At 38.3% G+C, this 63,564-nt stretch overlaps 6 protein-coding genes and 1 pseudogene across 9 annotated transcripts; 5 read left to right on the top strand and 2 right to left on the bottom strand.

The window, feature by feature from the left end:
- The first annotated feature begins 4,010 nt into the window (after positions 1–4,010).
- On the top strand, positions 4,011–17,096 carry LOC121294546 (annotated as a pseudogene).
- Positions 17,097–17,544: 448 nt separating this feature from the next.
- LOC121294314 (maspardin) lies at positions 17,545–24,497 on the bottom strand. Its single transcript, XM_041217909.1, has 9 exons — positions 24,394–24,497; positions 22,845–22,934; positions 21,754–21,915; positions 21,357–21,437; positions 20,685–20,830; positions 20,287–20,395; positions 19,330–19,437; positions 18,973–19,113; positions 17,545–18,411 (listed from the first exon to the last, which is right to left on the bottom strand). Exons 2-9 carry the CDS (start codon positions 22,905–22,907, stop codon positions 18,286–18,288), a joined length of 936 nt encoding a protein of 311 aa, XP_041073843.1. The 5' UTR covers positions 22,908–22,934; positions 24,394–24,497; the 3' UTR covers positions 17,545–18,285.
- A 578-nt stretch (positions 24,498–25,075) lies between these two features.
- LOC121294744 (ATP-dependent Clp protease ATP-binding subunit clpX-like, mitochondrial) lies at positions 25,076–35,964 on the top strand. 2 transcript variants are annotated; one of them, XM_041218800.1, is made up of 14 exons: positions 25,076–25,677; positions 26,719–26,879; positions 27,388–27,502; positions 28,233–28,387; positions 28,940–29,099; positions 30,345–30,386; positions 31,312–31,488; positions 31,623–31,787; positions 32,243–32,331; positions 32,677–32,841; positions 33,199–33,498; positions 33,895–33,987; positions 34,188–34,294; positions 34,473–35,964. In XM_041218800.1, the coding sequence occupies exons 1-14, from the start codon at positions 25,623–25,625 to the stop codon at positions 34,561–34,563; spliced, it is 1,875 nt and encodes a 624-aa protein (XP_041074734.1). In that variant the 5' UTR covers positions 25,076–25,622; the 3' UTR covers positions 34,564–35,964. The 2 variants fall into 2 exon arrangements, with proteins under 2 accessions (XP_041074734.1, XP_041074735.1); XM_041218801.1 differs by lacking the exon at positions 30,345–30,386.
- A 954-nt stretch (positions 35,965–36,918) lies between these two features.
- Positions 36,919–40,798, top strand: LOC121294853 (programmed cell death protein 7-like). 2 transcript variants are annotated; one of them, XM_041218993.1, is made up of 5 exons: positions 36,919–38,386; positions 39,026–39,164; positions 39,827–40,063; positions 40,259–40,346; positions 40,574–40,798. In XM_041218993.1, exons 1-5 carry the CDS (start codon positions 37,058–37,060, stop codon positions 40,698–40,700), a joined length of 1,920 nt encoding a protein of 639 aa, XP_041074927.1. In that variant the 5' UTR covers positions 36,919–37,057; the 3' UTR covers positions 40,701–40,798. The 2 variants fall into 2 exon arrangements, with proteins under 2 accessions (XP_041074927.1, XP_041074928.1); XM_041218994.1 differs by lacking the exons at positions 40,259–40,346; positions 40,574–40,798 and having other exon boundaries at positions 39,026–39,178; positions 39,827–39,906.
- Positions 40,799–41,394: 596 nt separating this feature from the next.
- On the top strand, positions 41,395–51,448 carry LOC121294854 (ubiquitin-associated protein 1-like). 2 transcript variants are annotated; one of them, XM_041218996.1, is made up of 6 exons: positions 41,395–41,526; positions 42,883–43,016; positions 46,437–47,126; positions 48,557–48,766; positions 49,621–49,722; positions 50,648–51,448. In XM_041218996.1, exons 1-6 carry the CDS (start codon positions 41,499–41,501, stop codon positions 50,780–50,782), a joined length of 1,299 nt encoding a protein of 432 aa, XP_041074930.1. In that variant the 5' UTR covers positions 41,395–41,498; the 3' UTR covers positions 50,783–51,448. The 2 variants fall into 2 exon arrangements, with proteins under 2 accessions (XP_041074930.1, XP_041074931.1); XM_041218997.1 differs by lacking the exons at positions 41,395–41,526; positions 42,883–43,016 and adding an exon at positions 46,157–46,272 and having other exon boundaries at positions 50,648–51,443.
- A 1,581-nt stretch (positions 51,449–53,029) lies between these two features.
- On the bottom strand, positions 53,030–55,202 carry LOC121294472 (kelch repeat and BTB domain-containing protein 13-like). Its single transcript, XM_041218192.1, has one exon. It carries the CDS (start codon positions 55,008–55,010, stop codon positions 53,619–53,621), a length of 1,392 nt encoding a protein of 463 aa, XP_041074126.1. The 5' UTR covers positions 55,011–55,202; the 3' UTR covers positions 53,030–53,618.
- Positions 55,203–56,565: 1,363 nt separating this feature from the next.
- LOC121294423 (ras-like protein family member 12) lies at positions 56,566–62,636 on the top strand. Its single transcript, XM_041218097.1, has 6 exons — positions 56,566–57,150; positions 57,464–57,591; positions 58,966–59,022; positions 61,089–61,162; positions 61,556–61,746; positions 62,312–62,636. The coding sequence occupies exons 1-6, from the start codon at positions 57,131–57,133 to the stop codon at positions 62,634–62,636; spliced, it is 795 nt and encodes a 264-aa protein (XP_041074031.1). The 5' UTR covers positions 56,566–57,130.
- The last annotated feature ends 928 nt before the right edge of the window (positions 62,637–63,564 follow it).

Here is a 63,564-nt window from a genome sequence, read left to right as displayed (position 1 = left end):
GAGCAGACTGGTTACTATGTGAGGCTGTGGCTGACCTCAGTGCTGTAGGCTGTTAACAGCAGTAAGCTGCTTACCAGAAAAGACAGCTGGCTAGTTTTTAGATAGGGTTATTTACTCCCATGTAAGGCTAACCAAACAACGGGGCTGAAAACAGTTGAGTTGAGCTAGTCTGTTATGCAGCTGGATTTGGACACTCATTAAATCCTAGCAGGCAGAGGTTAGACTGTTTTGCTGTATTACAAACAGCTAAGCCCAACACAGCCTGTAGTTAGCTGATTCAGGGTGAAGGCCACAGGAATCTTATCAGCTTCAACCACCCTTTCCTCCCCCCTCCTCCCTCCCCTTCACTGAACAGCAATGTACACAGACGCAGCAGGGGCTGGACAGTCTAAATTACACAGATGGCCTTCCAAAATCAACAAAGATATCAAGACAGAAAAATAAATCTGCCATTCAAGACATTTGTGACAGTAAACAGTGCTCTGTGTGTGCTCAGAATTAAGAGCAGCTGTTCACTCACAAGGGTGTTTCTGAAAGAGTTTTATGATGATATTTGTTAACTAATGTGTGCCCTGGTGTAGTTCATCTCTAGAAGCATAGCTGTCTTTTTTAAAAATGCATGCTTATTTTATATAGGTTTATTAACCAGGCTCAAGAGATGGCTAATATTTCCAGTTCTCATCTTGCCTTTACGTATTATCTAGATTGTTCTGCAGTTGAAGCAGTTATGAATACATGACGAAACGGCATTGTTAATGGTGCAGTTTTGCAGAGGAAAGGATGCAGCTGATTCTCTCAGCTTGTCACATTCAGGCTCTTGTGCTTGCAGCAATAGAAGGGAGATATGAATAGACGGTAACATCTGACTGTTGCTTCCTGTGTGATTGTGGGTGGAAACGCCCAAGACCATTACATTAATACTTGCAATGCCTTCTTACCAGCAAGAGAGTCACAGTCTACAACCAACACCGAGAAAGGCTTTTCCTGTTCATTCACTTTATATTTTAGGAAGGACTTGCAGCAGTCAATTATCAGGTGCTGGTTTATTGCCAGTTCTGAAGTCCTTTCTCCTTTGATTGATTGTCATGAAGACAGTATGGGATCACTATCTACCCTTAGGCTACATACTGGAGAGCTAGGTAGCGTATAGCAATCTGCATGTACTGAAGGCAGGCAGTACTGTATGTTAAAACCCATACAACATGGCACTGTATATACACTGCAAGCACACTGCCTCTTTTAACAACACTGCACTATTCACAATGCAAAGCCCAATGGTTTAATCTATTAAAACTGTGTCGCTGTGTGTTCATTTACCAGTTACTTTCTGCTGCTATTTTTTTCAAGTATACCTGCATTACAGGATGTGTTCCCATTGCTTTGACACATATTAGCCTTTCTTGCAGCTCCCGTCTAAAATGAAAAGGGTGGCGTATTGGTCTTTGTAACACAAGCATGCTTGCATTATGGTTAACATTATGGCAAGCAAATTAGGTTAGCAACACATTTGTTTGATTGACAAATATAAAGAATAGAAATAGATAAGTCTAAGGTACATTTCTTTATATACACCACTTTCCACATAGTGATTTCCAGGTTCAGCATACAATGCTCATAATTCTGGAGCGCTCTGCAAAACATGTATCAGTGTTTTTTTTGCTATACTTTGCAAAGGTTTCACCGCAGGTTTAGAAATAATAATGATAAGCAGTCTTTCTGCAATACACCCTACACTTTCAGCACAACATTTCCAGCGACACTGATAGCTGCAGAGGTCATATTAAGCACAACACTTCACTCTCCGACCCCTAGACTCTGCCCACACTTAATGGCTGTCAAGTCTTATTTCAATCATATCAGCGCAAATGGGCTAACTCGTGTTAATGTTTTTAAATCAAACAGCTACGACACTGGAGGTAGATTGAGCCAGTAAAACCAAGGTGCCAGGGGGTGTGACTGACAGGTTCTGAATCTTACTGTACTTCCCCTATTGCTGGCAGAACAAATTTCCTTTTACAAGCCTAGTTTATGCCCAAGCTTAGTAAGGGGGCTGTCTCCTCTAACCAATGACTGCATTGTTTCCCAATTGAAAGTCTGTGTACTGTGCTAGGCCTGCTTGGTTGGATCTTAACGTCTGGCATCCAGTCAAACGCTAACATGTCACTTAAGCAGTTCCTTTCATAGACTCAGAAAACTCAGCTCCCAGCGTTGGAATATCCTAAAGCTGCTGTAAATATTTCAGAGATTAAATACAAGTGATAGCATTGTACCACCTTGTAACAGCATAAAACTAGTAACACACCTTACAGTCTGCTGTAATTGAATTTTTGGCGCAGTGAGAGGCACTTTATGAGGCTCCAGGGGTATGTGTTTTCCAAGAATGTTGGTTGGCTTAATTTCATCTACGGGTGGCCACAGCGAAACAGTCTGTCACTCTGATGCTGTTTACCTGCTATTTCTGTAATGAATTCAATCTTTCATTTGGTTTTGAAATGTGCAGTTATGCGTGCACACAAACTGTAATTATAGGTAGACCCACTAGGGCAGCAGGTGTCCCCTAAATGCATGTTTATGGACAGTAAACACACAGTGGTATCCCCTGAGTAAATATTCTAGAATTCCATTGACTTTTGGCATAAGACCTGCTTAAAAGACCTTTAAATCATAGATTAAGATACTATCTATAAATATGTAGAGTGTTTAAAAAATGAAATACATGTGTTTAGCTTTGCTGACAGTGTTTTGATTATTTTACCTTCAGTTTGTCTGCCGTCCAGTCTTAGTTAAAGAGCTGAGCCTGTTGGGTTACTTGATAAAAATATCATTGACTCAGAAAAGGAATTCAAAATCTGTGCTTTGAAAATCCTGAATAATATTCAAACATGCATTCTGAGGTAAAAACCAGTGACAGTCTAAACAGTTCTGAAGGATATAATCCTCATAGACGTTTACAACATGGTATAAGCACAGAGAAGTGGATTGAAAGCATGGCAAAGCACAGCTAAGCACAAAAAAACCCCAAAGAGATGAGGTAACCATGGCAAACCACTGAGGCTACAAGCATTGGGAAAGCATGGGAAGGTTGCTAAATTATCTTGCAAATATAGCTTAGTATACTTTTCTCCACAGTCAAAGAACCCCAAGAGCTTCAATGGACTGGTTGGTTTCATTACTGCCAAAGAACAGGCCCAAAAGTTTTTCTTCTTGAGTCATTTATGACTTCATTCAAGTGTTCCTATTTGGCTCACAGGGTAATACACAGGCAATTAGCTTTCAAAGGGGGAGGAATAATAATATAGACTGGATTGTTGACCGAGGTCTATTTTCTGATTAAGTACAGTGCATAGAATGCTTAACTATGGCCGCATGTAGTAAACAGACACCAAGGGATTTTTTATTAGTGCAAAACTGAACATGATTTTGACAAACTGAAGCTTATAACAGAGGTCATAAAAAAAACCCTCCTGACAGCAGATTCCGAGCATTTCATCACGCTTGTTGTAAATATTTATAAACTATGAAATACAGCAATGGATGCAGTTTATTAGAACAACAATCTCTCTGCCACACTCCTACAGCACAAGGACCATTACATCCATAATTCATTCCTTTCCTGGATTCCCCTGGCGCCGTTTTGTGAGAGGAGTCCTTCAGCTCCTTTAATCTGTCCTGTGCCGCTGCATTTCAGTATGCACACACTTTCTCGAAAAGGAGAAATGTTAAATAATCATGAGTATTGCTGAAACCAAGCAAGTGAAAATGGGCCAGTGTGCAAAAAGGAAAACTGACCTTCATCATGGTTAAGTCACCCAAGCTTTTGCTAAGCTTCATACTGGGTTACAATAAAGCTTGTGCTATAAATATATATCCAGACAACAAAAAACAATCATTCAGCTTCATTCACGCAGTTACTGCAAACATAAAATAATTAAAATAGTAACAAGTGATGAGTAATCAAGTCATGCATCTGTCACTATTAAGACAAAGTTACATCTTACAGCTGCCATCTAATGGCGACTGACATGAATAGGATGCCCAAGATGGTAATTGCCTTGTCTGATAAAACATTTATTATAGATGCAATGCTTTGGTATGATGTGGCAGTCCCAGAACCAGGGTGCCGCATGTCTATCTCCCTCTGTGTGAAGGACCAGCGTGGGTCTGGAGGTGCAATGCTTCATCTGAGCGCCAGCAGTAGTTGTCTGCCCTGCTATAAATCTGACATGGGGAAATAGTTCCCTCTTGTGGAATAAAGCTTGCTGCAGTAAGCATTTGACTTTCTCTCACATTAGGAAATGAACACACCGGATATCTATTGTTTGCAAAAGCATATTCCTACACTAACGAGCCATTGTTAACCTCTCATGCTTTAAGATGGAATTACCTAAACTATAGCAATTTGAATCACATTCGATAATAATAATAATAATAATAATAATAATAATAATAATAATAATAATAATAATCTTTGGTGCAAGGAGCACTTCAAATACTGTTTCTTGCTGGTGAGCTTTGTCTTGCTTATTTAATAACACAGTTGTTTTTTTAATGGACAGTGGTACTGGCCTCAATCACTCCAAGCTCAGCAACGCACCTCAGTCCAGACCAGAACGCCGCCTTCACATTCAGCCCTGCTCCTCTCTCAAGCAGAGTGATATGCTGTTGAATTCTATGGTACTCTGGTGTTAAAAAATGAAAACTCATGTTTTGTTTCTTTCAAAAATGTACATGAAAGCCCAACAGTGATGGCGGGTGGATGTGGAGAGCAGCTAAGGGTTAGGGTTAGGGTTAGGGTTAGGGTTAGCGTTAACCCTAACAGTGATGGCGGGTGGATGTGGAGAGCAGCTAAGGGTTCTGGGTTTGTTTTAACCGCAAGCGCTTTAAAGGGAGAGGCACCTGGGTGCCTTGTGGGATTGTTTTTTCATACACAATCATTTCACTTCTTCTTAAAAAGTCATATGAGCAATTGTATTGTACTGTTCAGAGTTATTGCTTTTGATAAAGAACCACACTGCCAACAAATGGAAATACAGTATATACTTCTCAAGTCTACCACACCAATTCTGTCAGGATAAAACCTACTTATGTTCACTATATTCGTGGTATATCTCATATACCAGGGATGAAATGAAACGTTTCCCCCAAGGCCAACAGCAATACATCCCAGCAGTGAGCTCTATTGTAAACACTTTATAGACTCATTGGTTTCGTTTACTTTAGGTCAACATGTACTTAAAATAATAATAATAATAATAATAATAATAATAATAATAATAATAATAATAATAATAATAATAATAATAATAATATGATGATGATGATGATGATGATGTTAACCTGTATTTAAGTATTGCCGATCCAAAACTATAGGGGCCAGGCGGGCACTCCATCACAGTCGGGTACATGCCAGTGCAGTAATCCAGTATGGTATTAGGAAAGTCACAGCACAGCACAGCACACGATAGAGCAATGCATGGTAATCTGCAAATTTAAGCGGTAAATTCACAGTGGTAAGGTTTTGTTGAAATGGCAGCTACAAACTGCGTCTTTAACTGACCAGTGAATTAATGTTTCAGCAACACACTCTAAAACAAAACTGTTAGAATTACAAATGGAAAGAACCTGTTTGTCCTCCCTTGCTTGCAGCAAAATACACATGCGCGTTTACACAAAAAGCTACAAAATCTATTGCAATAAAACATGCATTATTTATTGCATATATAATGCATATACCTTGTCATCTGACACAGCGAGTAACAAGCAGTGCCGAACCGCAGAAACAGCACAGTGGGCAGGACTGCCCAAGACCCGGATGTAGGGTATAGTCCCATTAGGAGTGCCTCTATTCAGCATCAGCAAACTGAACGGTATTCTGCTGGCACGAGAAGGAACAATGCCACAGACGTGATTTTCAAATATTACAATTTGCTGCAAGCTTGGAGGATGGTTAGCATCAGAAGATGACATTTGTAAGTAATGTCGTTTTTTTTTTTTTTTTATATATCTTAAAAAACTGACTTTTGTTATACTTTATGTTATGGTGGCTTTGGAGTGGGGTGTGCTACGGTATTTTCAAACCGTATTGATTCACTCCTTACCTTGGATATAATGGACCACGGAAATGTGGGCTGTGGCTTTATTTCCATTCATGGTGGTCATGCTTATTTAAAGTATGCAAGAATCTAATATTAGAGATGCATTTTTATGCAATAACATTTGACATAATAAACGCATATATAAATCTGCTTTACAAAGAAATTACTGCATGTGCACCCCAGTTACCAAACGACAAATGCGTGTAATCAGTAATGTGTGTGTTGTCCGAATACTCAGTTCTTATCATAAAACAGCATCGATGCTCAGGACTGGAGTGCGTTAAGACTGCTATGTTATATATATATACACACGGTACGTCGCTTTGCTTACACACTGTCTCTGTTGACAGTGACGTACCTCCACTGTGTTTTAACTGAACCATGCAATACACAGATTGTATTGAATTGCACGAACATGTAAGCAGATTTGAGGTAGCGATTTCTGCCCGTTATCTTTCGTGTGTGCCAGAGATACATTTGATACACAGTAAAGTACTGTGCCTGTATATGAACTCGGAGTAACTTCATATATTGATTTTTACCTGGTAGTATTTAAAAACAAACAAACAAACAAAAAAAAAAACAGTCCTGATAAATAGGCTTCATAATTATGTGTGGAAATGTGAGCGTTACCTGCATTTGAATGTGCAATTCCAAAGTTTATCCTTTTGAGAAAAAAATTAATGTTGAACTGGTTATGCAATACGGAGAATAATCAATATACTGAGGTGGCAATATAAAAAAGTTATCAGTGATTTTCCTTATTTAAAAGTGAATATATTTATATAATGATGTAGTTATTATTTGGCAATGTACTGTAGTGCACTGTTTTTAAGACTAACCTAGTGGATACGGTATTGTATTTTTAATGTTCTTTGAAATTGCATTTATAATTGTTAGTGATTTGTTATTCTTGAAGGCAGAATTTTTTTACACAAAAAGGCAGTGGGGCAATTGTCCCTCTAAGTTAAAAAGAATAATATAGTGCAGGCTTAAGTAGTTATTGTGTTCTTTTATGTTTTGTGCAAAAGCCATTTCAAATTGGAATCTTTGTCTTTATTCAAGTGCTTCGCTCAGAAAAGGACTTCCACGATGCAGCTAGAAGGAATGACACTGAGAGGATGCTTGAGCTGATGAGGAGAGGGGTGGACATCAAGGCCAAAAACAATGTCAGTGCTTCAGCAGGATCCCTCGCACAGCACAGCAAATCTATTCTTATTATTTCGCCATACGTAAAATTGCAAGGAATAGTTTTTGTAGATTCGGGAAAGTCACATGTGTATTGAAGCAGGCATTAAAATGCAAAGAATCAGGACAGAGCCTGTCTTTAAATGAAATAAATATCATGATAGCAATAATGCATATTGTATTTACTGAAATTGGAAAGAACAAAACAAGATGCCGAAATGGTGTATAATCTGACTGCAATTTAATCATCGAAATATGTCCGGTCTTGACAAAAGTGCCCTGTTGCTTTAATACTAGCATCCGTCGTTTCTGTGAAGTATGCAGACTTATTGTTTCAGCAAAAGGATGTGACCTTACAGAGAGGAACCTAGAGGAAATGTTTGCTTGCATGAATCGCGTCATGTTCTGTACCGCAGATTCCCAGTGTTTTCATTCCTGTCAGCTCGGCTTGTGTTTGTGCAGTTTGTGTTTGTCTTTGCTGCCGAAGCCAGCGGGATAAGAAACGAGCTGAAGGATTGAAAGACAGACTCTTTGCAGGTGCATCCTTGGTCAGATGCAGGACTCTGTTTGCTTTCTTTATTAAAATGTGATGATGTACCGGAAAGGCAGAGGATAGGAGGAAAGTGCAGACTCCATATGGATTTAGAAGGCAGTTCTGTAAATGTTTGTTTTAATAAATTTTACAGTAGACGGAACTGGGAAATAGTTAGGAGCAGTGTTTTCTTACTGCTGCCTGAAGCAGAGGATGTGAGTTAAATTAACAGTGTCTGTGCGAACTGTTACTATTGTTAAAATAATACTTTTCTACTAATGCTATGCTTTTCCATTTTAACGCTTTTCAGCGTGTCCTTTTCTTGTACTAGGCACGGTGCTTTAATTAGGTTCACTATGATCAATGCTTGGACCTTCCTTCCCTTACCAGGGCATGCAGTACACAGCACACAGCCTTCTTTTGCAAGTAGTTATATTGTGTTCTCATGTTATGTGAGCCATACCCCCAGTTATGACTGGGTTTGGTTCCTACACGATGTTCCCCAGCAGTTAATCTGTATATATAAATATCATTTAATAATTTAAATTCATAGTTTGAATCCTGTAAACATGCAGTGCAGTTGGTGCTTGTTCAAGGGCCATGCATTCTCTCCACTAGTGTCGCTCATTCTCCAGAGAGACAGAACGGCCCTGCACTGGGCGGCAGGAGCGGGTCACGAGCAGGCCCTGCGGATGCTGCTGGAGCATGACGCTGGGGTGGACGATGAAGACGGCGTAGGTATCTATTCCACAGTGCCGTCACTCTCAGCACAGGAGTGTGTACTGATCACACAAGAGTCAGCCATCTCAGATGTGGGGCTCTGTCATAGACAATAGACTTCTCTTGGCATTTGGAAGCTTATTTTTAACCCCCCAAATACTTTCTAGTAGCGGTTGATGGCGGTTTTCCTAACTTTGGACAACCGACTGTATATTTCTTAAGTATCAATATGCTGTATTGTATTTCTTTGTTTTTAAATTAAAATGCACCCATTGGTGTAGAGCAAATAGATACGCAGGAGGTAAAATATAGATGCACTGTGTGAAGCTGCCCTCCACCAATCATACAACCACAATACAGACCTAGTTCTTGTTGGGGAGCAGTGTGTATCTTTGTGTTCTTACATATGCAGTACACGTGGCTGTTTTCATATCATTGGAAGTCAAGAGACTTGGCTGCAAAAAAACCCCACAGCTGTTAAAGTTAATGAGAAACGATCACATCCTAAATGTTGCCTCTCTACCAGGGAGTAGAGAAGAAAATTGGCCAATATAATATTCAGCACTGGCATTAAGTTGCTTGGTGTATCTACCAGCCCAGTGTATTTGCACATTAATCCCATACCCTTGTCTTTGTTAGTTTGTGTAAGGTGGAAGATGTTTGCTTGGCACACATTATTGCTCCTTTGATGACAGTGGTGGTTGCACTCTGCGAGTAGTTAAATGATGCTGTGCTATTCTGTTTAGTTAAGGAGATCAGTAATGCAAAGTTCTGTCTGATTATTGCACTCTGGAAGTCTTTGACTTCTGTATACACTACCAGCAGTCATGTGATAGATTGATTATAACCTCCAGGTGCTGAAAGGATTAGCACTAAATAGCCTGTCTGGTTTACCCTTAGTGATGCTTTGGCAAGCAGGTTCAAATGGAAGAGGAGGATAAGATACATTTGGTATTCAAACAAGAAACAAACACAATTTACAAAATGGGACTTCTGGTTCAAACAGCAAAGTGGAATTAGCAGCACACTGCTACGTTGATAAAATGCTGTAGGTTCCAGTACACTGATGCAGTCACAGAACACAGCACTCCTCACTGAAACACTGCTGTGTTGTAGCTGAGGCATACTAACCAGGATGTTTATTCATGCTTCCCCACAGTTTGGTATGAATGCCCTTCTCCTGGCTTCCTGGTTTGGTCATTGCAAGATCCTTCAAATCCTCGTGAACGCTGGAGCAAAGATCAACTGTGAAAACAAAGTGAGATGGTTATCATTAGAAACGGAAACAAAGTAGTTGTATTTCTGTCCTAAAATGAATAACGCAAGAGCATTCTGACGGTTGTATGCAAGCGTGGTGTGACAAATTGCTGGTGACAATTTCATTAATTCTACCTGCCTTAACTTGTTTTTCTATTTCCTCTAGAATGGGTTGAATTTACTGCACTGTGCAGCCCAGAGAGGTCACACAAAGGTCATGGAGTTCATTGTGGAGGACTTGAAGCATGTGCGTCTCGATAAAGTTGACAAGGTGAAAACTTTTTATGCAACCCACATTATATACATACCGTTTAACCAAGTATGTTGTGTACATTGAAGTTGTGTGCTGGGTTACATAGTTGTTGAGTGTTGATGTAGGGAAAGGAGCAGGGGGCTAGAGTCAGGGACAAGGCTACTCTATCTGCTGTAAATAGGGCAATAAAAATACAGATCCCATTCTGAGGGGTTGTTTTCAAAAGAGGCTTACCTGCTCTTCGTTGTACTAGCACAAAAGGGTACTTTACCAAAAAAAGTACAGCAGTCTGCTTAGCTGGTTTCCTAAATCCTTGACCCACATCCTAAAAGTAACAAGGGTGAATTGCAAGACAAATAAATACTGCAAGGATGTACCATTTTAAAAGAAATAGATATGGTTTTAGGAGCAGGGGGAAATAGATATTTTGTTGGGAGCAGGGGGGGATCAATGCTAGATTGAGGTAACCCCACCACACCCCACCCCTTCTACCTGACTGTTTGTAGTTGTGAAGGTGGTATTGCACACTGAAATACTCACTACTATTATTGATGTTGAGTGACAGAGAAGCAGGGATTAATTGGGGCAAATGGCTTTTATTTTTTAAATGATTATATTTGTATTGGCATCATTGCCAGCACTGACAGCACCTATGAATACAGTGTGTTTCAATCAGATATGATGAGACTGGGGGAGCAGCGGCAGAGCATTTTCTCATGTCCTCTTCAATAACCCCATTCGGTCTGAAAGCTGTGAACAAGGGTCGTGGGTTACAGCTGTCAGCATGCCTTTCATCACTTGTCTTTATAGGCAGGCACATGAATAACACAGATGGATAGGAATGTTTAATTGGTGGTTTATCCACAGAAAAAAATAAAGAAAGTGTTTTCCCAGAATATGATGCCCAGCAGTAATTTGAACATGTAAGCCGAACAAACAGCCTTTAATACAAGCCAATACAGGTTAAAATGGTATGCAATTAGACCACTCTGTTGGGTAACTTAAGGTTTTAATTGCTTAGCGAAGGAAAGTGTTTTCTAGTTGCTGTGGATTTCTGTTAGTTGTTGTATGTAATTAGGGGCTTCATATAGTTTTTCATGCTGTTGTTCATAGTCATGCCATTTAGCTGTTGAGACTCTGAATTCCGTTGTCATGTGGGTTTGTTCACAGGTGGGCAGAACCGCGTTCCACCTGGCTGCAGAGCACAGTCAGCTGGAAGTGGTGGAGTTTCTCATTGGCTCTGGCTGCACACATGGGCTGAAAGACAAGGTAAAAACACTAAGGGGTCCAGAACTTACTATTGCAACATGATGCTCTCAAATTAGAGGAGATTCCAATCCAAACATGCAAAGCCCACACTGTTTCCTGTGCTAATTTTAATACACAAATAAAGGCAAAGTGCCAGCCTTCTTTACTCAGTTTAAGTTGTACCTCAATGTCAGTGCACTGCCCACCCAAGGGATATTGTGGTATGAGGTGGTGTACTGTATACAGGTATATACACAATGTGATAAAATGTTACCACAACAGTTTGCCATTTTGGCTGATGCCTTGTTCAGAGCTTGTTTGGATGTTTAAATGTCTACTGGCCAGGGTCTGTGAAACTAGGAATATACACAGCAAATATATATCCTTTCTAAAACAAATGCAAGCCTTGCATGAACTGGTTAGTGCACATTCTTACTGATCAGTGGACTTTCAGTGCAACTGTTGGGGATTCTTCCTTAAAACAATAGATTATTTATCTGCACCAGTTCCTGTGCGTTCTGAGAATTACAGGAATACCAGCTTATTCTGTAACACTGATCTGCACAGCATTCCCCTGTTGGCTCGTCTATTATAAGATGTAAACCCTATACTTTAGTTACAGTTTCTCCGCAGGCAGCTCCAGTGGGCAACACTGTCTTGTGCATTGTTGTAACTGCTGGCAGTTAGTGAATAAAAGAGGTCCTGTGAATAAGTTTTCTTTTCATCTGTGTAATGTGTTTTCAGTCTATAGAACTGAACTAAATGTAAGAAGATGCCTGCCTTTTTGACAAGCCGTATGAAAGCACAGTATGATATTGCATTGTCAGCAATGCTGCTCACAGTGCGTCATTGTCATGAGTGGAATAGTATTTCATATTTCTGTTGAACAGCCCTGGATTTGCACACCTAGCATGGTGTTACCTGGTAAGGTGTATCAGTCTGAAAAGATGACCACTCACACAGGCTAACACCTCTTAAAAGAAGGCAGCACCAACGTCTTCACAAGGCTATTTGCTGTAACTTGTTGAAAGAGGATTCAAACCTGTTCTGTGTTGGTTCTGTGCAGGACCAGAACACAGCCCTGCACTTAGCAGCAAAGAACGGACATGCTGAGGTGCTGCAGAGAATTGTGGAAACTGGAGTGGATATCGATGAAAAGAACACTGTAAGTTCCTAACAGCTCCGTATAGGCCTGCAGTGAATCACTGTAGAGTGACTTGTCAGTGTTTCATACTTCCTGCGACTATGAATGAAGCTGCTTTTAAGAATGCCATACAATACTTCCATAGATGAAGAATGGCAGTGCGGTCCTTTCAAGTGCACCCAGACAATAGCCTTCTTGTGTTCCACTTTTCCTGGATTGTAGCACTAATTAGAACTCTGTTGTGGTTTAATGCTTTCTTTTCTGTTTCTCCAGGAAGGGTTGACAGCTCTGCACTTGGCCGCTGACGGAGGCCACTATGAGTGTGTTAAACTGCTGCTAGATTCGTGCTGCGACATTAATGTTCAAACAGATGTAAGCTACGTTATTTTCTAAGGTGCTTAGTAACTTGTATGACTTGTAATTCCAGCTGGTGACCTTGTACAGGGGTCTATTTTTAATGCTCTGTAGCCCAGTCACAAGCAGCATGCCTGCTCATCATGACCAGTAACTGCTTGACTTGACTGTCTGTATATTCCCAAATTAATCTGCATATGTCCTTTTAATTTCTAGAGAAATATGACTGCCCTACATTATGCTGCATTTCATGGTTTTGAGAAAGTCATAAGACTGCTCACTGAAGGAGGGATCAGCACAGATGCTGTTAACTGTGCAAGTGTTGTGTTTTGGGCCAAGTCATAAAGCCAGATCATTTGCAGAAGAAAGAGACATAGTTTAAAATGACAAAATCCAGGTTTTATTATCGTCATGCACAAATAAATAATGACATCTCTAACACAGTTTAACTGTGCTGATACATATCAGATCTGAAAAGGGGGGTCAAAATCACTTCTATTTGTCCATACAACCTACTGAAACCACCCTACTGAGACCAACCTACTGTAAACAAACCTACTGAAACAAACAGTTCCTTAACTTGATAACTAAAACGTCGGTGGAGAGAAACTCAGGGATGGATGAATGAACGAAATCTTACTTGCTCTTTCACAAATATAGTATTTTTCATTCCATTTCAAGAAACCTGAGTCTCTGGGAAATGAAAGATTTCTCAGGTGGTAATAGCTCATCCCCCCCCCCCCCCCCCCCCCATATAACTGCCATAATAACTTATTGTAAAATCTGTTTGTGCAGCAACATGCCACTGCTGTTCACATCGCTGTGCTCAACAACTTCCCAGCGGCACTGAAAATCCTCATTGATGCCGAATGTGACCTTGATATTGCTGACAATGTAAGCGTGCTGCTGCTTCTTTATTGTACAGTATAAATATTGCATGTATATGCTACACTCAAGACTTTTTACATACAGCTCTGAAGAGAAAACAGCTGTAAGCTTTTTATCAATTATGATTCATTTGTTTGAATGTTACAGTTAATTCATTAATGCCATAGAAGCCACTATGTTACAATATATCAGTAACGCTTGGTTAGGAAATCCAGTTAAGAAGCATTAAAGCATTGAGTCACAGTGATTTCTCTTTTCCCAAGTTCTGAGCATGAGGATCACAGTTCATCTGTTAGTTTTCTGCCGTGTTCCCTGGAGTATGATCGTGTTTGCTCCTGTTGTACACAGAGGCAGCAGACAGCCCTTCACATAGCAGCAGAGCATGGCAGACAAGACATCGCTGAATTGATTCTTATAGCTGGTGTCAATTTAAAACTGCTTGACAAGGTAATGCAATGTAAACAGTACCATGCTGAGGGATCGGCTGCCCTGTTAATCAGAATGTGGAGTTAATAGCTACTCGGGTCCAATTCAAGTGTCATCATTTTTATTTAATCCAGACCTTTGTCAATGATTTGTAAATTGAATACAAACAGTATTTCTACACCTTTTCTCTATTATTACTTTATTATTTTGTTTATAAACGGTTTCTAATCAGTCTAAAAGGGTAGGGGTTGTTACTATAAATGGGAAGAAACAGAAGGAGTGTACTGTTTAGGAAAAGTCAGGCAAACCAGCTCTATTTTTCAGTCTCTTATCGCCACCTAGTGGCCGTTATTAGAACAACATGCTGTACTGTATTTAAATTCTTACCAGTTCTGGAATGATAAAACATGGCCAGCTGTTTGTTTGCAGTACAGCACTTAAAGAATTACAGGGTTTTTTTTTCTAACATTTTAGCAGGGAAAGACCTCCCTGGATGTTGCTGCAAGAGTGAACCTTGTGGATATGATTATCAAAGCAGACAGGTTTTATAAATAGGAAAAGGTATCAATAGATATAGTATGTTAAAAAAAAAAGTTTACATGCAAGTAAACTTTTACAACATATTTGTACAGTAGTTTATATTACCACTGTTTGTATTGTAAAAACACTTACACAAACAGTATAGATAATGACTTTAGAGGTTGAAATACTGAACTGTTTAAATGTATTCATAAGAGAGTGTCTTCATTTGAATACTGAGAATACAGAATATAAGTGCTGTAAGCTTGTGTATAGTTCATTTTCCTAATAAGACAATAGCGTGAAACCTTTGTGACACTCTGTTGATGTGTTTAGAATTGGTAATAGTTTAATCAAACACTGCTTACTGTTAACTACATATAAAAACTACTGGTATTGCTTATGTATGTATTATAGTATATGTAGTCCATAGAAAGAACACATGTATTTAAAAAATATAGTAAGTGAATGTATTTGATTTGCAGGACAATCTTAATAGCGACTCCTGGGTGGGAAAACATTTGACCTTCAAACAGGACCACAGGCTGGAGACGCAACACATCCACTCTGCAACATGGAGACTAGCAACGAAATACCTCAAACCTAATGAGTGGAAGAAATTGGCACATTACTGGAAATTCACTGAGGCCCACATCAGGGCAATGGAGCAGCAATGGAGCAGCAATGGACTGGTAAGAGATTCATACGAGCACAAGTCTCAGGGTCATTCAAACCGTAGGAGGTCCAGCAGATAATGGCATATTACTGTATACCAGAGTGATGTGCTGGACATAATTCACATTTAACTGTTTACGCTCGGCGAGCTACTCTGTTAAAGGAATGCATTACAAAATACCACAAAGGGTTAAAACAGGCCATTGATGAAACAGGAAACAGCCAATCTGCACTGAGGAATCAGTCTACACCCTTCTGCTGGAATGGAAATTAGACTGCTGTTGCATAGCAGTTTTATCCATTCCAGGTTTTACTACAAGCTTGATTAGCCACAGTGTATAGGTTACAAACACAAGTGAGTCTTATTAAACTTATAGTAAAACCAGGAATACAGCCAAGTGCTATGCAATGGGAGTCTTATTCTCATCTCTGCTTCTGTTTGTATTAGGAATAACATTTGGGGCTTTTATTTATTAAAAAAAGAATTGAGGAGAAAGGTGATGTAGATGTATGCTAAAATAAAAAAAGCTTTTACTTGTCAATCAGGCCTTTCATCCATTAGTGTCAAAGTGTTTTTTTATTACTTGGCTTGCAGCCACTTGTTTGATACCAACTCAGACATTTTTAAAAAATAAATATTCATCACGATGGCCAGAATTCAAAGTACGATTCATATGTTTTTTTTGTTTAAAGGCACAAAGAGCCATAAGGAGCACGGCCACAGAATGCTGCTCGTTTGGCTGCATGGCGTGACCATAGCAGGAGAAAATCCAATCAAAGGGCTGTATGAGGGCCTTGTTGGAATCAGCAGGAGAGACTTGGCAGGTAAGCAGGGAGGGGGGGGGGGGAGGGGGTTGTAGTATGCCCTGTGGAAATGCCACCCCATTCCATAAACTCTGAAGTGTAGTGTCCTGTCTTTTAATGAAAATGCCTTTTTGTAATTAACCTCACCTAGAAACTTTGAGTACCTCCTTGTTTCTGTTTCAACAGAAAGCATCAAAAGGAATGCAAATGCTGATTTGTATCTGCAGTGCTGATTTGTATCTGTAGACCTGTATCTGCAGTGAAAAGGGAACACACTGGTGCTTCCTTAGAACGAACACCTTGCATCACCACCACAGACCAACTGAAAATAGGAACAGTGTACAGCATAGGAAACCATTGCCATTTTCTGCAATGTATTTCAAGCTAGTAAGGGCTACTACCTGTCACTTAAACTGGCGCTTTGATCATTCCCTCTAAAGGCCAAAAGCACCTTTTAAAAGCCTTTGTCCGTATAATTTATATTTGTAATTTGCCTTCGGTTGTGATGCATTTCTTAATTGCAAACAGTGCAACCTGGTGGCTAAATTACGTAACTGGAACAATAATCTTAAAGGGGAAGGTCAGTTCTGCACACACAGTAAGTTTAGGACAAAGACCTCGTTCACTGTACCATTGTTTTCTCTGGACACAGACAGAAGCACAGTACTTTTTAAAATGCACAGGTTTAAAAATGTTAGGCATTTTTTTGTATTGTCTATATGCAACAGTAAGCTTCCGTGTGATTTTTGTATCAGTCTGACACACTGTATTGTACTGTATTTGTGGTATTTTATATTGCACCTCCAATTCCTTTTACAAGGTATTCTAATATGTCATTCACTGTTTCAGCAGATGTCTTGTTAATTATATTTTATGCAAACCTGGCCACTCATTTTTTTTTTTTTGTAATTCTGAAAAGGGTTTATGATGCGTTATAGTTTAGTGCCATTATCCTTAAAAACTGACAAAACCAAACCCTTACCACAGACTAGTGAATCCTGTTTTCTATTAAATAAAACATTTTGTACATAAAACTGACCGTGGTTTTTATTTTGTGATGAGTTCTGTTTCATAAAACGCTGACCAAAAACATGTCTGATGTGAACCATGAAGCTAGGATCACACCAGTTAGTTTTAGGCTTGACTTGAAACAAAGTTACTCAGGTCAGAGAGGGGATGGGAAGCTACATACCTATTTTGTTTCAAACAATTTTAATATTTCTAAGTGCACAAAAAAGACAGGATATGTGATTTGTTTATTTATCATAGTGTTTGTTTTCTTAAATAAACTTTACTAAACACAGAACCTTTTTAATATGTGTGTGAGATCAAACCTTTCATAAAGAACAAAAGTCTCCACAGTGTGCACAGATTCAGATGCTCTTTTACACAGCAAGTGTGGGGGAGTTTGCCATTGAAAAGTAAGCACAATTTGCCAGGCTAATTTTCCAGTGTCTTTATTTTTTAAGACATGCGATTTGGTTTATGGCACAGAAAGGACAGCACGGAAAGAACACCAAAGTAATAAAAAAAAAAAAAAAAACGGAGACAAAGAATCTTGTCATTTTTTTTAATGAAACAATTACTGAAATAACCATTTTCAACTGAAAAAAACTGCATCAAAACAGTTTTTCTTTACTAAAGTTCCTTGTCTTAACCATAGGTAAGAATTGAGCTAAATCGGTCAGTGCATTGACAAATCAGATTTTTTTTTTTTTAAACAACGATTATGGCAAAGGCTGGCAATCTTAAAAAACATAAAATAATTAAAACAAAACAAAGCAAAAAAAAAAAAAAAAAAAAACAGCGCCAAACGTGAACAAGTACAGAGTACCAAAGCAAGTTAGAAGGAAATGCAAACAGTATTGAAGGCAAGAAAATATACAAAAATGGCATTATATAATTGTCAAGTTAAATGTATTTACAGTAGCAATGTTTTTTAATTTCTAAAAAAAATTTTTTTTCTGCAAAGTAAAAATATGGTCCATTATTAGATACTGTTGTTTTTATGACTGTATTCATCTTCTTAAAAAAACAGATAGAACACTAGTCTAGAAAACGGAATACCTTTCCTGAAAAGAATATTGATTGGTAGACGTCTTGATAAAGCCCAGTGGATATCAGTGCTCTACCAGCCTTGTCTCTCCCAGACAGACTGGCACTTCCAGGATACTTCTACTTGCTATTTCTCTTCGTCGCTGTCCCTGGCACCGTTCAGACTGATTTTCTGAACCTCCAGCTCTTCTGCACTGACCATAGCTGGATCGATGGCTGCATATCTTGTACCATGAAACTGGCGCAAGTGAATCTGGGGATTAAAACATGACGGGAACTAGTATCAGTCACGAAACTATTCATAGCATTCATTTTACATAAATAAATACTACCAAAAAAGGGAAGGAAAAGGTTCTCTCTTACGCACTTGCTGTATCAAGATATAGCCATCTGTTCAGGTTCCCTTTAAAAGTTTCTAATGCAGTTATTTTTAATATTTTCATTTCTAAATGGGAACCACAACAAAGGAAACACACCCTCTCTCTCTCTTGCTTAGCTGGTTTAGGACTTTCCTTTGTTAACCACTAGCAAAAAATGTGGGCATGCCTGACATGAAAAGAACTGGTCCTCTATTGATACAAAGGGACCAATAGAATTCACTTTCTAGCTGGGGTATTAAAATACAAAGTGTCCCATATATTATGCTAATTAGGGTGTTATCTTTTAAATCAGAATGCCACATTGCTAAACGTACTGAATTAACTGACACTTTCCCCCTCCCCACACTTCAAGTTACCATACTCATGATTCACATATGCACAGCTTGCCAGTTCATCACATAAAACAAAGACTGAAGCCAGTACTGAACACTCACTTGTATGTAAATGTTAACTTCCGCACTCCTGCAAAGGTATGGGAAGTTTCCACCTGTTTTAAGGTGCGCTCGTCTGGCATTTGGATACAGCTTATACATTTCCTCTTTAGCTTCGTGTGAAAGTGCACTCTGGTCAAACACCTAAAAGTGGGATGTAAAACATTTTTCAAAAACAGCAGTACCTAAAATTAAGCAGCTGCCAAATGCATCACAATTTGACTCATACAATTCAATAAGAGTTAATGACTAATGGAACCAATCTGAAAATAAAAGCAGCTACACATTGTAATTTGCTAGCTTTTCCAGTTGCGTTACTTAATATCAACTTTGGAGAAGCAGTGGGTAAGCGAGGCTTACATCCATAACTGTCACAGCAACATCCTTTATCTTGTGGGGCTCCACATAAGAGTTCTGGCAGTTCAGAGTCAGACGAGAGGCCAGTTCACTCTGACCCAAACTCTCCAGCTGTTCCGAATGAAAAGAAACAGAAGACATTCTTAATGCAATGAGACTGCACTCTACATTTCTGTGTGAGGCATTCCAACAGACTGTTACTGTGGGTTAGACCCAATTTCTCAAAGATGCCATGACAGCTTTTCCGAAGTGAATCATTTGTATATAACTCCAGGGCTTGTGTAAATTTAGTTGTGCCTGCAGGTGCTGGGATGTCATTGAGGATTCAAGCTTGCTTGATGTGCACTGTACAGTAGGATAGTGTTCTTAAAAAACAATCCTTGACATCCAATTCAATATTTTTGACAAATAACTTATTATTAAATACAGCTATGGCCAAATGTTTTGCATCAGTCTATAGAATTAACAAATTTTCCTTCATAAAGTCAAACAAAACCTGCTGAATAATATTATGTAACATATTGAATTACATACTGCTTTGTAGCTTTCCATATACTTAGGGCATAAATTTGTGACATTTCAAAATCTAACATGAAATACTGTACTACTATTATGGATTCCAGTAGACTTTTGCAATATCATTTAGGAGTTTCATTGGTTACATGTTAAATAAAATATTAAGTTCATATATATATATATACAGATCTATACACACACACAAAATTATTATTATTTTTAAATTAACGTTTCAATCCTAACATTCTAGATGATGCAAAACTTCTGGCCATAGCTGTAATACAGATCTCATATCTATAAAGAAAACAATGTAATGCACTTTACCCGTTAGCACTATACTACTCTATTTGTTTCCTAATGCAGTTTAAACACAGAATATTTGCTAGTTTGGCTGCACATTTACTGGCTACCATGTCCATTATCAGTTGATAACAAAGGCCTTACCCTATCAACCATAAAATCAATAGCATCTGCCATTTTCCCATCCACTGGTCCTCTTGCAAAATTCCCAAGAACAATCTTCTTGAGCATAAATGCAGGCATTAACCAAAAACTGCAGGGAAAAAAAGAAATGAATGCCGATGCATAATGCTATAAAAACACACGTTTTATTGTTTTAATCTACTACTACTGTCTGTTCATAGGTATATACTAACAGCATACTACCATAAATGGGTAATCCAAATACTATTCTGTTTACAAAGTAGAACCAGCAGACCTATGTTCTAGAATGTTATACTTAACACTTAATCTTTGAAACCCTTTATATGCAGTGAAGCAGCTTCGTTTTTACTGAGAGAAACGGAATGTCTTATATTTGTGAATGAACAATTCCTGTATACCTGTTGGCTGTCCAGCTCTGGTTAAAGATGGAAGTGTCGCTGAAGGAATTGCACAGAATAAGAGAATGCACTCTGGGTGATTTGTGTGTGTATTCTGCAAATTTCTGCGCCAGAAAGCCCCCTAAAGAAGCTCCAAATAAGTGCACCTAAAAAAATATATATATATATTTAACACTAAATCACAAGAAGATATTCAGTCTAACTTTAAACATTTAAAAATAAGACAAACACCAAAATACCTTTTCTTGTTAATTCCTCAAGTTTGTTTTCACGGAATAATGCCACTTATGATAACCAGAAAGTATTACAATCATTATTTATCTGATTCATTTTTATTTCATCACTAGGATAGATACTCAAAATAAACCACCTCATTTGTGATTCAGAGAGTTAAAAACATTTACAAATAGCACTCATCCAATCTGATTTCAAAACAAGCCAATACACAGACTCTCTTGGCTGGTTTCACAGACCCTGATTAGCACACATCTTGGACTACCTAATGTTACACTGAGTAAGGTAGTCTATGATTAAGACTAATTAAGGACTGTGAAACTAGACCTCTATCTATTTTCTACACTAAAACATGGGTATTTTCCATGCTAACAAAATCAAAGTGAAACAGTAAGAAAGGCTAAAATAAGGAATTACCCTACAATGATAAACACCAACCTTATCCAGCTGTAAGTGGTCCAGTAGCTTCCTAAATCCATCACAGAACTCCAGGAGATCCCAGTATACTGGATACTGGAGCTTGAATATGACAGAAAGGAATAAAGTAAGGCAATAAGTTACAATATCTCATCCAAAAAGTCACACACTGTGTAGCAGTGTTAGAACATTAAACCCTGCATTTGGCAGTCATTACTAGCTTTCTACATGTATTTGCTATTTTATAGTAAAAGCCAATGAAACCAATGCAAGGGATCCTTACAGGTGACAGTGCTCATCCACCAGGCTTTACATTACAATGTTTAAAGATATTTACTGGAAAATAAATCTCATATAACTAGACTTCATATTTTTTGGGATGACATTTAATGAATTTCATTTGAAATGCTGATCTTACAGATATGACTCGGTAACCCCATCCGGTAAGCGCAAGAATCTGCTGGAAAAACACATCAGAAGTGCCACTGACAGGCGGCAGAAAAATGATCGGACATCTTACGATTCTGGGTCCTGCGTCGTACAGAGACCAGACTTTACTGTCATCATCGTCTACTATAATCTGTAAAGAGAAAAATAAGACCAAGACTTCTATAAGTATTCCTTTGATTGCAGCGGTGCCGTGCGTTATAGTTTATAATCTCATGGGTGCTGCTTGTAGTTCCTTTAATCCACTCCAGTCCAGCAGCTGGTTCCAACTGGTTATTTCATTTTTTGATTGAACCTTGAGGTTTAACTAAGTAATAAAGAACTTGCTTAGAACAAGGTCCTGTTAAAATAGGACTTAAAAAGTGTTTGCCTCTTGTTGCTTGTTAATCAGATAGGAAATGTTTTCCAAAGTACTAGTAGTCATTTTGAAGTATACTGCAGCAGCTTTTATTTCAATCAAAGTCTGGGAAAAAGTTCAACCCACAAAACGACATGCTTAGAAAAAAAAAAAAAATTGGCTGGACTGGTATCAATATTTTCCTTTCGACGCTTAGTCATGCTTCTTAATCATATGAAAATCACATGATGATAAAAAAAAAAATTTCCAAAGAGCTAACTAATCTGGGATCAATATGTCTAACACACCTCTCGTTAAAAACACAAACCCAACATGCTAAAATTGCTGCAGGCTAATTTTGTATTAAATACAGCATTAAAAACAAGGTTGAGTTAATCAATAAATAGTATTGGGCTACTGCATCAAAACTACAGTGTCTGCTTGGCATGCCCACAGCACCACATATGGACTCTATCTGTAATGATGAATTGCAGTGTCCCTCCTATTAGCACCCATAAAAATCAATATGCAAACGATACCCACACCAACGAGTTAACTGTTCTGCTGTACTGAACTTTTTATATTTTTAAACAGTTTATATTACCAACATTTTTACAGTACTTGTGACCTTCGGGTTATTATTTCCTCTGCATGCAAACATACATAACTAAGTAATTGGTTAAGTTGTCTCCATGGAAACCGACAATAAAACTAAGAACACATACCCTTTTAAGCGAAACTGTGCTTCTGAACCAGTTGTAATCAGGAGATGCTCTGATCTCTTCCATGACTGGAAGAACACGAAGTGGCCCAACCTGTATTTAAATGAACAGTTTGAATGCATTGTTACACGCTGCATTAAGCAACTCCACAATTTAACGAAAATAATGGCATAGGAAAAGAGAGAAAAAAAACACTGTAAATCATAGTAAGCCTGAGTACAGAACTATTACAAATCACAATATCTGAAATGCCGTTTTCTAATATACAATGCAATGTGAATTAAGATATTTAGGTATGTAAAATCATTGTAGCCTTTCTGCCACTGTTTGCTACATTGTTCTGTAAACCAGCAAAGACAACCTCAAAATACTACTGAGCTTGATTACACAATACAGTACAGTTAGAAAGCATAGAGTTCTCCGGAATGCTGAGCATGAAGCATGCTTTAGGTGTATTTGTTTTACTGTATTGTATTCTCAGAGCACGGTGTGACTGTTTGAAATGTGACCTCTAGGTTGCACCCCTTTCTGACTGCGGGCACTAGCAAAGAGATCACATGAGTACAACCTGAAACAGGAGCCTTGTTTTCTTCTGTGTCTAATCTGCTTTACATAATTAGAACTAATTCCAACTGGTACGGAGCTATGTACGGGCTCAAAATGCGCAACACCTCTTGCAATTCTAGGCGTAAAGGGATACGAACTTCCTCCTGATAATCCTGGAATGCGCCTTTTCCACTCTCTGTGTCTTGCGTAAAACACAAAAGTGTGACACTGAGAATATCATAATCGGATCATTCCCAACTGAAATATGGATTTAAACTAGACTATCTCTGCTATAGCATCGTGCAAATCCGTGTGTTTTCATACGGACGTGAGAATGCCGCACAGTTTCCGCGTCCTTATTATAAAGGCTTAATTCGAAGTTTGTGTTTCACTTCTTAGCCCATTTTTACACGCTATTGGCAATAAACCTAGCATCAAAAATATGCAGTGATCACGAATCAGCCTAGTTATTTCCTCAAACTGTACACAATCTGATGGAAGCGGAAAACCAAGAGAATGATTTCAGACAAACAAATTCGGAACTCACAAAACGACTTTACCCTTCTGGAGAAACACAGCCTAAAAGACACCGGTCTGCTGTCGCTCTGTGTTCGTATTTTTTCACAATCATGCTACATAAAAACATGCATAATGAGATGTTTAAACTATTTTGCACAAAGTTTACAAAATACCACGACTAGATACGTAATATCGGCTAAGTAAAATGTCGTATGTAGAATTACAGAACGAACACTTATTTTCTGTATCAACGTATATTCTCAATACACATGAAGTACCACTAATAATCCCCTCACATTACTGATATGACACTAATATGCCAGTAGTACATTGAAGTGCAACCCCACATGTTGCAACTGGAAGTCTGTGCTCACTTTGTGTTTCAAGCCTGCTCATTTTTAGCTACCTATAATATTGTGTTCATATCTCTTCTAACGTGTTTAAATATCCTGGCAGCCACTGCATTTGCGAAGCAATAACACGTTACCTCAGTTGTTTACCATCCAGCCGTCTTAATAAGAGCCCACCGCCGACCCTTCACTTGCTGGTGCATTCCCTCCCCTAATAAACCTCAATCACATGACCCCCAGTGCGCAGACCCCACTTCCGCGATGTGCAGGAGGTAACGTCACAAGAACTGGAGCTATGGCAACTTCACACAAGCCTTTATTTTCAGAAATACAAACGTTTTTTTTTTTAGTTTTTTTTTAGTTTTTGTTTTTTTTTAAATCGTGCAGATATAATGTTATACATATCAAAATAATGTTATACATATTAAATAAAGAAAACCTGTTAAAAATATACTAATTTTAAAATTTGGATATAAAAAATTAAAAATTAATAAATATATATATATATATATATATATATATATATATATATATATATATATATATATATATATATATATATATATATATTTTATTTATTTATTTATTTATTTTTTCACATTTTGTAATCTCTTAAAGGAGACTTATGGTATATTTGCAAATTTGAGACCCAGTTTTCAAACACAGAATTTGCTTGCTCGGGTTAGTATAGGAACTAAACTAGCAAAGCAAAACAAAAAAATGGAAGGGAATCCAGTCACTGAAAATGCCTACTGTAACTGTCACACATTGACACCCCCCCCTTTTGTGGCATGTGACCCAAACAGCTACGTAACGCAGGCCGTGCTGTGCAGCTAGAGCTATTGCAGTGGCTCAACAGAAAGAAAGAAAAGCATTGCAGTGGCTGACCTACTTGAGGAAGCAGGGTTAAACCACATTGAAATCGCATTATTGTCGGTTATAATAAGCTGCAAACACCTTCCACGTCACCTGCAATAATTGTGACACTGCAATACCTCGACGAAGCGGAGTTGCACCGAAGGCTCTTGTAATTTTGCAGTGACTCGACCATTTTAATTTTGAGTTGCTTTGCTGTGGTTGGCTACTTGTGTTGCCTTATCCAAATTTGGCGTTATTATTTTATTTTTCGTTTACTCTTGAAAACCGAGGTGCATATAATTTAATGTGTATGATATTTTCACAAACACATTTGTTATCCAAACATGCAATTTTTTTATTTGTTTTATGTTTGACGCTTTTTCATAAGGTGGGTTGTCAGGCTTCGGCCTAAGTTTTGTCAACAACGACTTAGATAGCAACTGTGCGATAGTTAAAAAAAAATACATAATTTCACCTGACATTTAAAAGGAAGAACAAGAGAGAAAACATGGCCTGCACCTGTTCGTCGGCGGCGAGGCTGATTATAAATTCAGCTCATAAAGGTAAGAATTAAAAGGGAAACATTTTAAATCTCGGGCGTTATCTATCTGTTTCAAAATAGTTTGTACATATCGATTGCTTAAGAGGCAAACAGCGTGAAAGCATTTATAACGCATTCCTTTTTTAATATTGCCGTACTGCAATATGAATAGTGTCATATAATATTATTCGGAACGTTTTGAAATTAAAATATAGTTGTGTGTGTGTTATTTTTATTTGTTAAGCTTTAAACAATTTTGTGCTGTAGTTTGCTTTTTTAACTGTAGTTTGGAGACACTGTATAACTATTTTCCATTAATGTTCAGATAATAGTTTATTTTTCTGCTGTAAACTTTTTTCTTGGCATTACCATTTTTTTTTTTAAAAAGAAGTTCCTTGTAGTATTCTATTGTGCTTTGTGACCAAACATTTTTAGGATGCATACTGTGAAATTCTTGAAATCAATATTGTGTTCCTGATGATTTAGCATTTTAACCGAGTTCCTGTTTTTGTCAGGTCCATCGAGAATTACCAGTGCGTCTTCAAATGTTGTGTTGCTTTTTGATTTGCCTGTATTATGTCAAATTTGAAACTATTTTAATTAATTAATTTAACAATTATTTACTCTGTACTACCACAGGATATTCTCCATTTCATGTAGAGACAAAAAAAAGTAACAAAAACACAAGTTGGTTTTTGAGTGTCACTTCTTTTAAAACATAGTAAAACTTGTATAAACTATTAACTTGTTTAAAGAAAGCAGCACTGCACACGCACACACATCTATCTATCTATATCTATCTCTATCTATCTATATATATATATATATATATATATATATGTGTGTGTGTGTGTGTGTGTGTGTGTGTGTGTGTATGTGTATATATATATATATATATATACACACACACACACACACACACAATTTAAAATTTATTTAGGGGTGGGAGTTTAATCAGTTTCCTGCTAGTGTATTTTAAAATGGAGGAAATATCTATACAATAATTAAAAGGAATATCCATCTGTCCATGTCTCTGGTTTCAGTTTCTGTGTTGTTCTTACAGGCATTGCTTGCTCACGCTTTCACCTGTATACCCTGGGAAGACCGGGGATTTCTATAGTTCATTTGAGGAGGAGAGTTCCCGTTAGGTCATTTTCAGAGACTGCAGTGTATTTTGCTTCAAAAGATGGAACAACCAAAGATGGATCTGGGGATGGTAGCAAGGTAGCTTTCTTTTGTTTTGTTTTGCTTTTTGGACTGAGTTAATGTAGTTAATCATGTGGGTCCAAAACAACCCTTTCTCCATTCACCTGTGAGGTCAGGCTGTTATTTATTATTTATATTTAAGCCAAAAGACCATTTGTGCTTAAATTCATTGATGAAAGGTGTAAAGCAGTATGCTTTTTCTGAATGGTGATTAGATCTATTTCACCAGTACTGTGCCTTATTTATCTTATTTTTGTATTACTTTTTCTATCCCAAACTTATTTATAGACTGGTGGCATCTGTCCATTTGTCTTCTAATACTGATCTGTTCAATCTGTTGGCCCCCATTGTTCTATACTAATTATGCCAAAGAGCATAGTGGAGACCAGGATAGTTTAAAGGTTACAGTTCTTTTGAAGCCAATACCCTTAGAGGCCATGTATGAAAAAGCACTGCATGAGAAGTTAATAACTAAAAGTATGTCTTTATACTAATACCATTTTACGATTATTTTTGTTAAAATCAGAAATCTGTTGAAGGGGGCAGCAGCAAAAAATCCACAGGCTCTGGAGGGAAGGGCGGAAACCAACTGCGTTGCCCAAAATGTGGGGACCCGTGCTCCCATGTCGAGACATTTGTTTGTAAGTGTAATCGAGGGCGGTGGAACTGGGGGTGCGGCAGCACTCCCTGGCTTTGCATGGCTTGCATAATATACAGGGGTTACAGTTTTGTTCAGTGGCTTCAGCACCACCACTTTAAAAATTGTTCCAGTGCCACTGAGTGTAACTGTAGATTCAACAATAGATTTTTAAAACATTCAATAAATAATCTGAATAAACTTTTTGCATGCAAGAAGAAATGCAAGCAAGATTACCTAAAACTGTAGAAGTGTATTTTACAGTCCTCTTGTGAATTTGGTATCTGGCTTACAAATACAACTCTGCCATAAACTTAAATAGATGTTGAATTTGTAGAGGAGTGACACACGTGGATCAGCTGGGGACCCACTATACTGATCCACTTCTGTTTTAGGAATCATTGTTTATCATACAAAATGTCATGTTTAATTGCAACAACATATTTAAAATGCTGCTTAATTGTTTTTTGTATTTCTGTCAATCAAATAGTTTTGTCTTGCGATGTTTAGACATGCAGTACAATTTTCCATAGTAAACTTTAACGTATATTGCACAAATGTTTTCTTGGGATAAGTATTGACTGTCATACAAACTGTGTTGATAAGTTCACATAACTGTCTTGTGTGGTTCATGGTATTCTTAAAACTTTACAGTGGGAAGTCTGCACAAATTCCACTGCAATTTTAACAAATACAAAAATTGTACATTTTGACATTCTATGTTTTTATTTCAGCTTCAACCCGCTTTGTAAAGTGTGAAAAATGTCATCACTTTTTTGTCGTGCTGTCGGAAACGGACTCAAAGAAGAGTCTTAATAAAGAGCCAGAATCAGCAGCTGAAGCTGTTAAAATGGCATTCCAGCAGAAACCACCACCTCCACCCAAAAAGGTAGGCCTTGGGTCTTAATAAAGTCGAGCCCGTAACAAAGCTAATGTTACATAAATGTAGTATTTAAGCATTCCTGTGGTGCTTGTATGTGTGTTTGTTAACCTGCCACACTTTCACCTTCTCTTTGTAGCGTTAAAAGTGCCTAATATGGTTGCCATATTGTGGTCCTTTTATTATTTGGCTTGAAGTTGACAGAGATGAATGCTTTGTGGTGTTGGCAACCGAAGTATATTAGATTATATATATATATATATATATATATATATATATATATATATATATATATATATATATATATATATATATATATATATATATATATATATAATGAAAATGAAGCCAAGTTCAGATGAGTATTGTTGGCCAGTGATCATGTAAAATTCAACTTTTTGGAGAAATTTTCATTTTGAAGACCTCCTTATTGAATGGTGAAAGTGGTCTTACTGCTTCTAGCCTTTTAAATTCAATCTTTAAATGTCCAACCTGAACTTCTGACAGAACTCATCATTGATTCAAACAGAAATTAAATAATAACCTGGTAATCTTTTCCAGATCTATGCCTACCTGGATAAGTACGTGATTGGCCAATCCTATGCCAAGAAAGTGCTTTCAGTGGCTGTGTACAATCATTACAAGCGTATTTATAACAATATCCCAGCAAGTATAAGACAGCAGGCAGAAGTGGAGAAACAAGCCTCTCTGACACCTAGAGGTTAGTAGTATATTAACTTGTGTCCATGTGCACAGATTGACCGCTGATCCAGGCTCTCCCGCATTGCTCCTGAAACCCCATTGATAGTCTGTCCCAATTGAGTGAGACTCTTTCCATGCAATGTAAGTTTTCAATATATGTTGACGGTCCTTTCCCAGCCAGCGCTACAGCTAAGGTCACATTCATTTCTTCACAAAACTGAAAGGATGGACGCTGTTGCTTTGCTACCAACAATCCTAACAATTCTTTGGAGTTACTGAGAAATGATATGAGAATGCTAAAGCATTCTGGTACCGAATTCCATATATGTTGGCACATTGTAGTAAAAATGGGATTTCTGTTTGCCGTATTAGTGGAGGGAGTAATAGTGAGGTAACAGTCCAAAAACAAACTTGTGCAATGTGCTTTTGCAGTGGAAGAACAAAGAAGAAATGTCTGTCGATTCCAGACCAGACAGACCTGTGAAATCCACTGCTGTAAAGAGGCAGCACTGGACTGTCATATCAAACAGGATATTCTAATGTCATTATTATACAAGTAGTCCTGTAATACAGGTTTGACTGTACTAACTCCTGCTCTGGTGCATCTTGATTTTGCTCTGGCCAAACAGCATTGGGTGTAATGGAAATAGTTTGTTTTGTTTTATTGTTGTACCTTGGGCTAGCAGACAAAGGCTTTTTGAAATGATCTCTTTTTGGAACTCGGCCAGGCAAATTGTTTTGAGTTTGTATGGCTTAATCTCTCTGTCTGATCCCTCCAGTGTCTCTATTCAGGACTCTGTTAGTGATGACAGGACCAGTGATTCTGCATAGATTAAATGTTAAATCAGGAACTGTTCTTCCATACCAATTCCAGGGCAGATTAGCTGCCAGGGTATTTCCGAGCTTCCTTTTAAATGAGACCATTGTAAAGCTGCAAAGGCAAAATAAAAGTATTTTTATAATTATGTATAACTATGATTTGGCATTTGTACAATTAATGTAGTCCTTGGTTTTTAGAAATTTGTTATTTTAGGAACATGTGAGATTTGGACAAAAAAAAAAAAAAAAAAACTAGTAGTACTACCTGAAAAGTTTCTGAGCTTCGACAGAATTTATTAACACATGTTAAAACGTGGGAATGGTGAGAACCATCCATGACACAAATCCTAAGCCGCAATGACATTAATTTACCGGTAGTATGAATTTGCTGATACAGCTCAACAGTACTGTTTTTGATATGGCTGTTTTCATCCTCTTTCTGTAGAATTAGAAATCAGAAGACGTGAGGATGAATACAGATTTACAAGTAAGTCACCACTCCTTGTGTCCTAATTATATTTTTTGTACAAATGCCAAAATCTGGTACCAAGTCTGGGAGCGAGGTTATCTCACACACGCTTTTTTAATACTGTCTGTGGATCTGGTGGCCATCGTAGAAGGTTTGCTTACTATAACACAGCTGAATCAGTTCTCTCAACTTTTCGTGAGTGATCATCCAGATGTGCTGATGGCATTGGTGAGGACCTGATGAAAAAAATAGTGATCTGACAGACCTCTCTTTGTTTTTTCTCTTTTTAAAGATCCATGTAATTCTGTTGGTATGTCTCGGGAACAGCTTGTCAGAATTTTTAAACACTTTGTTTGGACATTAAATGAAGTTGTTCTATGGTTTACGTATAAATAACTTTTCTAGCAAAATCGGATAAACAGAGTTGTTGTATACACCGGGTGCTATGTTAGTATCAGGTTATCACTATTGGCTGAATATATTCATGCAGATGGATGAATCAGTTATCCCAGTGACCTACTCTTTAACGAAGATCTTTCAGCTGATGAGGCATCTCGCAGACAGTAACTGAATACTGGGTGTGGTTATCGGAGCGCGTATATAAATAGCTTGAACCCGCAAAGAATGGCAAGCAGTTTACAAGGAGTAAACCCAGAAGGTGCTGTAAGTTAGGGATGGGGGTAGGAAGTGTTCTGTCCAAAAGATCTTGTATAAAATTGTTCTAAGGAAACATTCAGCATGATCAAGAAAGCTGTGATTCAATTATATATAGATAGATATAAATAATAAATAAATAAAATGAATATCCTGTCTTTCATCTGTTGTCTGCAATTTTATACTCTTCAGTCTCCCCTAAACGCTAAAGGGTTTTGGATGGATTGCACCAGGAGATGTAGTTGTGAGCTTTTGTATCCCACTTTTTTTCTCTCTCTCTCTCTCTCAGAGCTGCTTCAGATTGCTGGGATCAGTCCACATGGTAACGCGCTTGGAGCATCAATGCAGCAACAGATTAACCAGCAGATGCCTCAAGAGAAACGAGGAGGCGAAGTGCTGGATTCAACCAATGATGAAATTAAACTGGAGAAAAGCAACATATTGCTTCTTGGCCCAACAGGATCGGGTTAGTTTAAAAGCAAAAAAAATAACAGGTCACCTAAAAAAATCCAATAAGTTTGTCGCTCTGTATTAGGCATAATTTACATTTAAGACTTAACATTTTAAATACTGGTAATTCAAAGTTAACCTTTTCTCCAGGTAAAACTCTGCTGGCTCAAACCCTTGCCAGATGTCTTGACGTTCCCTTTGCTATCTGTGACTGCACCACCTTGACCCAGGCAGGATATGTTGGTGAAGATATTGAGTCTGTCATTGCAAAACTTCTTCAGGATGCTAACTACGGGGTTGAAAAAGCACAGCAAGGTAGGTCTGGAAGAAAAAAATTAAGGGGCTTCCGAGTGACACATCAAGTAAAGGTGCTCCTTGTGGAGTGCAGGATGTGCCCTGTAGCCTGGAGATGGCAGGTTCGAATCCAGGCTACGTCATATTTAAAAGTTGAGTTAATCTGAGTTGAGGCTTCAGTTATGTTTTTGTGCAGGACGTTTTATTCTGTCCACTGTAGCTCAGAATGAAATAGAAATATGTCATTGTATGTACATGATGGCTTTAATTCTGTGACTAAAGTTTTCACAAAACAAATATATAGCTAATAATATTGCATTATTCTTGAGTGTGCCACAACCACATTTTTATTGCTTGATTATTTTAGGGGTGAATGTATTTTGTTGCATGTAATATTTATATGCAACAATACAGTTTGAGAAATATATATTGTACACAAGTGCTAACGCATTATAAAAAATATCCCCCATTGACAGGAATTGTCTTCTTGGATGAAGTAGATAAGATTGGCAGTGTGCCTGGCATTCACCAGTTACGAGATGTGGGTGGGGAAGGGGTTCAGCAAGTAAGTGAATTGTTCAGGAATGCACAGATTATCTTTCACAGGAATGTAACAGTGTTTCTCTCCTGAAAACACTGCAGAATTTTAACATGTGAATTATGATGCTGCGTTTACGCTCCTGTGGATACTGTATACATTCTCCACTTGTCTGTTGTACAGCAATGAATTCAGTTTGCTTAGTTACTACTTTTTTTAATACAAAAATTATATATATATGAATGAAATAAATGATTGGTGTTTTTAAAGAATGAAGCATATGTCTCTAAAAATCCAGGCAAAAATACTGCTAAGAAAAAATAAATGTGATTTGGGTATGTATTATCAAAATGTTATGTGGCTTTTTTGTAGGGTTTATTAAAGCTTTTGGAAGGTACAATTGTGAATGTTCCAGAAAAGAACTCTAGAAAATTAAGAGGAGAAACCGTTCAAGTTGACACTACCAACATTCTGTTTGTGGCTTCTGGGGCGTTTAATGGACTTGATAGGATAATAAGCAGACGGAAAAATGAAAAGGTAAGTGATCTAATTTAAAATGTCTTGGCTGTAACAGTATTTAATATAAACATCCTGGTAGCGTTGCATATTAAAAATAAACCTGTAAACATTTCATGATTGGTGCCAGTAGCATGGGCACCGATTTCTGGTTGTTCCTTGTGTTAAATGTTATATAGGAGTGTTACATTTATCATCAGAACAAAGAGGGGTATGTTAAAACAGAGACACTTCAGTTTGCTTAGCAAGTTTATTAAAACAGTTTTTATTGTTCAAATGCAGTTACTTTAAAATTCAGCATGATGCTGAAACACATTAGGTTTATGAACGATGGTCTTCATTGATTTTACTTTAATGCCTCTATTTGTTGTTCTGTAGTATCTGGGATTTGGTACTCCGTCAAACCTAGGAGTAGGCAGGAGGGCTGCAGCGGCTGCTGACTTAGCAAACACAAGTGGAGAAGGGGACACTGTGCAGGAAATCGAAGAAAAAGATCACTTGCTCCGCAATGTCGAGGCCAGGGACCTTATTGAATTTGGAATGATTCCAGAGTTTGTGGGACGTCTTCCAGTGGTGGTTCCTTTGCACAGCCTGGATGAGGAAACTCTGGTTCGGATTCTTACTGAACCTCGCAATGCTGTAGTTCCCCAGTACCAGGCATTGTTAGGCATGGACAAGGTGTGATGTAACCTATAATTTTTTTTTTCCATATAATACATTTCAATGCTGTCTAACACTATTTAGAAAGTAATCTGTAATTACAGGGTTGTTAGTCAGGTGGCCACTTTGTATTTTATATGGGAACCTCTTGGCAATGTAAATTAACAGGGGGGAGACCAAATAAAGGGAAACAATGTTCTAGGACAACCACCACAAGAGTTGTGTTGCTGACCACCTGTACATGTTACTCCCTTAACTGCCTAATATGGGAAGGATTTATCTCCAGGAAGGGTGTTGTCATTAAACAGTAAACAGCAGTGCTTGCAAAGGGACACTTGAGTCCTGGCAGTGTTGCACTTTTATAATCAGCCCTGTACATGTATGTTTATAATTGTTTCTTTGTATGCATTTCAGTGTGATCTCAATATTACTGAAGGTGCCTTGAAAGCCATTGCCAGAATGGCCTTGGAGAGGAAAACTGGTGCTCGTGGCCTAAGATCAATCATGGTATGTTAATGAAAATGATGCTTAAATAGTTCATCAACATTTTAAAAAGTACCAAGCTGTAAAATTACAAATACATTAAATAGTGTGGTTTATTATGTTAATAGATATATAGATAAATATGCAGAGTGTGTAAATATATATATATATATACTTACTATAAATTCAAATTTGTATTTGTTAAATCGTTACCATTTTTACAGGAGAAACTGCTGCTGGAACCCATGTTTGAAGTGCCAAATTCTGACATCATGGCCGTAGAACTAACCAAAGAAGTAGTGGAGGGAAAATCTCTTCCCATATACATTAGGCAAGTATATACCTCCTGCTCACAAACATGTATACTACTGACACAAATAAAACTAAAGACAGGCTGCTTCAGGATCCCAAGTATGATAAGACAACATGCAATTGGTGTCATTTTGCTGCATTAAGTGATTTTTTGTAGAAATCTTTTTGTTTTTAAATGCTCTCTATTTTCATGCTAGGGCCCCTGCTAAAGAATCAGCGGAAGAGGAGTATGATTCAGGAGTTGAAGATGACAGCTGGCCACGTCAGGCAGATAGAGCCAACAACTAAAACCTAGAATATATTTCAAGAACTTCCTACAAGACTTTTTTAAACGGAAGCAATGGATTTTCTAGAAGACGTTAAGGCATTGATCGAAAGTTAAAATACATGATCAGAAAGCAAAGTGCTGGAATAGAAATGTAAAGCAGATCACTTTCGTTTTGTTGTTTTGTATAATACTGATTTCTACACTGGACATTATGCATCAATTCAAGTGTAAAACAGTATGGATCTCACCAAGTACAGGTACAGTGTTAGTTGTTGCATTAAAATCTTGCAATGATTTTGTTAAGCATAGAGTTGCATTAACAAGTACAGACAGTTTGTAATGTCTTTACCTGTGAAATGACTGAGACATTTGGCTTTTGTAGTCTGAGGATATCAATACAGACCCTGTATTATTCTTGACACACATTTAAATAGCTAGTTTTTATCTTGATTTCGTAAGTATATTGGTTGATATGGTATGGGAATCAAATGAGTTCAGGGGATCACGTAAATTAAAAACTGTTCAAAATGGGGGTGGTATTTAAATCATTTGTTTCCAAGTTTATTAACATTTAGGCTAGCATTTGGTGTACATTTTTCATAGAAATAATGTAATGCCGTAAACAAATTTAATAAACGACTATTTTTTTATAAACATTTTTAGCATGTTAAAGGGTAGTTCTTTTTTAAGGCTGGTAATCGTTAGAAACGGTGCATCTTGATTTACATTTTTAATGACTACCCTTTCAAGGTACATTAATATGCTGTTGCTTTTCAACATGTTGAAATGGTTTAGAATCTTTATAAATTTAATCTTGTCACAAATACAATGTGAAGTAGTTGTTTTTTAATAGTTTGATTATTTTACCACCTGCTAAAAAGGGATTGCCTTCATCAAACAGTTAAGTGATTTCTATCTTTGCATGTATACAAGTATAACTGCAAAAATATATATACAATAAAATCCATCTACAGAGGGATGAAAGATCCAAATCTGTTTTAGATTATTGTTGTACATGAGGACTGTATGTGATTCAGCTTTCCTGCCAGTGTGGTGCTTTTACACAATGCTGTAGGATCTCTAAGCTTTATCTGAGTGGATTTTCTCCATATGAAAGCCATAATGTCATAGTCTACCAATAATAATTGTACTTCTGTTCATTGGCCCTATATTTTGTTAAAATAATGATGTAGGAGGGTTTTTGTTTGTTTTCTTTTGGGGAGATTGGATACATGAGTGGTGATTTCATGGCCTTTTTTTTTTTCTTAATTTCAGTTTAAACCTTGCCCATTTTATTATTTTTATGCATTTGATTAGGTCAAAAAGTACAGTTTTATGCCTACTTAAAACATTTGTGAAACAAAGGGGTCTGTCGGTGTGCTTGTTCAAATATATAAATAAAATGTATATATCTGTATAAACCATTTGTTTTTAAGATACTATTTTTACAGTATATTTAAATGCATAATGACATACACCGAAAAAAATTAGACCTGTTTGGTATGTGGTGGGACAGGGCATGGAATAATGAAGACAATGAGTAGTTCATGTATAACTCAAAACATCTTGTGTTGCGTTACAAGTTATACATAATTAAACTTACACTCATTATGACTGAGTTAGCCCAATGTCAGTTTTACAGCACGGTCAATGTCGAAACCTGTACTGGAGACTGGTCCAAGGGCAGACCATATTTTATTTACAAAATAGGGCAAGACCATAGGGATGAACAAAACAAAACATTTAAAAGTAAAATATCAATTACAGCATTGTCATTCTTACACTCAATTACTGGGTGAACATTTTGTCTTCTGTATCCATATTTGAGGGCCACATTAACAGAAAAACTATAGTTTAAATTAAAGTTTAATTCCAAATCAACGCTGAACATTTGTGTCCATGTGCATTTTTATATATATATATATATATATATATATATATATATATATATATATATATATATATATGTGTGTGTGTATTCCAAAGCCTAGCCATTAAAAGCGAGAATAAATTACGATAAGTAATAAATATTTATAGAGAATATAAAATATAAAATATCTATAAATATTTATAGAGAATAATTATTGTTATTTTCAAATACAAGTCGATGACAGATTATCAAGTATATAACAAGCAATCGCTGTCTTAGCAGCCACGCGTATTCAGTACCTCTTAACAGGTTACGTAAGACGTAATTTCTTGTATTAAAATTAACTGTCGACCAGTATGAAGAAATTATGTAAACGGTGGTATGAATTGAGGTTTCTGAGAAACGGAGCGCAGGATGTCTAACTCGAACAGCGTCTGTCTTCCGCTGCACTAGGTGTCGCTCTGATGTCGCTTATCGAGTTTAAAAACAATGCCCTTGTGCGGAAGTGTACAACCCCCTTAAATGGGCGGATGTGTGGCTTGTGTGAGACAGTACAACACGCTGAAAAGCACTGCTTGCATTGTAGTTAACTCTGCACATGAACGTGTTTCAGTAAGTCTAGACTTTGGATTGTAGGCAATACAATGGAAAGACCGCCGCCATTTCAGCATGATCAGTATTTTTCTGCAAGACCTCCACAGCAGCAACAGCCGCCACTGAATCCGGAGTTTTCTAATCAGGAAAGCGCCGCGCACTTCTTTAACTCGGGTACGAGGGGCGATATGCTCCCTAGAAACCGGACTTCGAGAGGGTTAGATTTGTCTATGCATGGGGCATTTCAGCGTTCTGAACTACAAAACCCTGGTGAAATTCATGGCAGCGGCGCCGGTGGATCTTTTTGGCCTAGGCAAGATCTTTACCGACACCAGCAGCAGTTCCCTCCTGGAGACCAACGATTTGAATCGGACAGGTCAGCCGCTTTACAGCCACCACCGTATGGATCACCGTTTTATCACCAGCAAGGAGATAACGCTTCGAACCCAGGTGGGCATAGAACAATGGATTTAAGTAAAACAGTGCACCCTCCTTTTTCTGAGATTCCTGGTCCGTCGGGACCTGATCGGATCTCCCAAGGTGTCGGTAACGCTCCACAAATTGAATTCAGTTACAGACAGCAGCCGCCGACAGTATCAGGTTGTCACGACAGTCCGTGGCAACCAAATAACAATTATTCTACTCGTATGCAGACGCAATTTGGAGACCCACGTTATAACAGACCTCCTCAAGAAGATCCCAGTTCTTACAGTAACATTGGTACGTTTCACAGCCAGTCCGGCCCTGCCATTCCTAATAATTCTAATTATCAGAGACATCATAACCCCGAAGCTTCCCAGTATAACTTTTCTGAAAGTACATTGTCAGCACATGAAATGCACTGGCATTGGAAAGAAACGTCAACGACTTCTCGCCACCAGAAATACTTTGTTGCGCAGCCAGATTCGGAAGCCAGACAGGCGCAACAAGACGACCAATGGGTTGCAAAGTTTTTGTCAAAAAGGAACAGAAAAGTTTCAAAGGTGTCGTGCCCCAAACAGTCAGAGCGCACCCCGTTGGTAAGCGAGGCCCGCGACGCTGTGTATAGCGCGGCTCGGTTGGTGTCGGAATTGGCTCGGCTGTGTCGGGTTCTGAAGCAGAACGTAGAGAATGAGAGCCTTTGGTCTGAGTCCTACGTGAAAGCAGTGGCGGTCAAGAAGGAACTCCAAGAGAAATTAAAGACTCTAGATGACACTGTGTATATTGAGAATGTTAAAAAGAAGCTAGGCAGGATCAGTAAGAAAAGGTCAAGGCTTCAGAGGAAGAAGCAGGAACAGACTCTGGAGAAACAGGAGGAAGAAGCCAGGGCAGCCGAGAGGGAGGCGCAGATTGACAGGTGGAGGATGAAATGCGTCCAGCAAGTTGAAGAAAAGAAACGGGTAATTTTGTTTTTCAAAACGCACAATAAACCAAGTAAAGTATTCCAAATAAATGTGGATTTAGTCAGCGCAACATAGTTTGGTACTGCAGTAAATTATCATAGTGATGTTGTATATGTTGGTGATTATCCTCTGATAGAAATCAACACAGCAGTACTGGACACAAGCTGAAGTGTGAACTCCTATTTACAATGTAAACTTGCATTCACGTTTATTCCAGCAGGGGGCTGTACTCTCCTTGCTTGCATGTCTGCTGGGGATCCCCGGTGTTTGGGCTTTGGAGAAAGCAAACATCATTTCAACGTTTCCAGTACATGACCTCGTTTTTAATTTATGTACCAGTGCAGGGATCAGTTCCAGTTCTATTTTAAAATCAATTCCCCATTCCCTTTTAATCAATATGCTAGTTAAATTGGCTTCAAATGAAAGCAGTTGAACAATCACAGTGTTGTCTCCTAATTGATATATATTTTTTTTTAATACTCAGGGATCCTGCATTTTGACATTGGTTTTGTTGACATTTCTACAAATCAAACATTGCCACTGCTGGACAAATGTTGTAGGTGTTGTTTTGGTACTGGGTTCTAACTTGTATGCTAATCTTAAAGATAACATTAAAACCTAATGCTTTGTGAACAGGAGCAGGAACTGAAAGCTGCTGCAGACAGCGTGCTGTCTGAAGTGAGGAAGAAACAGGCCGACTCGAAAAGGATGATGGACATTCTCCGCTCGCTGGAGAAACTGCGCAAACTGAGGAAGGAGGCGGCTGCTAGAAAGGGTAAAATATGGAAGGTGTGCTTGTAAATAGGAAAGAAATTATGGTTCCAGTTTATCAACAAGTGCATAGGCAGTCTTTTTTTTTTTTTTTTTTTTTTTTTTTTTTTCTTAAAGGAATACAACCATCTTAACAATGTAAAGCTAGCAATGAATTGCCCAGAGCAGTCATTTACCTGCTCATAGATGCAAGTAAGTTGTTTCTTGCTTGTTCTGTACCATTCAGTTTGTCCCACCATCTTCCAATGTTACTGTTCACAACTTAGAGAGAAGATTCCTTTATTTATTTGAGACTGTTAAACAATAAGTGACCTGCCACAACACCCCAGAATATTGTTTCTCAAGTATTTTTAAAAAAATATTCTCTTAATTTTACAGTTGAATTGCAGGTTTACCCAGTTTTACAAATGGATCTTATGCCTCAAAATACATTTCCTGGACTAAAACTGAAAATCTGTTTCCAATTCACGGCACCTTAGAGCATTAGTTCTTCCCATCAGTGTTTCTTACTTGGTACTTATCGAAAGATGACCTTGTTAACGATGTACTGTGTTTTCATGAGTCTTTGTAAATTGGTTTATGTCACTACAGTGTATGAATTATGTTTTAAATCCTTCAAATACAATAGCCCCCATTTTTTAAAATAAATCCCTATAAAACCCCCAGGAATACACCCAGAAACCACAGCAGACGAAGCCTTTGAGCAGCAGGTGGCTGTGCTAAGGAAAGTGATTGTGAAACGCACTGTGGTGTACGACGCTGAGGAGAAGGCTTTGAGAGTCATGCTGGAGGGTGAGCAGGAAGAGGAGCGCAAGAGAGAGCGGGAGAGAAAACACAAGAAGGAAAAAGAGAAACTGCTGCAGAGAAAGTACCAAGTCGAGTCCATGCTGTTTGGAAACTCAGGTATGCCAGCCTAGTCTTACAACCTGACCTTTCGTTTTTTTAGTTCTGAAGGAACATATGTAACAAACTGTTTCCCTCTGCCAGCAGCTTTTGTGGAGACTGTTATGCGTTGCCACACTAAGACAGAGCTGTTGAGCTGTCTGCAGATGGATGTAATGATATAAAACGAATGAGATCCACATTTTGTTTCACCAGCTGAAATGCATCCAGAGCACCCTCTTCAGCCGTTCAGACATTACTACTTGCAAGCTGAGCATTCCTCACATGCACTCATACAGATCAGGTAAATGAGCTTTGAAAGCAATACATTGATCACATCCAAGTACTGCATTAGTTGCTATAGGAAGTATGAAAATGTGTTTTAAAGTTAATACACACGGTATGTTGTTCCAGTGCCAAAAAAAATATATTTTTTGATTTCTCATTTTTAAATGAAAAACAGCATTGATTATAACAGGAAACAGTTGTGTGTTCAAAATTGACAAAACAAGCTTGTGGTTTTCTCACCAGGAGGGACTGGGAGTGCTTCTTGGCACCTCCAGATCACCCGGATGGCAGCTTCATTCCTCAAGGCTGGATTCTTCCAGTGCCTCCCTCTAACGATGTGTGGGCCACTGCTCTCGAGAAACCTGACTAGTCTGTCCACTCAGGGCCTTTTCAATAAAAGACAATAAACTTACTTGTCCAAAAAAGTGTGTGTGTGTCTGTCCATTGCTATTACAAGAGGAAGTTCTTTTAAACACAGCAAGTATTTTTCTTCCCTTTTTATCTACATATTTGGCCAATAGAAAATTGTGCTGGAACAACTGTTTCTCTTGACTCAGATGGCTCCTGTCTGTTTAGGATCTTCTAGCTGTTTTTCCAAGTGCAGTTGACAAAGTTCACCTGCTTTCCAAGCAAGCCATTAACAAAACAAGACATTGGACTAAACTGAGAAATTCAACAGCAGAAAGAAAATGAACATTGCAATTTTGATTTATAGGTGTATTGACACATACAGTATTTGTTGCATTTCTTTTTTGTCTGCAATTGAAATGTTTTATTTACACACAGCAGCTAATGTAGTGATGCAAGTCCACGTGGAATCTTGCCTGTTTGCATGTGCTTCAGCTGCCATGAAGATGATGCTGGATCTCCTGTTATGTCAGTGGATTAACAGTTCAAGAGGAATTAGCATTTATTAGCACGTCCGCCAAGAAAGAAAACAAAGCAACAAGATCTGAACATCGCAGCTGAATCAAGAACAAGGCGCTCCATTATAGGATCCTACAGGCAAGTCTTTTTAGATTGGATTTTATTCTTATTTGTTTATCAGATTTCTAGTTCTCTTACTGTTACTGAAATACCTTTCTCAACCATAAACTGCTGTTTAAAACATGATCTTATTGTACAGAGCATTTCCATAATTGAAGAAATAAGTATCTGTGGGGCATCTATGAATTCTGTTTCCAGACAAGACACACGTAAGATTACTTAATCTTTTATGAGCTCAAACAACTAATTTGTCGTGTAAGATGTATATCTTTAACATTGAACAATACTGGGTTTATTTCAATAATTCATATAATTTTTTTTTTGCTGAATAACAAAAAGTATCTGTTTTAGACTATTTCACTATCTGACCATAAGAACTTAAGTTGCGAAAATGAAATGCCTATTGTTTACAAATGACATTAGATTACTCTGCGATACATTCTCCCACTTTAGGATGGGAATGTCTTTTGTCATCTCATGTAAGTGCATATCAAGTGGGACAAGTATTGTTATTTAAACAAATGAGAGAATGGAAAGTTCAGTGATATAAACTGTTCTAGGATTCTATCCCTTTGCTCCTAATGGCCCTGTACAGTACCTGGAGGCTTCTTGTTGAAGAGTTCTCTCTAGCATCCTGTCTTGACTTTTAAATTAATGATGAAAATGAAGTTAATCACTGGACATACAAGCTTGCGTTAAAGGGGCTTGTAACTCCAAAAATATTTAAATAGTCATTTTCATGTTTCAAAGTTAAGTCAGTGGTTTAAAAGTGAACGGAATAGCTGTTGTTTATGGCATTGCTGTACTGCGTGTATTTACAGACCACCTGCTGGAAAATGTAACAAACAGCAGGGTGAGCACGCCACTGTGCTGCGGTGTGCCACGTCAGGTTACACAGCCAGGTGGTTTGAAGACGCAGGTGTTTGCTGATCATGGTTCTCAAGCAGCTAAGTAGGTGTTTATTACAAAGCCAGACCAACAAGCACTTGTGCTGAAAAAGCTTCTGTTCTCTTTTCAGTCAGGCTGGAGAGACAGAGTCCCGTTCAGTGCAAGTACTTCCTAGGCCTATTAGCAGACAGGTTTATGTACAGTAATCAGTGTTTTTGGTTGGTGAAGCTACTCTACGGTTAATGCCGCTCGAGTTGCTTGGTCAGTTTTGTTCCTTTGTGGACAGTAGTCCACAGCACAGAGTTCAGTACGACTACAGTGATGCCATGTCAGCATCTTTCATGAAGAGCAGAATGAATAAAAGCGAAAAAGCAGCAAAACTCAGAGCAAAAAGAGTTATTCACACCAATGTAGTATTCATTTCAAGACGGCACGTCATACATTAGCATACCTCATATGGTGTAGTAATATTGAAAACATGCTTTTTGATAATGTTGCTGTTGCCAAGTGGCCAGCATAACCCTATTAATAAAAGCTTTAACTGCATGTATGCAAAGAATTGAAGGTATTAATGACCATGTTTGGGCTGGTATTTCCAGGTTATTGTAATTCGCTAAATATTTTACGATGTGCCTTTTGGTCTGCTGTTTCTAACAAAGCCTGAAAACCCTCCTCAGGAGGAACAATGAACTGGTTGGATGAGGTACCTTTCAAGATCCCTGCTGGAAGAGAAGAATCAAAGGAGATGGAGGCGGTCACTCCTCCAGATCTGAATATCCCCGACTTCCTCAACATATTGGATGCAACACAAGTGAGTCATCGACCCCGGCAATGCAGTGTTATTTAGTATCGATCAAGCTGATGAACAACAGAAACAAATAGATATATATAACAGGGCATAGGGAGCCTAGATACAAGCTCTGACCTCAAGTTGGTTGAAATCTTACTCCTGTATTATATAATTAAGGAAGATTAACAGTCTAGATTCTTAATATGAAGTTACTGCCATTAAATAGAAACTATTATGTAATCCATTTAATACAAACTGAGACCGAAAAAAAAAAAAAAAATCATATCTATAGATAAATTATATCTATATTAGTGTGAACAGGCTGGCCATAGTGCGGGTTCGTGCCCCTTTAAGAATGTGATCCAGAAATAAAAACTTAAATTTTAAAAACGCTTTCGCTCACTTTTATTAAAAAATAAATCAAACCAACCAACAAAAACCAAACAAAACACCTAGCTCTCATTGAGCACTAACTAAACATCTGCAGGTCCCTGACTGACACGCAGGACAGCTAAGCTGCTTACCTGACATGTAACCCAAAACAAACTCTAATACAGATTCTTATAAAAACCAAAATGTAAGTTTTTTACCTCACCATAGCACCAAGCTCCTCACTCTACAGCCACACTCTTCTGAGCGAACTGACTGCTTTCCTTAAATACCCTGCACCTGGCTCTAATTTACAATGATTGCCAGGTGCAGGGGATAATTAACAATAAAACAATTAAATGAAAGCAATAAATGAACAATGTGCATTTTCACATGTGTTTTAGGCAGGGAGGAATCTAACCCTCCCCCTGCCACCTTACTATATCTATCTGTCTGTCTATCTATCTATAAAATAAATATAATATGTGTATATATTACCCAAAACTATGAAGCACTCAAGTGCTAAATTTAGAAATAATAAATGAAACATAACACTTCATTTATTAAGTTTCTTTTAGTATTTCTAGTCTTCTATATTATTATAATAATGTATAATATGAATATAGCGCCATGGCATTTCTTTGTGGTTTGGTCTCATGCATCCAATGCAGGGTTATTAAGATTGCAGAACACTGTGAGAATGCTTTAAGTAGTGTGTTTAACAATACTTTTTATTGGAACACAGAACGGCATTTTTATAACTTTGGCATTTGTATTTGCATCTCTGTAAAAAATAAATAAAAATAAATAAAATAATGCAGCTGTCTGTCTTTCAAGCTACCTCCTTAAAGGTCATAATTCATACTTTAGAACAGAACAGAGCTGTTGTAAAACAAGTGAAGAATAAGCAAATGTATAATAAAGTTGGCACTGATAGACCCTATCCAGCTGAACAAACCCTAATTGGACATGTTTTCAATTGAGCTCCTGATCCCAGTATTAAAAATGCAAGGCTGATGAACTAACTCTTCAGGATTCACTCAGAATAAAAAGTACTTAAAAAAAACAAATAAATAAATAAAAATCTTGTTTCTCTTTTTTTTTTTTTTAATGGCAGCATAAAAATCCCATTTTCCAGAGGGGTTAGTATACACATGTTTCCAACTAAAGAGCTTATAGAATGTCTGCACAAGAAAATAGTTTGGCATGTTCACTAGAGCAGGTGTGAGTTCAGTCCAGGGCATGTCTTTGGTCTGGAGGTTTGATTGAGTTGAGACACAAAACTGGGTAATAATGCAGATCACAGGGCTGCTCTCTATTCTTCCATTACACCCACAATTTTAGCCTTGTGTGGATACAAGCTTGCAAGTCCCGAGATAGCGGCGGTATGAATAATGATTGCGTGTTCTGTTATTCTTTGACCAGCCCCGAGCATGAGGTGGCAGTGCAGCACCGCACTGCATGCGCTCTGGTGACATGGTACAATCTGTTTATCCAACAAATATTCACTGTCATCCTGCAGCCAACTACTCCTTCTCCCGTTTAGCCCCAGGAGTTAATTAAATTGTGCTGAAGCTATAAAAGTTCCATATATGGAAATAAACCCATTCGTGATTCATTTGTTTACATCCCTGTGACTGAGAGACTGTGGAAAGTTTTGAATATCATACATTCCTGTCCGGTCCAACTATAATAAGGCAGTTTTTGCCTCAGCACAGTCTTGTTTTGAGAGAAGTGCTAGAAACCGGTCTAACCTTCTAGCCATGAGAATGAGCAGACAACACCACGACTCATAAAAAATGAATGTGTATGTCTCAAGAGAATGTGTTGGATTCATCTCTAGGGGAGAGGGGATGTGTTGGATTCATCTCTAGGGGAGAGGGGATGTGTTGGATTCATCTCTAGGGGAGAGGGGATGTGTTGGATTCATCTCTGGGGGAGAGGGGATGTGTTGGATTCATCTCTGAGAGAGGGGGGAGGGAGGCATTCAATTCGTTCATCTGTTTAAAATGAGCTGCATGCTGATGATTTAGAGGGAACAAATAAATTCTGCAAAACATTTTGCTAAATACAATATTATAATGTAACCTGGCTACACTTTTGTTTAAGGATGCATTGGATGTATTTAAATCCTCATTACAATTGACTGAAAGGGTCAGACCCTATAATGTCCATACATGAATAACTTCCCTTGTTCCATCTGTCAAAAAGCAGGTCCTTTAAGACCTGTGAGGGTAGTCCTGAATCCTTGTTACCCACCATGCAACTGAAGCACACATTCTTGTTAGTTTTGCAGTTTCTAAGGGAGAAAGTGTTGGTAAGACTTAAGAAAATGTTATTATATGCGCCAGAAAAGTATATGGAGGCTCTCTATAGCTACCAGAAACCTAGACACTAAGTGCTGGTATGCACCTGCAGTTAATGCAGCTTATTTAAAAGCCAGTTTCAGATGCCAGATACGTGTCCTATTTATTTATCAAGCTCAGATGCAAGTGTTCCATTCGAGTTGCACTCAGTCTTGTTTGGGCTCTGTGTGTTTTTTTAGAAAGCGGTAGAAAAATCGAAGTAGCAGATTTAGCAGGGGCAGACAGCTGGTATCAGATCTCTCTCTAATCCATCAATAACACGCACCAGCTGCTGTGCTACAGACTTACTGCCCTTTATCTTCAGACTTAAAATAAACTGCTTTTGCTGATCTTGCGTCACGTTGCTCAAGTGACTGCCATGAGATTCACATGCGAACATGATTCTATACAAGGGCATGTTTATCAAGGGCAGGACTGACTATAACTGAATCTATCAATACTTAGAAACGGTTTAAAGACCGCTTGTGTAGGCTCACCAGTCTATATTGACCCCCCCGGGAGGCAGTTATAAGCATACTGATTATTCAGAGTGGGCACGATTGGTAGGTCCACCCAGACAGGTGTTTAACTGTGTTTACAAAGGCAGTAGGAGAGAATTGCATCTTGTTACATTTCCCGTCCCATTGAGGAGGACAAGGGCAGCTTGAGATGCGAATATAAAAGTAAGGGCAGCATCCTTATTGCCTGCTGTGGTTCTCTCTTGCAGTATGAGTTCATCCAGGAGAGGTGGGTGCTGCAGTGGGCAGAGAGGAGCGCACCTAAGACCATGCCATCCTGTCCACCCTACTGGATGGTGTTCTCCACCACCGATGAAGGGACGTGCTGGAGCCCTGCTGAGGCACCGAGGCGAAGGAGCAGGAGTTTAAGTGCAGCGGATTGTAACCTGGGCCCCCCCAGGGCCAAGTTAGTGATATCGGACTCCGAGAGCGACGGTGGCTACTCTGACGATGACGAGCGCTCCTCGTCCGACGACCGGGAGGAACTGTCCATCAGGCCATCGTCTTACGAGTCGGCACGGAGGAGCAGGTTCCCGGTGCTGAAAGACGGGTGCCAGTTTCAGGGGCTGAAAGATTTCAGACCCGGTTCCTCTCCGTTCCTGTTAAGCCACCAGTCTCCCACCAACTCACCAAGACAAAGGAGGAACTCCCTGTATTTACAGCCGTCCTCGTATCATGACTTGGAGGTGTTGGAGAGACAGCGGGTGAGCAGTCCTCTGTGCCAGAACCTGAGGAGACCCAAGAGGAGGCACCTCCAACTGTGTCACTGCGGCCGCAATTCTTCTCTGGGGTTTCCCACCCCACAGCCTCCATCGTCCCCGCTATCAGCACACCTCCAGCCCAGGCCTGCCACTGCCGGTCATATTCCTGCAATCAGGAACCATAAACCCACACACCCGGTAAGGATCCAAACTTTAAGGGAAATATGAGGAAGAGTTTTGCTAGTCCAGTTTTTAAAAAAAAATATTTTAACCAAAAACAGCTGAATGCCCAACCACCCAAAGGCAGGCAGGTTCTCATATGAGTAACTGGCGAATGTTAAGTTTGAAGTCTTTTCCTCTGCATAGTACAGTATTATGGGATAGACAATAAGCACTGAGTTTAGGGTTAAAGTTTAAGTTCTCGGGTTGAACGGTGTCATTCTTGGAAAGACTAAACTAGGTCTGCAGGGGATTATTGTATGCCAAGGGTTAGTACTGTACTCTTTGCCAACCTGACTATAAATGGACCAGATCTAAAAATACTCAGGGGAATGGTACAAGCAGTGATAAGGAGGTGATTTTACATTAGCAGAACAATATAACAAAAAAAATAAAATAACACGATCAATTTTACAGTTTATCTGGCTTCCCTATACTTTTATCATTTATACTTTTATCAGCATATATATATATATATATATATATATATATATATATATATATATATATATATATATATATATATATATATATATATATATATATATATATATATATATATATATATATATGTCTGTGATTTCCTATGTGTGATCTTCACTAGTGGATCATTCCATTGTATGGCTCTAGTGAAACATCACTAGCTCATTTCTATTTTCAATAAACTTTTCTGGAGCTGCAACAATAAGAACTTTCTGCAGTTTCGTCATTAGAAACAGCAGTAAAGTTTGTGTCAATAAACTCTGTATATACATATATATATATATATATAATATATAATATTAAAATACTATTTGTTATGATGTGTCTTTAGTAACACAGTTAAATCATTGTTATATGTCGTTGCATTACAGCAACATAAAACATTTGTGAAACACTACATGAACCTACAGGGAGGGGAACTAGCACTCATATCATATCGTCAGTTGATCTATTCCTGGTTTTACTACGAGTTTAATAAGACTAACCTGTGCTTGTAACCTATACACTGTAGAGAATCAGGCCTGTAGTAAAACCTGGCATGAGTAAAACTGCTACGCAATGAAGTTTTATTTACATAATTGTACTGTAAGAATATTATACAAATGCATAATATATAATATAAGAAAACAGGAAAATAACACAACATCAAAAGCAGGCATAAGCATATGTGAAGTTTTATTAATAAGTAAAACTCAACACAATGCAGTTTTGAAAGATACATTGTATTATATAAAGTGCACTGCAACAGGGACTTATGAAACAGCCTGATACCACTATAAGGACTGAAACTCAGTTCAATTCAGAAAGGGAAGAAACATCAAAGTTCAATCAACACAGGCTTGTATCTTGCCAAGTCCCAGTACAACACACGCTCTGTTCTGGGTTCACTGGTTCACTGAAGGTTTCCTGTTCTGTTTGCTTTACAGTCCCTGAGCCCTTATTCCTGCCTCCCGCCCCCTCCCTCTGCCTCTCGACCCCTCAGTTCCCACACATTTTACCCAGACTCCTCAGCGGACCTGCTGCTGGCTCTCAGCCAGGAGGAGCGAGACCTGCTGGAGCCCGTCATTGGTCAGGGCTATCCCATGCATGCGGCCATCTGGGCTCTCCAGAAGATTGGGAAACAGAGCCCTGACCAGGTTTGGAACATTATAGTCTTTATTAAGCACTGAAAGCGCTGTATAACAGAGCACATGGTCTTGAATTCACCTTTTTGTCTATGGTGACATTAGACTGGGTTTCAGCTGAATAAACCCTTGTCTTTGTTTTAATGATTCTTTCGCCACCTTGTGGACAGTTGACACATTACAGTTGCATTGGATTTAGCCCAAGCCACTTCTTGGAAAATGCTCATTTCTGCTGTGTTCTAATGTTAGTGATTAAAGAGCTGTTGCTAGGTCATGTGAAGGTGGCATTGCTAGTCAAAGAAATTGCAACTTAATGGATTATTTTCTTCCGCTGTGTGTGTCTTATTGTCCAGTGGTTTAGTGTTTGCTGCATTGATCCCCTTGGCTGCTAAGCCACATTTGACGCAGGGTGCTTGTGTGAAATATTATTAATAATGGCTCTTCTTTCCAGAATCTGGGATTTATTATCTGTTCTCAGCTTAACCCAGCAGTTCCTCCGAGTCCAAATGACTCAGTTGGAAAGTCAGTCCTTTAGATGGTGAATGTTCACATGCTGTATTCCCGATGGCCCTGCCAGCAGCAAACTATCAGAAGACATTGTGCTGCTCTCACTTTTGTACATTTTTTAATTTACTAAATAATTGTGTTCACAGAAATGGCAAGAAACTATGTAGTGTGGAGGTGGTGCCCTGAAGCAAAAGTTAATATCGCTTACAATTCAATTTACAGACACGTGAACCCGTATGTATTTATTGCTTTTAAAAGTTCTCTTTTCAAGAATGTATTCAGCAGAGGAAGAGTCATTCCCTCTTCAACAGAAAGCTCATCTTGCCATGCAGTAAGGAACCCCTGTCACCTCTCTTTAGATCCTTGGTTACCTCGTCGCCTGTGACCGGCTGTGCAAGCAGGGCTATGAAGAGGTGCAGGTGGAGGAGGCCCTGGAAATGTTTCAGTACAGCGAGACAAAGGTCAGCCTGAGTCTTTTAATGGGACCGTCTCATCCCTGTGGAATTGCAGGGATGGAAATACGCTTCCCTTCATGCAGTTTTTTGGGTCATTCCAAGTTCAGCTAACAGCCTAATTAAATAAGCTCGGAGCAAAACCTGGACTGGACCAAACTGCTAAGAAAAGGGAGCATTTTAAATGTTGACATGACTTGTAGTTGTGTTTTTAAAAGTACTAAATATTTTTTTTGTATTTGGGTTTTACTTGGGTATACCCAGATTTAATATATTATCAGGATATGAGCTATATGAGGTAAATTAATTAAACAGATAAGAACAAAAAGAAATAGAGTATTTAGTGATATTTTTCTTTTTTTGGTTGGGGAGGGATTTCCACTTACTCTTGGAAATGTTTTACAAATATACAGAAAGCTATTAATTGGTAAAGCATTATTTCTACTAAAACCAGTCATTTTAATAATTACAGTACCTCAGTCACTGGCCATTTCCACTATACAGTATCCAAACTAATTAAGATAAGCAGGGACCCCTTAGGGACATATTCAAGTCCTGTAACCCTATTCGCTTACGTAGCTTAGAAATGCATTTCAATTATGAGTAACGCACCAGAAGGGCTAAATAATAAAGGCTATGATTATAAGAAATTGCAATGTTTAAAAAGAAAAAAAAAAGATTTATTGGAGTAATTTTAATCTTAACCTAGAATAACAAGGCAATGTGTCTTGTTCAGAATGCTCCAGATTCCAAGTCGTTCTGTTCCAAATTATGAAAAGCATTTCATCAAAATTAATTCAAGATTAACATTTCCAAGAAGCGTACCTTTGTCTCGGTTTTATCGCTGTGTAAATATTGTGTTATCCGGGAAACTAAACGGGTTACTGTGCATTTCATCCGAATTTCATTCACTTTATTTCTTCTGTTGTTGCAGGCTGCCGAGTTCTTGAATCTGTTGACTCAGTTTCATGAGATGGGGTTTCAGCAGAACGAAATCAAGGAGGTCCTGCTGGTTCATGAAAACCACAGGGAGCGAGCCCTGGAGGAACTCATGATGCGTGTGGAATAATTCAGTCAAACTGCATGCAGCACTACCAGCAAATGAAACCATAGCCCCAAATGGGTTACATTACCACTATTATTCACATGCTTTATGTGCTGTTTTTTTCTGTGTCAGCCCTTTTCTTTTAGTTAAAATGTTTTTTTTTGTTTTTTTAAATAAAAGCTCGCACTTCACAGGGGATTACAAAGTCTTTTTCTTGTAAACTCTCCTGAGATTTATAGCCCACAGATACTTATTTATTGATTGCTGTTATTATTATTATTATATTATTATTATTATTCATTTTGTGTATCAAATTAACCGAAGGGTTACTGTAGTGCTAATTTAGTATTCCAGTCTTGCGTCATACTGCTGTATGCTATAACTTGCCATTGTACGCCTCATCATGATTCATGATTGTTACTGATTAAACGCTGGTACTGTACAGGGGTAGAAATCTGACTCCTAATGCATAGCAGTTTCACCCATTCCAGGTTTTGACAATCCGCTTCAGTTTGATCATAATATGTTCACTTTGAATTTAAAAGTGTGAATTTGTTTTTGTATGAAATGTATTATTACTGAAATTGAATGTAATGGGACATTGACTCAGTGTATTATACTGTGATCATTGTTATATGAATCAAATAAATCCTTTACTCTCCATTTAGTGTGTTTGTTTTACTAGCTGGAAACTGGAGTGCTTGGCAAGCATGTTTTTTTTCCTATAGTCACTTGCAAATATTTGACACCTGCAGAGTGGTTTGAATCCATCAGTATGAATACTGTGGCTTAAAGAACTGAGGTGTCATGTTACCCCTATACTTTTAGAAATACTAAAAGAAACTTAATGGAGCTGAACAAAGCAATTATTCAATTATTTGGTCGAGATCTTCACAGAAATCCGGTAATAACAATCAGGTACCTTGGTGTTGATTGTGCTAATTTAACATTCAAACTGACACAAGTGAAGGTAGAGCTGCTAGGATTGGTGTGGATTGCTGTTCTCCACAGAGTCTAAAGAAATGCAGCTGTTTCTTCACTTGTTTCACTTTGAATAGTACACTAACACAAGCACCACCAATGACCGTCACTTAATTTTGAATAATCGGTTCATGCAGCACCAACACTTAATCATTCCATTTTTTTTTTTTTAATATGCAGTACTTTTTAATGTTTCCTAGTTCTGGATGATATCCCTCCTATAACACATTTTACTGGTCCTTTTATTGAAGTTCACAAATGTTCCAACTGTATGTTTAGGATTACAGGCTGGATGGATTTACAGAATGCAATGCCTAACAAAAGTGTTGTTGCAAAGGAAATCTGAGGAAGTAAAACAAATAATCTATTGAAGATTTCTATCTTGCGATGATGGCTTTTCTTTTATCCTGTTACTATTATTAACACACCCACACTGAATGTAAAGAGCCTGCATGAAGAACAGCTATCTCCTGACCATATTTTCCTTGGCAGATGGAATTTTTTTGCACAGGATTTATTAGCTTGCTTGTTAGTTAATGTAATAAGAGAGAATAAAAACATGTTTATAATTAAGGTTACATTCCTTCTCCTGCAAGGGATTTATTAGCAAAGAAATGTACAGTACATAAAATGCAAGAACTCCTACAGGTCAAAGCTCTCGCACTTTAGACTCTATGTTATTGCGAACCTACGGACAGGTCTAGGAAATGAAAACAGCAGACTGGTAGTGCAATGAAGGAAACACAACTGACCAGCTAACCAGGCCCTTGGACCATTTAGTTTTTGCCATAACGGAAAACAAAAACTAGCAGCAAGGAAGCACAACCAAACATCATCTTTTTTTTTCTATACTAGCTCTTCTCAATTCCACTTTGCACCTGCAAGCTTGTGTATTTCCAACTTTTTACCTCGGGACCAACTAGCATAACACATTGATCATTAAAAGAGAATCGTTGCCAAAGTGCTCTGGTAATTGTAGTTGCATTTGTTTGCCATGCTCATACACACCAAAGACTTTACGCCCGGCGACCAAAATCAGATTAGATTTTCTCTGTATTGTCAACTCCAGGACCTGGGGTTCATAAAACAGGGTGTTGATTATCAAAACTGGAAAGATGTTTTAAAGGCCTAAGTGTTTGGAACATTTGTTTCCGTGTCCACAGAGAGCACAGGGAGATATGTATCAAACAGTCTACACAAGCCAATACACACACAAAAAACTGAAGAAGCCACTGAGCACAGCAGTCGGAAACACGTGCCTCTGTAGTCGTCTACAAAAAACAAAACAGTTCAGAGGTCAATCAGGAGGGAATGGGGAATAAATTGAAACATTTCAGACACTTCAATTTTCACACAGGGTTTTAATAAAACTGCTATAGGCTTATTCAGTAATATGTCTACACAGGGTTATTTATATTATATTCAAATTACAAAACAAAAACTCCAAAAGTGTCTCTGGTACACCACTGTAAACGTATGAAAACAAATCGATAGGAAAGTAATTGTGTTTTGGAGATAACAGTTGTTGTTTGGAAAACAAGCAACATCCTTGAAAAAAGACTGCACTACTTCATTTATATCTGACGTCTGTGATTTTCAGAAACATGTGTCCTTGGTTAACCCAAGTAGACTGAGGCCTGTCTGACCATCTACTTATTCTGAAGCGTGAGAAGCTTTAACTGAAATGGTGGTTTTTGATATTTTGTTCTTCTCTTTCAGTCTTGTCTTTCATACAGGCAGGTGATGTCCCAAACCTCCTTTCTAAACATGTGTTTCCTGTTGGTTAGGGATGCTGTTTCGTATTGGAACTTCAGAAGCCCTGGTGCACCAGAAAGAGGATGGGACAGTACACTGTGGCTGTGTTCAGGTCCAGCTCCCGTTAGGGTTTTATATCCTCTGGCTCTTGTTGACCTGTGTGGATTATACAGTCAGTGGGAAGGTCATCACTGCTCCTCTTTGGTACTCTCAAGAAACATGTCTGCAAGGAGCCGCACCATTGATAGCCCTGCATTTCTTTCTTGGGTTTCCACATGTTCTCTTCCACAGAATAAACAAGAGTCAGCATTCGGTTTACTGTGAACACAGAATCCCCCTTGACCGCAGATGTGAACAGGGCGCCTTTGCTGTTCACGTACTGCCCGGCCATCACCGTCCATTGCAGGGTGGTAATATTAAAACAGTCTATCATACATCTCAAAAAATCATCAGAGGGGCCGTTCCGCATCACGTAGAGGTTGTCCCTATGGGCCACCATATAGTGTCCATAGCTCTGAGGTCTTATTAAAGTCGTTATGAGAAGCCACTGATCTTTACCAGGGTCGTACTCATAAATATCTGTCGTGTCGGTTGGCTTCCACAAGCAAACAAACATCCTTCCCATTGCCAGGGCACATGCAGCCCCAGCGGCAGGGCGTGGCAGGTGCGAGACAAAAGACCACGTGTCTGTTGAGACGTGGTATCTCTCCACTGACGCAATAATCCTTCTGTCATACTCTCCTCCTATTGCGTAAAGGTAACCGTTGAGTCCCATCAACGTCAGGTTGTAGCGAAGCTGCTGAGGGCTGGAAAAGTGACTCCAGGAATTTCTTTCAGGATCGTAACAGAAACTTAACTCCACCACCTGCTTGCTGACGCCATAGACCCCTCCAACGATGTACAGTTTGTTGTCTAAGACAGTGACACCTGCCAGGGCCGTGCTTGCTTCAGCTGGCAAGTCAGTTAAGATTTTCCACGTCTTGCTGGCTTCATCCAAATAGCAAACAGACCTCAAGGAATCTTGCACAAAGGTGGGTGAATAGGCCCCAACAGCGATAAATGTACTGGGAATGAGAGAGTCAACATAGTCCAAAAGATCCATGGGAAGACATTCCAAAGCTTCTTTTAAATCCGAATGCATGTCCCTAATGAACAGAGCGCATCTGTGGTACAGATCCAGCAGGCCATATGTGGATGCAGCGTGATACATCTCAATGCAGTTACTGGAATTAACTAAATTAATTAGATGTTTGGCAAGCGACTTCACTTGTAAAAACGCGGCACATTCTACGGCTTCAATGATTTCATCACAGCTCAGAGCAGGCCTCTCACCTCCCAGGACCTTAAGCATGATATCAAACCCTCTGGCACTTAACCCCAGCAGGTGAATTTCCTCTTGCTGGCATTCTCGCATCCCCGACTCAAAGAGAGCATGGAAATACTCACAGTTCTCTGACAGCAAGACCTTGTCAATGGCAAAAAGGCTGTCTTCCACTTTAACATGTAATGTGGCCATAAATGCTTTTTTTTTGTTGCAGTCTGAGCAATGCAGGAACTTTATCTGTCTTTGCACAGATTATTATTTTAAAATACAATATACAGGGAAGACAAATAAAACAAGTCAAACGGTGTTTACCTGAAAAGAATGTGAAAACATGATGGATCCATTCCCATTGTGAAGATTTCCCGTGCCCCGGAGGACAGAGCTGTGTTGTTGAACTGACTGCGCTTTGATTTTTATAAATAGAACCTGGCTAAAGATAGCAGCAGCATGTGTGCATGCAGATGTCTCAGATTTAAAGGGACATATAGCTTGACCAACTAGCGAGTAAATCTGTGCATATACATTACTTCCAAGAATACAAGAGTCCCAATACTAATTGGTAGGTAGTGTAGATGTATGCATGTATATGTTTGTAAGATGATGCCAGACAGAATTTATATTAACCTCTATTTCTGAAGTTAAATGATTACTTTGCCAAAACCTACATTTCCTATCAACACAGGAATAGGCTTGAGGAATGTACAGCATTGCATTGACCATTCCAGCAGCTACAAATCTGCTGTTTTCAGGGCTCATAAATATCAAATCACAGACTGATATTACGTGAGGAGATGTTCTGATCTGCTGATATTAAAGAAATAAAACCTTGTCTTCTTTTTGTCATTATTCTTTTTGCAAAACTATGTTTTAAGCAAAAGAGGAAGACAGATGTGCCCCAGATGTGGCTTGTTAGTCTGGATTTTTTACTTGATTCAACATTTTAATGAGTCTTGTTTTAGGGTGGGTTGTGATTCATTATGTATCTACTGTATTTGGAAACTACACAGCAATAAAGAACTAGTTAAAGCCCATGATTCGTGATTAAACTCTGGAAGTATTAGTCATCGATGTGTTCTCTTGTCAGGATAGTTTTTGTTAAGTTTGCAGTAGATATATTAAGTGTCACAACACACTATTGAACAGTATTCCAAACGTCCCACGCCAAGCATTTCTTGTGGGTCATGCAAGGGTATACTGAACCACATTCACTGAAGAATGTACTGTGCCTTACATCTGTTTACTAGAGTCAAAGTTCAGCGAGTGAATATTGTCATATTTTTTAATGATCATGTGTGTGTGTGTGTGTGTGTGTGTGTGTGTGTGTGTGTGTGTGTGTGTGTGTGTGTGTGTGTGTGTGTGTGTGTGTGTGTGTGTGTGTGTGTGTGTGTGTGTGTGTGTGTGTGTGTGTGTGTGTCTTATTTCTACATAGCATAGCTACATTACAGTTTAAGCTACACCACTAGTATATTGTTTAGACATGACTCAGAATTAACCCTGTTTATAGAATTTCAATGCCCCAAATTACTTTTTTCAGAGTTTCATGGTTATTTTATACAAAAGTATGATTGTTATTTATTTATTTGGCCGACTGCCTTTAGGTTCTTCTGATATATATATATATATAGTATATATATATATATATATATATATATATATATATATATATATATATATATATATATATAAAGCATTGTACAGCTAACGTTACTTTGTTTCGATTGATGCTGTTATTTCAGGAGGCTGTGTCACATTTTTGAGTAAACTTAAATGAGAATGATCTGTGGTAGTTTCCATACAAGGAATTTGGCAGCAATTATTCATTTTTTTTCCATCCTTCATTCAAAGCCAACGTTTTTCATTCATCCAGCAAAAGTCTGTGTTTCACATTTTTTCCCCGAGGTCTGGCATTGTTTCTGCAATGGGTCTTGTTTGTAATGCTTTGTAGTGGATAAAAAAAAAAAAAGAAAACATAAATAAATAAAAATAGACAAGATACAAGTTGCGCCGCCTGGATACAAGGACCTTCCGAGAAGAACATTTTGTTGTGGAGAATTGGAGAGGGGCCGGAGGAACAAACGACTCTTCAATCAGAGGTTCCTCTTCATCTTCGGATAATATACACCATCACTGCTCATATGAGTCGACGGGACGGGTTCGAATTTTACACCAAGCACTTAAAATCAAATCAAGCGTTGGAAGCCCGAGAGTCGATGCAGGTTTTTTTTAAACGCAACATTGTGAAATGTGAGTAGTGCTTCAGCAAGAGTTTAGCTACACATTTAGAGATAGAGGAGACTTGTCCACTGAAACTTATGTTTGAGGAAAATAAGAGGTGAGACAATTTTTTTTTCTTTTTTTTTTTTTTTTAGAACGGGAGTGCACAAAATTTAATTTAATTGAGCATAACGTTATTCATAGTTTACACAATGTTGTAATTACAAATAAATTACTAAATACCACACATATCTCTGGTAATAAATTCACTGAATACATTTGAAAAGATTTGTTTCTTGTTACGCAGATTGTCACCTGGTGAATGCACAGCAGATATGAATATATAGCGGATGTGGATGAAGTTATATTTTACTGATGCTGTAAATGATCTTTTTGGGAATCCACAGTAATGTCTCTATATCACCTTTCAGGCAGAGGATGTCATCCATGTTTGGTAAATCGAGATCTTGCAGTGTTGTTAATTTATCTACCATATCTGACCGAGGTCTCAATGAATGCAATATCGCAGTGTTAGGATGCAGAGGATCGGGAAAATCTGGTAATTATTATTATTATTATTATTATTATTATTATTATTATTATTATTATTATTATTAATTCACTTACTGTGCGCATATTACATTGCTAAGTAATACTTTGGTAAATAGTTTGCATTGCGTGTATTTATTGAGTGATGTTTATTTTGTAGCTGTATCACTTTTTAATAAATTGGTAAAGTGTCAGTCACGGGTGTGGACAACACAATCCCTGTAATTAGGGCTAGTTTTTGGGTTATTTTTGATCACGTGATGTCCCTTTAAAAATGTTTTGAGCCGATTCGCTTTTTAATCAAACACTAGTTACTGAAGGATGTTGTTTGTATTTACCCTCATATCTTGATTGAGTTGACAAACGACGTGCATTGATCTCACCTGATGTTATTTGAACCTGCATTTCGATCTGGTTCTAATCGCCGCATCATTTTCCACTGCGTTAGTTTCTAGCAGCGCGTCGCTAATTTAAACAATCTGGTATTCAGTTATGGCTTAACAACTTTTAATTAAGAGAAATGGAAAATAATAAATGAAAACCAGAAGCCCTACCTGTAATTTATCCAAATAGACTATAATCTGCGGTGATTGCTAAGTAGCAGTACGTAATGCCACATTAATTATCTAGTGATTGAAGTGTACTGATCCCTAACTTTAGATTCTTACAATCACGGAGTAATTCAGGTGTGTGTGTGTGTGTGTGTGTGTGTGTGTGTGTGTGTGTGTGTGTGTGTGTGTGTGTGTGTGTGTGTGTGTGTGTGTGTGTGTGTGAGAGAGAGAGAGAGAGAGAGAGAGAGAGAGAGAGAGAGAGAGAGAGAGTGAGTGTGTTGTGGCATAAAGACACTGAAGTGGTTGCCAGTTTTTCGACTTGATATCAATTAAGAATGTGTGTGTCTCCAGTACAAGCTGTATCACGTAGTCCGGACCATATCTAGGGTTAGGTTCTGCGCAGGATCCCTCAGTTCTGAAATTAATAAAAGCAAATAAAAGCTCCCCCAGCACTTGACATTTTAACAAGCTGATTACTCCTCTCTGGAGGACAGTATTAGTAAAAACAAAATCCTTGGGGGACACATGAAAATGCTATATAAACCTTTTCTAGCTACAAAAATCACCAAATCTTGATTGAAGTCCCTCTTTCAGTATTAACGGTGCCCCCAGATGCTTATTAAAGTGACTGCTCTATTTGCAAACGTAATTTTTGTTTTGTTTTTTGTTTTTTGGTACAACCAATACTTAGGCTACCGTGTATGTAGGGTTAAAGCCAATATTTTAATAAACCGTTTATTTCCTGGCATTGCTGAAACTGTAAACCACTTTCATCTGTTATGAAGTTTGTTGAAACACAAGACTAAACAGGATATATTTTCTGTTTCCTGTAGCTTTGACTGTGAAGTTTCTCACCAAAAGATTCATCAGTGAATATGATCCAAATCTGGGTAGGTTTCAGTTTTTAAAGAATTTAGAAATACGAAAATAAACTAAAATTCAATTACGTGTGTTTTGACTAGAAGGCTTTTTCAGTGTCTTTAAATTTGTTTCTAAGGATATATATATATATATATATATATATATATATATATATATATATATATATATATATATATATATATATGTGTGTGTGTGTGTGTGTGTGTGTGTGTGTGTGTGGTATCTGTGCATCAGTGTATGATGTCAGCTTGCTTTCTGTTTTGAATGCTCAATAACATATTTAAGTTTTGTAGGGAAAGTATTCAGTCTTGAGTTATGAAGTTCTTCAAATTCATTGATAAAAGAGCATTAACTGGTGATACACCAAAGCAATGTTTGGTTATGTGTAAGCAAGACCCTTTAACCTTTGGTACCTCGTCACCTGCAACCCAGCTGTGAAATGAAGATACAGTCCAGACCGCAAAAGAGACATCACAACTGATAAATGCAATATAATGTTGTTTTCTATCAATGCTCCTGCTTTCAAAATTGTTAAAAAAATAACAAAAACAAAAACAAAAACTAGCAATTGTAGTTTATGATGCATATACAAGAGTTCTATAAATGTGTAATGCAAGAAACGTTTGCAAATTGAAAACTGCAACACAAAGAAGACTGAATTAGGGAAATGTAAATCACTCTATAGGAGAATTCCAGATTTCCCAAATCCAACCTATAAAATAATTTACACAAATACCCCAAATGAAGTTCAAAGTTGTTCTCGTTGAAAGTTTCAAAACATATACAGGATCCCTTCAGTTTGAAACAGAAAAAGTTCCACTTTAATATAGTTTACAGCGTGAGAGATGCTGAATTGCAAAGGGCTGCTTAGGTAACGTGTTACATAACCTCACATTCTGCTTTGCTCTGTGATCAGTTAATCCTCTGGTTTCAAGGAATGTGGTGGCCTGTTGGCTGTATCCACCTTGCTTGCTGTGCTTCCCGCTGATTGACTGCTGCATGGGGATACAAGATGAGTTTAATGTCTGGATTGCGTGCTGCTCTCAGCCGGCAGCTCCCTGGGGCAGGGGTTGGAGAGCTTGGCAAGACTAACAGGAAAATGCTTAACAGATGCAAAAGTCTGCAAAAAGGTCTAAGTATCTCGCAGGCTTTTCATTCTTTTTCCACTTGCTTGCATCTTGAATAATTACACTCATTTGTATGTGATCAAACGCAGGATAAAGCAAATAAGTGCCGGTTATTTATTATGGAGATTAGCATATTAGGGAAACAATCCAAGAAGTGACTAAAGGCCTAATAATTCAAGTGTACTGTTGGTAATTAGTTTTCAAAAGATAAGATGGTCGGAAAGGCAACATGGCTTTATTTCCCAGTTGAGATATGAGCTAGTTATTTATCAACGTTTGTAATTATTATACCGGATCTGCCAATTAATCATATGAATCAAGGTTACAATGATCTTTACAGCTTTCTCTAAAGGCCAAAGGGAATGATTTAAAATTTTAGAAATCCCTCACCGCTGCTTTTACTAAGGTAGTTACTTTCTCTCTAGTTTGACTCAAGAACTTAAGACAGAGGCATTGAACCTGCGTGCTCTTTTTCGCAAGTCACATAAATATATATGCAGTGCACAGTACTGTGACAACCCATATACAAGTTTCCCATAGTGAAAGCATGGTGAAGCCTAGTTAAGCACTGTAAAGCACAGCGAGGTATGTTAAAACATATTAAAAAAACATGGCAAACTGTAGTAAATGCATAATATAACCATGGGAAACTGCAAATATACTGTGGTCAAATTTTATAAAGGAAATTAAAACATTTATTACAGAATTAAAGAAAGGAAACCCCATTCTCCTGGATGCTGCATGCTAGTTTATACAAAGTGTTGGTCTGTTTCGATGACTGTGAATAATTGTCCGGAGCTGAGCTGTTGGCTACAGTATCCCAAGGAGTTTCTAGTCCTAGAATTTTGTTGCACAGTTTATTTATTATGATTGTCATATTTATGTTGTCCATACTAGACCCATAACTCAAAAACACAAGAGTAACAATGTCTCCTTGTCTGTTACAGAAGATACTTACACCTCAGAAGAAATTGTGGATCAGCAGCTGGTTCTTCTGAAAGTCATGGATACGGCGGACCAGGTAGATGAACCACAAACAGTCTGGAATTCTTTGTCTTCTCTAACAGTTCACTCGGCAGGGCCGGGGTTAGCTGCTTGCTCAGCAACTGGTACTCATTAAAATACCTGCTCATTAAATGTTCTGGTTTTATGGTAGAAACTGTTTGTTGGCATGCTGGTTTTCCCAAAATACACACTGTACTTCATAGCAAAGAAGTGATGTAATGCTTCTACTAATTATAATAAATTGATTTTTCCAACATCAGATGTAGTTAATGATGGACTTTTATTTTAGAGCCCCTAAGTTTAAATCATGAACTCATGTCTTTCACCAGCGCAGTATCCACTCATTAGAGTAAGGGATTCGCCATGTTAGAGGGTGGATTTAAGGACTCTGGTTTGTTTTCATTTGTAGGATGGGCCTGTGAACTGTGAACGCTACCTTAACTGGGCCAACGCCTTCATAGTGGTGTACAGCATTGAGAACAGAAGGAGTTTCGAAGCGTGCCGTCTGTACCTGGACATTGTGTCCATCCACACTAAGGGAGTGCAGCAGGAGTACCCAGTGATTCTACTGGGGAACAAACTGGACATGGAAAGATACAGGTCATTGCAAAATAAAAGTCACAAAATCCTACTAAGATTTTCATTTGACATGTTTATTTGTACTGTACCGAGTTGTAAAAGTGAAGTCAATGTTAGCAATAACATCCAAGATCACTTAAGAAATGGGTCAAGTGTGTTATTGCAAGTATGTGTACATATTGTTAATTCCACGAGTCTGAACTGGCATGTTTGGTCTAGACAAGTTTGGAAAGCAAAGCAATGCCCGATTACACACATATTTCAAATGGGCTGAAATTGTCTTTCTCTACTTACAGTAAAAAAAAAAAAAAAAAAAGCTTGCCTATAAAGCAGAGTAGTGTAGTAGTGTTTTAAATCCAGTTCTTTATGTCTAAATGGCTGTGAAAAGTGAAAATTTTAACCAGTGTTGCACTCTGTCCAAGCAGAGGGACTAATATCAGGTAACTAGAGTCAAATATGTGCCTTAATAAAATATGAGGCTAGCCCCGGGGGGGGGGGTTATACCTGCTGCATAGTTTTGTTGTGTTGTGGCAGCAGGATAATAAAGGGTCTCTTTTCTTCTATTGTTTGGCTTTGCCCCTTTCAGACAGGTCAGCAAGTCCGACGGACTGTCGTTGGCCTCCAAGTACGGCTGTCTGTTTTATGAGGTGTCGGCCTGCCTGGACTTCGACTCGGTGCAGCGCGTGTTTCACAAGGCCGCCCGCGAGGTCAAGCGCGAGACGGTGCAACCGCTCTTCATCAGCGAGGAGAAGGCGGTCGTGAGCCTGTCTTCCGCCACGACCCTCCCCGCCAACTACAAAGAGCTGCCCTCCGTCGCCCAGGCCAAAGTCATCACCGTCAAGTCCTCCCGAGCGCAGAGCAAGAGGAGGGCCCCAACACTCACCCTGCTCAAGGGCTTCAAGATATTTTAACCACTTGAACGCAGACTGCTTTTTATTTACTGTCAGTTCAGCTAACAGTCAAACCAAAAACCAAAACATTCAACCAAAACGGTCTATTCCTGTCATATGGGGCTGAAGCAGAAGAGGAGGAAGTGATGTGATGGACACAGGAAACTGCGTGTGTGTGTGTGTGTGTGTGATGAAAGGGGTGGTTAGGTAGCCAAAGCTTTATATTTTTCAGGAAAATGTTGTTTCAAGACTTTGGATTGACTATCTCTACTATATTTTCTGTTTATTTTCTTCTATGCATTGATTAGAAAACAAACATTCAGTGCCACCTGAAACCAGTTGAAATGTTCCTCTAGTGGTAGATATGGGTAACTACAGGAAGCAGCTATGTCAATAAGCCTGTGGTAGCTGCTCCCGGCTCAGTGTTCCAGGTTCAAAACCTAGCCACCTACTTGTTGGATATAAAGATCGGGGGTGCAATGCCAAAACTGTTGCAAAAACAGGTTGCAATACATGTTCTAGGCAACTAGTAAAAATGAAACATATACATGGTACAGAGATATGATAGAAGCAATTATGTGCTTTTCCCCTATATTTTATATGCTGTAAATTTGGATATATTCTTAATATGCACAGTTTGCACACCTGAAAAAGTAGCAAATAAGAGATAGCACAGCCATGTGTACAGAATATTTAATAGATGTTTAGTAACTTTTTAATTACTTTTCTTTTTTTTATTAACAGCTCTCAGAATGTTTCAAAGCTTTGCAAAATATTGTACACAATAATAACCCTGTATTGAAATTTACTGAGAGTATGTCCATAGAAACACAAATGGTTTTGCATGTATTTGAATAGTTTGTATGGATCTTTATTCAATTTAAAGCACTCAATACAACAGTTGCTTCCAGCTCCACCATTCACTATTCAAGTCTGTTCCACAGTGATA

The sequence above is a fragment of the Polyodon spathula genome, chromosome 19 (assembly GCF_017654505.1).
Source record: "Polyodon spathula isolate WHYD16114869_AA chromosome 19, ASM1765450v1, whole genome shotgun sequence".
In the NCBI taxonomy this organism is placed as follows: domain Eukaryota; kingdom Metazoa; phylum Chordata; class Actinopteri; order Acipenseriformes; family Polyodontidae; genus Polyodon; species Polyodon spathula.
Note: the sequence above shows the minus strand (reverse complement) of the source record. Positions and strands in the feature narration are given on the sequence as shown.

Bases quoted from the DNA above. Each gene is read 5' to 3' on its own strand.
- LOC121294314 (XM_041217909.1), bottom strand. From the start codon at position 22,907: ATGGAAGAGATCAGAGCATCTCCTGATTACAACTGGTTCAGAAGCACA. The intron at 20,396-20,684 runs GTATACAGGAAT...TTTTCCCTGCAG, and splicing joins CAGAGCTGGACAGCCAACAG to TTTTTGGTTAATGCCTGCAT. The intron at 19,438-20,286 runs GTAAGGCCTTTG...CATTCGGAACAG, and splicing joins TTGATTTTATGGTTGATAGG to CTGGAGAGTTTGGGTCAGAG.
- LOC121294744 (XM_041218800.1), top strand. From the start codon at position 25,623: ATGGCCTGCACCTGTTCGTCGGCGGCGAGGCTGATTATAAATTCAGCT. The intron at 25,678-26,718 runs GTAAGAATTAAA...TTGTTCTTACAG, and splicing joins TATAAATTCAGCTCATAAAG to GCATTGCTTGCTCACGCTTT. The intron at 29,100-30,344 runs GTTAGTAGTATA...CTCTTTCTGTAG, and splicing joins AGCCTCTCTGACACCTAGAG to AATTAGAAATCAGAAGACGT.
- LOC121294853 (XM_041218993.1), top strand. From the start codon at position 37,058: ATGGAAAGACCGCCGCCATTTCAGCATGATCAGTATTTTTCTGCAAGA. The intron at 39,165-39,826 runs GTAAAATATGGA...TAAAACCCCCAG, and splicing joins GGAGGCGGCTGCTAGAAAGG to GAATACACCCAGAAACCACA. The intron at 40,347-40,573 runs GTAAATGAGCTT...TTTTCTCACCAG, and splicing joins CATGCACTCATACAGATCAG to GAGGGACTGGGAGTGCTTCT.
- LOC121294854 (XM_041218996.1), top strand. From the start codon at position 41,499: ATGAATTCTGTTTCCAGACAAGACACAC. The intron at 47,127-48,556 runs GTAAGGATCCAA...TTTGCTTTACAG, and splicing joins ACCATAAACCCACACACCCG to TCCCTGAGCCCTTATTCCTG. The intron at 49,723-50,647 runs GTCAGCCTGAGT...CTGTTGTTGCAG, and splicing joins TTCAGTACAGCGAGACAAAG to GCTGCCGAGTTCTTGAATCT.
- LOC121294472 (XM_041218192.1), bottom strand. From the start codon at position 55,010: ATGGCCACATTACATGTTAAAGTGGAAGACAGCCTTTTTGCCATTGAC.
- LOC121294423 (XM_041218097.1), top strand. From the start codon at position 57,131: ATGTTTGAGGAAAATAAGAG. The intron at 57,592-58,965 runs GTAATTATTATT...TGTTTCCTGTAG, and splicing joins CAGAGGATCGGGAAAATCTG to CTTTGACTGTGAAGTTTCTC. The intron at 59,023-61,088 runs GTAGGTTTCAGT...TGTCTGTTACAG, and splicing joins TGAATATGATCCAAATCTGG to AAGATACTTACACCTCAGAA.